The sequence below is a fragment of the Lissotriton vulgaris genome, chromosome 4_1 (genome assembly GCF_964263255.1).
Source record: "Lissotriton vulgaris chromosome 4_1, aLisVul1.2, whole genome shotgun sequence".
NCBI lineage: Eukaryota > Metazoa > Chordata > Amphibia > Caudata > Salamandridae > Lissotriton > Lissotriton vulgaris.
The window spans coordinates 39,643,472-39,715,560 of NC_141691.1; the positions used below are offsets into that span (position 1 = coordinate 39,643,472).

Sequence of the window (72,089 nt, forward strand, 5' to 3'; positions counted from 1 at the left end):
TCCAAAAAAACACATTTTCCTCACATTTCTGTGCTGGAAACTTCTGGAATGTATGTGGATCCCACAAATGAAAACCACCCGCATTTCCCAAAGTCTTCCAAGAAAAAAGATACCTCACTTGTGTGAGTAGGCCTAGTGCCTGTGACAGGAAAAGGCCCAAAACACAACAAGGACACACCACATTTTCACTGTGAAAACTGTCCCTTTTTTTGCAAAGTGCCTAGTTGTAGATTTCGAACCCTAGCTCTGCCGGCACCCAGAGAAAGCAAGCAAACCTAGACCTTTTTAAAAATTAGACACCCAGGGAAATCCAGGATGGGGTGACTTTTCTGGCTCTCACTAGGTTCTGTTACCCAGAATCCCCTGCAAACCTCAAACTTTGTCCCCAAAAAACACGTTTTCCTCACATTTCTGTGATGGAAAGTTATGGAATCTGCATGGATCAACAACCTTCCACATAAACCACATTCCCCAAAGACTTCAGAGAAAAATGGTACCTCATTCGCATGGGTGGGTCAAGTAAGTGCGACAGGCAAGGACCCAAAAGATATTGAGGAGATATCAAGATTACCAATCACAAAATAACCTGGTTTAGCAAGGTGGGTCTCCTGGGGTTTTTGCCCCGGGCTCTGTGGCCATCTTGGGAAACTTACCAAACCCAAACATATCTGCAAACACCCAGGGGAATCCAGGGTGGGGTGACTTGTCTGGCTCTCACCAGGTTATGTTACTCAGAATCCCTCGCAAGCCTTAAATATTGTAAACAAAAGCACATTTTCCTCACATTTCTGTGGTGGAAAGTTCTGGAATCTGTATGGAGCCACAAAATTCCACCCACCTGCATTTCTCAAAGTCTTCCGAAAAAAATGGTACCTCACTTGTTTGGGTAGCCCTAGTGGCCGCAACAGGAAACAGCCCAAAATGCATCATGGATACACCACATTTTCAACGTAGAAACTGACCTTTTTCTTAAGTGCCTAACTGTAGATTTTGAACCCTAGCTCTGCGAACGTATGTAAACCTATATGTTTTTGAAAACTAGACACCCAGGGGAATCCAGGATGGGGTGACTTGTCTGGCTCTCACCAGTTCCTGTTATCCAGAGTCCCTAGCAAACCTTACACTTTGTCAAAATAACACATTTCCCTCACATTTCTGTGGTGCAAAGTTTTGGAATCTGCGTTGAGCCACAAAATTCCACCCACTCCGCATTCCCCAAAGTCTAAAATAAAAATGGTACCTCACTTGTGTGGGTGGTTCAAGAACCCATGACAGGCAAGGGCCCAAACTGCATTGAGGAGACATCAACATTACCTATCACAAAACAACCTGGTTTTGCAAGGAGGGGTCACTTGGGTTTCCCCCGGGCAGATCAGTGGCTACTGCCCCTTCTGTCTCCTGCGGGGACAGGAAGACTGTGGTATCTTTTTGGGGGTGGGGTGGGGGCATTGGCATACCCATTCTGGGCAGTCACCACCCCTGAATTTCCTAAACAAAATATACCCCTGGTGCATAGTGGGATTCTGCCACAGGGGACAGATAAGGGGATATTGCCCCATCTGCCTCTGGGGGAGACAGAAAGACTGTGGTTATTTTTTGAGGGTGGGGTCATTGGCCTGCCATTCCTGGGGAGCCCCCACCCCTATGTATATAAAAAATCCCTAGTGCCTAATGAGCTTTCTGCATCCCCCAGAGGGTAGATCAGGGTCTACTGCCTCATCTGCCTCTTAGGGGCGGCAGAAAGACTGTGGCATTTTTTTGGGGGTGGGGGCATCGGCATGCCCATTCTGGGCAGCCCCCATCCTGAACTTTGAGGGAATTAAATCCCTAGTGCCCAGGGAGGTGTCTACCCCTGGAGGGCAGATAAGGGGCTACTGTCCCATCTGTCTCCCGGGGGTTAGAAGATTGTTTTATTTTTTTGCTGGGTGGGGGCATTGGCATGCCAATTCTGGGCATCCCTAAATATATAAAAACAAAACCCTGGTGCCTTGTGGGCTTCCTGCCCCCCTCAAAGGGCAGATCAGGGGCTACTGCCCCCATCTGCCTCCTGGGGGGCAGAAAGACATGGGCATTTTTTTTGGGGGGGGGGCATTGGCATGCCTAGTCTGGACAGCCCCTTCCCTGAACTTTTGAGGAAAAAAAATCCCTGGTGCCTAGTGGGCTTTCTGCCCCCTTGGGGGAGCAGATAATGGGCTATTGCCCATTCTGGGAGAGGTGTGGTGCCGCGGCCAGAGTGACTGACTCCGGAATCTGGGGATCACGGTTTGATCCCTGGGGCTGGCGGCAGATTAGCCCAGCACCATGTGACTCTGGGCAATAGCTTGCTTAATCTTCCCGACGGCCCCCAGCACCTAGAGACCCTACCGGGTGATGGTTTGCGCTTTACAAATGTGGATTATTATTATTATTATTATCTGCCACCCATGGGGGGCAGAAAGCCTATAAAAATGGCCCCACCCCTACGTATATATATACAAAAATCCCTGGAGCCTAGTGAACCTTTTGGCCCTCCTTGGGGGTCTGATCAGGGGCTATAGCCCCTGTGCCTCCTGGGTGGCAGAAAGTCTTATGTCTTCTTTCGGAGTGTGGGGTGGGGGCATTGGCATGCCCATTCTGGCCAGCCCCCATACCTGGCCTTTAAAAAAAAGTCCTTGGTGTCTGGGGTGCTTTCTGCTCATGGGGGAGCAGATTGGGGGCTAAGGTCCCCATCTATCCCTACAGGGGCAGAAAGGCTGTCTGGCAATATTGTATGGGGGAGCAAAGACCCTTGCCAAAGAGGCCACTCCTCCCTCCCTGGTGGCTAGTGGGTGGTTCCCTACATGGGGATCGCCCTCCTGGGTTCCGTCATGAGCACACTTGAACTTGTGCTCATGACCGAACCATTCCATCATGAAAAAGGAAGGGGTTAAAGGAAAACGAGATGCATTTAAAAACAAGAAATTAAACATTTTCATTTCATCTTTTAAGGGCAGGCAGTGGTGAAAAAAGTGAATTCCATACAGTACTACTTAGAAAGCCTCCAAATATTTGGCCAAATTCCTTTTGAATTTAGGAGTAATATGCATCATTTGCTGTTTTCAAATGTGTTCCTGGAGAAGGATTGTATCTCCTCCACAACCATAACCTCCTCCTAATGAGTGCCAGCCTTGGTTACCTCATTCAATAGCTCAGTGCCATCTGAGGTATGTTTAAAAAACGGAGTCAATTCTTTTTTGAGATCACGCAACAACGAAAATGTCCCATTCTTGTAATGAATGCAGGTCTGTGGGAAACATGTGTAGAATGACTGTATCAGTGAAATGTGAGAAGGAAACGAGGCAAAATGATTGCATTGCAATGGTGTCATCTGGACAATAATGGGCAGAAACAACATGCCACAACTCAACCTGATACACCTGACACACTGCAAACTGCATCATCTCCATAAGGAGAATCATAAAATACTTCACAAGAGTACCTAACCCAGCCACAAATTAACAAAATTATATTAGTTAAATAAAGAAATACCATTCCCTTGACTGAGTAATGAAAAAAACAAAGATATTCATCATTAGTGGGACCCCAAAATAAAGATTACACAGTAGAAATTATTTTCTAATCCTGAATTACTGTTTCTGAAATCTCAATAAAATAGTAAACAAGCAATGGCACAGCCAATAGGTCTGGTTTTAAAAGAATGTTGTATGGTAATTATCAGTCTATCAATCATGGCTTATATAGACCAACTACTCTTACAAATGTCTAATGTCATGACATGCCACTCACTGCAAGTGGATATAGTAACCTCCTCCTTTCAGAAATAAGTATAAAGGAAGGCTGAGTGCCTGCTTAGCCAGCTCCAATAGAATGTTCAGAGATAAATTGGAGTTGATATGGACATCTAATTCATCTGTTATGTAAGTTGCCTCTAGTCAAGGTAGACCTCTACGTCATGGCTCCCTTTGGCTGAATGAGGATCTAGATTGTCTCTTTATAATTAAAAACAAAATATTCAATTTCAGGAATTCACAACAAGAAAGTCATATCCGGGTGGTAGGATGACATCACTCTTTATTGACTGGATGTATGCATCAACAACTCACTACTACTATAACTACTCACATTTATGCATCAACTAGTCACTACTACAACTACTCGCATTTAGCATAAACTATTCACTATTGCTCCTCAACATTGTATGTTCAGCTTGATGGAAACATTTTTGCCAACATCTGACTATAATTTTTAGAAAGGTCTAAAGACATCATGGACAATGTGGAACAGAAGGGATTTGATGCTCAATTTTCCACCAGTTTGTGTCCTAGCACTTTTCTCTTTTTATTTGAAGACTACATTTCTCTTTCTTTAAGTGCTTTTATAACGATAAGATATTTAAAATCTATTATATCATATAAGCTTTCGTTTTTCCGAAGATGAATGTAATCTTCCTGGATGACATAACCAGCACCCTTGAGAGCATCCTTTAGAAAATCCTCATCCATGCAGAGAATAGGAAACTTGAAGTCGCCGCACATGTAAAACGTTGCTTCGAGGACAGCACTCATTATTAGATGTCCTCCGGTCTTTAGCAAAGAGGAGACATTTTTCAGAGCTTCGCAGTAGGACTTCTTGTCTGTCACAAAGTGCTCCAAACACTGTGCTAAGAGCAGACAGTCAGCCTGGGGGTGTATGATGGGAGTCAGTGGGTTGCAGTTCAACACATCGTGTTTGAGAACTCTTTTGACTTTTTTTTGTAACATTTGTTCCTTCTCAGTCCATGTGTCACTGAAAGCAAAGAAATACAACATGGTTACTATGTTTTTATTTGTTGACTGACACATGTTTCGCAAAGTGAAGATGATCATATTCAAGAAAGTTTTATGAAAATGTATATCTGTTTTTAAGATGGCCTCCCCCTCAGCCTTTGGCCCTCACTTTGTATCACACACTTCTCTGTAGCAAATTTGTGGTTTATGAAATATGAGGCAATACAGATGTCATTACATTTCTACCATAAACATCCTGACATCTGTTTAGCTTTCTGGAATTAGGTATTTGCTAGACAAACACAAGCTTTGTGCATGTTTAGGAGTAGGAATTTTCAGAGATTCCAAAAACCTTGGCAATGTTAATACAATGCATTTTTGTGACATGTGGTCATTGTGAGATACATTTACTATCAGTAGTTCTTTCCTCCACATCACACATAACTAAAGGCACAGGTCCTGATTCAGAAATGTAAACTTACACATTTGTGTAAGTTTACTTCTTTTCGGCATTCACAAAATAAACTTAGACCAAAAATGTAACTTTTGCACTTTTCAGTATTCACAAAGGTATGGCATTACTATTAAAGTCTAACTTTTGGTCTAAGTTTACCTTTGCGAATACCAAAAAGCAGTAAAGCTAGACTTTTGGTCTAAGTTAACCTTTTGAACACCAAAAGGTAGCAAAGTTAGATTTTTGTTCTAAGTTTACCTTTGTGCATACCAAAAAGTATTAAACTTACACAAAAGTGTAAGTTTACCATTGGTAATCAGGCACATTGTGTGAGAACACTTCCCCCCTCACCAGCAAGCTTTGGTAGTTTGGTCTGCCCTGTTCCCATGATGCACTGGGCCAGGGACAGACTAATTTGCATATAGCCAGGTTCTGAGCTGGGAGGGGCAGTGAGCTAAATAGTGGTGATGGATCAAGCCCTGATCTTTGGACTGGGTAAGAGTGGTCTGCTTAATTCAGACACTCTGGTCATCACCACCCCCTTTTTCTGAATCGTTTTTGGCCACTATAGGTGTGGCAGGGTATACTCAGACATGAGTCCCTTGCTCACTGCTCCATCAGGATTCAAGCAAGCCGGGCCGACGACGGCTGAAATGTCAGAAACCGGTCCCTGGAAGCTTGTCTCCTTTCTGGTGAAGAATTGGCTTGGTAGTTTGGTCTGCCCTGTTCCCATGATGCACTGGGCCAGGGACAGACTAATTAGCATATAGCCAAGTTCTGAGCTGGGATGGGGCAGTGAGCTAAATAACGGTGATGGATCAAGCCCTGATCTTTGGACTGGGTAAGAGTGGTCTGCTTAATTCAGACACACTGTTCATCACCACCCCCTTTTTCTGAATCGTTTTTGGCCACTATAGGTGTGGCAGGGTATACTCAGACATGAGTCCCTTGCTCACTGCTCCATCAGGATTCAAGCAAGCCGGGCCGACGACAGCTGAAATGCCAGAAACCGGTCCCCGGAAGCTTGTCTCCTTTCTGGTGAAGAATTGGCTTGGTAGTTTGGTCTGCCCTGTTCCTATGATGCACTGGGCCAGGGACAGACTAATTTGCATATAGCCAGGTTCTGAGCTGGGATGGGGCAGTGAGCTAAATAACGGTGATGGATCAAGCCCTGATCTTTGGACTGGGTAAGAGTGGTCTGCTTAATTCAGACACTCTGTTCATCACCACCCCCTTTTTCTGAATCGTTTTTGGCCACTATAGGTGTGGCAGGGTATACTCAGACATGAGTCCCTTGCTCACTGCTCCATCAGGATTCAAGCAAGCCGGGCCGACGACGGCTGAAATGCCAGAAACCGGTCCCCGGAAGCTTGTCTTTTTCTGGTGAAGAATTGGCTTGGTGGTTTGGTCTGCCCTGTTCCCATGATGCACTGGGCCAGGGACAGACTAATTTGCATATAGCCAGGTTCTGAGCTGGGATGGGGCAGTGAGCTAAATAACGGTGATGGATCAAGCCCTGATCTTTGGACTGGGTAAGAGTGGTCTGCTTAATTCAGACTCTCTGTTCATCACCACCCCCTTTTTCTGAATCGTTTTTGGCCACTATAGGTGTGGCAGGGTATACTCAGACATGAGTCCCTTGCTCACTGCTCCATCAGGATTCAAGCAAGCCGGGCCGACGATGGCTGAAATGCCAGAAACCGGTCCCCGGAAGCTTGTCTCCTTTCTGGTGAAGAATTGGATTGGTAGTTTGGTCTGTCCTGTTCCCATGATGCACTGGGCCAGGGACAGACTAATTCGCATATAGCCAGGTTCTGAGCTGGGATGGGGCAGTGAGCTAAATAACGGTGATGGATCAAGCCCTGATCTTTGGACTGGGTAAGAGTGGTCTGCTTAATTCAGACACTCTGTTCATCACCACCCCCTTTTTTCTGAATTGTAAAATGGCAGGCAGGTAACATGTTTCAGATGGCGGCAAGAATGCCACAAACAGCCTGTGGGTGGTGGTCTCGCCGCCATCATAATCGACCCCTATGTTTGGAAGTTACACATTATTTGCAGGCTGTTGTGTTTGTAGCGGATATAGGGTGGGAAGTATTTTAAAAAATAATTTGTTATTATTTAATTCTTAAGTTATTAATAATGATGTGAATTATGTTATACCTATTTATTTTAGTTATATTTAAGTGTGGACCTCTAGGTTTGTTGAGATATGGTATGGAAAGTTAATGAAGTAATGAATAAGTAAAACATATTAAATTGATATTTAATTATTATCTTGTTTAATTGTTTTTTAATAAACCTGAAAATAGCTTAATTGTTGTTTTATATATATTTATTTGCAGCCTTCTTTGATAAAAGAATAAATTGGAACGCACTCACAGTGTCAAAATATTTCCACTATAACTTTATTTTCAATTAGGATTCTGGTTCCAAAAAGAATCACTGTGATCAAGTTAGTTGTGACTAACAAAACGCGTCGGTATTCTTTTTGGCACTAGAAGCCTAATTGAACAGTAGGAGGTGTAACTAAAAAGGAGGTAGAGATGGAAGTGTCAGGGGGAAGGGTTTAGAAAGGTTTGTTTGGGAGATCCAAATAATAACGAAGTATAAGATGAAGCAAGGAGGGTAGAGTAGGGAAGAGTTTAGAAAGGGGTATTTGGGGGATCATAGTAGTTGTATGGGGTTTGAGATGAATGGGAGAGTGGAGGTAGAGTATATGTTGATAGAGGTATAGGGTGAGGAATAGGATAGTGCACTGGAAAGAGTAGTAGAATGAGGTTTGAGATGAGGTAGAAGATATATTGAGAGCGGTATTGGGTGATAAATAAGGTTGTGCATTAGGATAAATAAGTACATGGAAGGTATATAATTATATGCATACAAAAGTTTACAAATGTAGGTTAAAGATGCATGTGATACATTTCAGCTTTCAACTGTTGTAATTTAAACTATTATTTTTTTGTAATTCAATAGTGAAGCAAATGTAGATAAATACTTATGATAAAAGATTGACTTATTTATGACATCACTTAATCATGTCAAAAACATGGAATAATGTAACTATTAGTAATATGTATATTTGTTAAGCAAAACTGATGACTATCTATATTTTAAAAAGCATAAGTATTACACATGTTTAAATAAAGCAATACACATATATAGGTACATGTCTATGGTGCAAATACATGCTTATATACAGAGGTATATGCTGTATCCTTCTGTTTGCATGTGGTGGTTATGTGAAGAAGAGCCAATTCTTTAGAACTTTACTGACAAGAAGATTTTTATCCGTGGATCCAATATTGGGGGGTGTAGAGTTCCATAGTTCGGCTGATTGAACTCAGAAGGATGTGCCTCCCATGGTTTTTTCTTGTACATTGGGATTTTGAGGCGAGGTGCCACTCTAGAGCAGAGGTTCCTTTGTTGAATGTATTTGTTGATTTTATTCCAGATGACAGGCCATCCCATTCCATGTATTGCTTTGTGGGTGATACAAAGCAGCTTGAATGTGGATCTTCTGGCAAAAGGTAACCAATGCAGGGCTTTCAAGGCAAGGGAGATGTGGTCTTGTGGCTTTATATGTAAGATTAAATTGCCAGCTGAGTTCTTAATCTGTTGTAGTCTTTTTATAGGTATTAAGGGTGATCCTTTGTAGAGGCTATTGGGGTAATCACGTTTAGACAGAAAAAGAGAGATGGTAGCCTGGACTTCTTGTAGAATTTCCAAATGGGTGAAGATTAGTTAGAGATTTTATTTTAACAAAGCTTGAACTTGCTAGTTTGTCCACTAGGGCATTCATTGATAGCTTGCAGTGCATGGTCATTCCAAGGTTTCCTATTTCATTTGAATCTTTAGGCAGTGTTCTCAGAACGTCAGGCCCGCCGGCTAGCCGGTCATAATTGCCATAATTTGGTGGTCCGCTGCAGTGAGAGCATATCTTAATCTTGGTTGTTCTTTCTGCAGAATTTCAATTCTGTGATGATGCATTTGATGGAGCAAGGATTCACACGTAAAGTGACTTGCTCGTACTCATGAACCTCGAATAACATTAATTAACTAATCAACATGTTTGTCTTACTAATTTGCCCCTTGTCCAACATTTTTGGGTGTCCGAGAGAAGCTTGCTTATGTGTTCTCTAATCCTAATACGCTTACAACCTAAAATGGCTGCTGCTAAGCAGGAATTTAGACTGCGCATGCGTCGGTCATACCCATGTGACGTGACGTACTCACAGTCTTGGAGGGAAGCTGTTTGCACTTGCGCAGTAGAACTAAGATGGCTGCTGTGTGTTCTCACATGCCAGAAGCTTAAATTGCTGCTTTTGCTAAGCTGTTCGTTCTGCCTAATCCTAATGCTATAGTTTATTATAAAGTAATGGGAGTAGTGTAGAGATTCATGGTATACAGTAAAATCATTTATTTTGTGTTCTAAAACTGTTTCTTTTCCCTTTTATGTTACACTTCGAAACTTTTCCTGTCCCATTACGCTGTACTCCATCTTGAATGAAACTGCGTCGGCGCGAGATCTGCAAGTCTCCAGAGCAGTGACCTTGGAATCATAGCTAAGGAGCTGACTGACTGAGAAGATGCTCCTGGGAACTCCACCTTATGAACTCTAGACGAATACAATGTATTTGTAAATAGAACATTCATTGTTATATGAAATAAAGACATCATGAGAACCCAAATTCAATGGGCGGGAACCTTAATTTGAATAAGAGACGGCGAAATTCTAAAAATAAGGTGGTGTGATGACCTGTCCTCCTCCCTTGTCCAATCGAAATTGGGGAAACTTACACTTGCAACATTGGGGGGTGGTACACTGACCTGGAAAACAGTATAACTAGCCTAGGTTTAGCTAGAGAAATTTGTCCGACTTGTTCGAATAGCTGACCTGTCACTGACCCAACGCACTCAATAGCTGATCGAGAACAGAGGTGCTGCGAAGCACTCTGTCAGAAGACTCGCTGACCCAATCTGGCTTTTGGGAACCTTAAGTGCTGGCGAAGCACTTTGCTGGGGAATTCGATAACCCAATCGGGGTTCTGACTGATAGTTGCAGAGAGGGTGTAGCGCAGGCGTTGCAACTGAACTGCGGGTGCTGGTCTCAACTTTGGTGGTCCGGTTCTGATCCAATCTAGTTTTCCTGTCCTGTCTCTGACCTGCACTTGCTGGCCTACTGGTGTTTCAGACTTCGGGGTTTCTGTCCTTAAACTGACCCGTGGCCAGGGTTAGTCTTCACACCGTTTGAGGTAAATATAAATCTGTGAGGGAAACTCAATTGCGTCCTTTTCTTACCATTGCCTTAATCTTGCTGAAGTTATAATTGCATATGTTCCTTTTTTTCCCCTTCCATTATCATAACTGACAAATCTTAAACTTTGCGTTATTAGCTTGTTTCATTCTTTCACCCACCCTATAGTTGGATGGCAAGCACTGTTTATGTTTAAATAGATGACCCTTTTTTTTACCCTCCCTTTAGACAAACTGAAGTGGTCATTCTGAATTATTAGCGTGTTCCATGTTCCTTACCCTTCCTATAGCTACATGGTAAACTCAGCTTTGTCATTATAGTTTCATATTTCCTCTTGTTACCCATCCCTTAGGAAGCGATTAAACTGTGACATTCTAGCATGTTCCTTATTTTTCCCGTCCTTTAGAAAATTACCATTTCAAGTCTGATACACAATTTCATGTCAGTATACTCCTTGTTCTTACCTTCCCTTTAGAGACTTCTAAATGGTGGGCATAATATATCTTTTACATAGTTATATACTTTTTATGATTCTGATTATTGATATTTTGCTTGCTGTAAATCTTTACTCACAACAATTGAAGAAGATTAGATAAAGGTTTTCAAAACTTCCCGAGTCTGTGGTCATTACATGAGTGCAATGTTATTTTAGTATTTGACTGCTTATCTTTTCAGCTAACTCCCTGATCCATTGTGGTCATAGGTACCAGTGATAAGGATTGGTAAGTTGGAGGTATAGAATGAGTTAGGATTAAAGTACTGGTAGTAGAGTGTAGGTTACCCGGTTTAAGAAAATATGGAAAACTGATTTTTGGGCCCAAGTGTGCATATGGTACAAATATAGTCGGGTGACCTGCGTGCTCTATCAGTATTTTTCTGGTAGCAGAGATATGGTTAGGGATTAGTTAAGATAGGTAGGTAGGTTACTTGCTGCTAACTGTGAAAATGTAATTTCTGCTAAATGAGAGTATTGATCGATCAAATGTAAATTATTTTGAAATGTTTTGAAATGTTTTGAAATTTTACAGATATGCTGCTATATTGATACATGTATTAACATAACCCATTTGTGATTGTTATATGTTTGTCTGGAATCCCCGGGGGCAGAATAGCGAGTAGTAGAATAGAAGCCACGTCGCAGTGAGGTCACTTACTTGCAGGAAAGTTAGTGCATGTTTGGGCAGAACTGGTAGCACTAATTAGGGTTTTCTGTATGAATTAATGAATTAATGCTAGCAAGGAGTTCGCTGGCAAAACTTCTATTGTGATATAACCTAGTAAGGGTCACACGGAAGCAGTAGCAGGTTCTTCTGAGCTTGATTGTTAGCAAAGGGGTTTGCTGGTGAAACTTTGGAGTAGCAGGTTCTCTAATGCTTGTGTGAAGGGTAGGCAGAAGGGATCAATCCGCAGTATATGAAAAGTAAACAAAAGGTGTTTACTTCCAGTGAAATACATAGTTTCTTTATAGAAACTCGAGTACAGTGGTGAATGTTTTGCGTTGTAAATTAAACAAAGCACTTGCACTTTAAAAGGTAGAAATTGGGTTTTCCGTTACCTTATAAAGGAGGGAGTCAGTTGCGGAGCTGCACTGACGTCACTCAGAGCCGCGCTGGTATTGGTCGAGACAGCGGGTGTGTAGCTGAGACAGCATTGTAAAGGAGGGGTGAGCAGAGGAGCATGGGAACTAGTCTCACGAGAAAAGCCGCGCACTCATTGGGTGAATTATTTTGAAATCGCAACGTTGGTTGGTTGAGGAGAAGTAAAAGAAGTGTTTGTATTGAAAGTGCTTTTGTAAACAAATTAATTTGCGAAGAAGTATATGTGGTATCCAAGCCATCCAGAGATTCAACCTGATCCAAGATATCAAGGTTTTGTGAGAGAACAGTCGCTAAAAGGCAGATCCCGCGTTATGTACGGAAGCAAGAGAAAAATGACACTTGTAGACAGAGTTAAGAATTACTTCAAGAAAGACAAGCCCATCAAAACTAGAGAAGGAGTTATTATTCCACCACCAAATACTCCCAAATCATTTATGTGATTTGACAGAGGCTACCATGCTTGTGTATGGTTAGAAAATTGGGTGGAATATACTAAAGATGACAGAATTTTTGCATTTCCCTTAGAAGGTACATTTAATGGGAGAATTTTGTTTAACTTAAGGACCCGAATGAATGATTTACATCCTAGACCTAGACTAACGCAATATGAGGCTTTAGAAGAATGGGAAATTGAGGCTTTTGAGCAAGACAGACCCAGAATTGACAAAGTCCCATGTTGTCCTGTTCAGTGAGCTATGTTCCCGGCAAAAGTTTGACTGTTGCATGTCCCTACCTACCTCCTGGCAGTGGGCGTGCGTGCTCCTAACCATATACCAGACTCGACTAAACTCAGCTCCTGGTCCCGTGGCGCCGTCCATTGCCGAGAACCACCAGAGCTGTGCATGCGTCACAAACGAGTCAGCTTCGGTCTCGGCTCCAGTTTTGGCCAACACCGAAGCTACCTTCTAGTTCCCTTTAAAAGGTCGATCCGTCAGTGTCCATAGCAACGACACCCTTCAACTTCGAAGTCTCAGAGCATAGAAGAGAGAGGGCCTGAAGTATGCCGACAGTGGCAGAGGGTTCAAAAAAGTGCACATAGGAGCTATTGAATGTCAGCGTTCATGCCTCGTCTGACTTTTAAAACCTCCCGGGCTTTTACCTGCATTATTCTGAGGACTTGCAGACATTGGGAAATCCACGCCGATTTGGGGCAGAGGAACAGTGCTACATCGCAGGCGGGACTGCGGGGACCAGCCTGCACAGCTCCACTATCAACGCTGCAGCTGGAGCCTCTTCCCGCCCCCTCCTCCCAGCAGCTGATAACCGCTCGCAGCCGTATCTGTGGCTAAACCGCGTCTGACTTTTAAAACCTCCCCGGCTTTTACCTGCATTATTCTGAGGACTTGCTGACATTGGGAAATCCATGCCAATTTGGGGCAGAGGAACAGTGCTACATCGCAGGCGGGACTGCGAGGACCAGCCTGCACAGCTCCACCATCAACGCTGCAGCTGGGGCCTCTTCCCGCACCCCTCCTCCCTGCATATGTTAGCAGCTTCACCCGCGCACCGCGGGATGCGCGCGGGACTAGCCGGGCTAAGCCCGGGCAAAGGGCAGGCCGTCTGAGGCTGTCCGAGGCTGACTGAGGCTGGGCAGGGCCACTCCCTTTGAAATTCAGGTTTGTACTTGGTATATTCTGTCATTGTTCCTGTTAAGTACTAATCCCATTTATGAGTTGCACAATGGCCTTACGCTCAGGGAGGGGCAGAAAGGTTACCCTAAAATCTAATGGTGGGGTAGCCACTGGGGCCCTGGACCAATTCATAACCCGGGCCACTGATATTCTAGAAAAGGAAATTGCTTTTACAGAAAAACGCCTGTCTATTGATTTGTTAACAGGAAAACGGTCTTCTTTATGGCTGATTGGATCAGTGGCAACCCCAGCTCAATGTATTAGGCCTGACCCCCCGGTTGTTACTAGCCCAATTTCTTACTCTCTGTTGGAGGGCTTGAATGACTCAGTGTCATGTCCTGTTTTAAGCCTAATTTCGTCTAGTAGTGTATCTAGTAGCCTTAGTTTGACACCAACTCTTCTTCCCTCTGAAGAACAAAACTTGGTATCAGGAGGAGATAAAAATCCTACAGCGACATTGAAATCAAGTAGAAGGAAAAGAGGGGTGGACATAAGAAGGGTGGCTGTGCAAAATTGACAAAAATCAATATTACTAATAAGGATCCACCAGTTAGAGCTCAGTCTCCTAGCTTAAGTGGTGCACTTCCTGAAGCCTCCCAACTATTGATTCCATTAAATTTAAATGAGGAATTTCTTGGAAAAATGGAAATACTAGTGACATCTTTATTACTGCCCTTGGTGGAAAGAACAAAAATAATTAATGCAAAATTGGACCAATTGTAACTGTTGGTAACAGGGAATACAGTCACACTTGATGAATTGGCAAAGGCTTAAAGAGCAAAAGTGCTAAAATTCCTGCTATTGCAGCGCCTGGAACAACAAAGCCTACTAGGGGCGTGCAAAAGGTCGATAAAGTAATCCCTCCAATTCATAATTCAAAAACAGCTACAGAAGGTAATCTTGTAGTAACCACAAGTGGCAGGGGTTTTTAGGGAGGGGCAGTGGCTGTTTCCCAGCAGGCACCCCTTAAAACCATCGGCCAATCAACCAATGGGCAATGTTCCCCATGGCAGAGAAGCTTCTGGTAAAAGGCCCCCATGTGTCAATCTTCCCCCGGAATCTGCACCATTTACAATCATATTGACAGGGGTACCGGTCATTAGACCAGATTCACAGGAATCACAAAGAGAGCTGAGGAATAAAGTCATTTTTTGGCCTAATAAAAATAGGAGAATACCCCCTGGCTCTAATATTGATATCCTAAATGTAAGAAGGGTGGACTGGCTGGGCCGATGCTCCAAGGATCTTGAGGGTGATTGCATTATTCATCATCAATCTTTATTTCGATCTACATGATCATAAAAGATATACAACAGTTAATAATCCAATTAAAAAAGATTAAGGTAACACTGCAAAATTAGTCTAAAAAGTTCATTATTATTAAAAAAAAGGATTCATTTCTAAGATAGTTCTAGCCAACAGTAAAATGAACAGTTATCAAGTGTCTCCAGCCACCTGCAACAGGCGGGTGCGAACGTGCCACATTGCTGTTAGGTAGTTCAGTTTTTGAAAGTCTGTACGCAGGTGAAAACCGTCTGAATCCCAAGTTTTTAAGAAGGGGGACAAGCCAGTATTTTCTAATGTTCTGATAGGCTTCACAGAAAAGAACCACATGCAGATCATTCTCCTTGTGATAGGCGCAAGCTGGACATTCCTCTGTAGAGGACCTACAGGACCATGATTTAGTGAATGACCTGAGAGGAAGTGTCCCATACCTCCACTGTAAAAATAACTTCCTTGTTAAAACAGGAGTCATGCCATCCAAAAAGCATTCCAGGTTGTAAGAGTCTTTGTTTTTGATAAAAAGATTTGTTAAGGATCCATCACGGGTGGTGTCCAGGGCTAGAAAAAGCATATAGTCATAATAAACTTTGAACAGCACTTTTCGGGGGATCATGCGACTTGCTCTTTCCGGGTCAGACCATAATTCAGGTAGTCCCAGGCTCTCACAGGTTCTCTTTATATAGCTTAGCCAGGGCACGTTGGTGGCGTTTGGTGGGATATAAATTCCTGTAGCTCAGATCTGTAAGTAATCAGATCTTGGCTACTCCAGAGTCATCGCCAATAAGTTAGTGGTTTGAGGCAGAGTTCTTCTGCTATTGGCCTCAAACCTAGGTCCAGTCTCAGGGGCAGGAGCGGGGTGCTAGATGGGAGAGCTACCAGCTGCCTGATAAATTTGTTTTCTGTTATCATCAGGTTCTGTGATGAAATGTGCCCCCACAGCTCCCCCCCATAGGTGACTGCACCCCGCGACTGGGATTTGTATATTTGGATGGCAGGGCCAAGTGGTCGATATGATGATTTACTCGCAATCCTGGAAATGCCCCCCCGCTATCTGGACTAATTTCATATTGGCTTTAGTCCGGTGTGCTCCCCACGTCATGTTTTGATTTAGGGTTACCCCCAAATACTCAAATGTGAAGACCCTCTCCAAGCGCACAGAACCTAGCAAGGGATTGGGGCGTTTATAAGGTGTGGGGTTTAGGATCATACATTTTGTTTTCTGTGGATTGATCTCTAGACCCCTTTTGGTGCAGAATTCAAGAAACTCGTCCAGTACTCGCTGTATTCCCATGGGGAATTTGGACAGCAGCAGGGTGTCATCCGCAAACGTTATAGCGGGCACCCTGCTGCCGTTCAGTTTAGGAGCATCAATATTGGCAATCCTTGTCAGGTGGGCGATTACCCCATTCACAAAGAGGCAGAACAGGGTCGGTGCAAGCACACAACCCTGTCTCACCCCTCTGCGAACGTGGAATCTTTCCGTTAAGTTGCCACTTCTCCCACATCTGACACGAGCAAAATTGTTCTAATGTAGTTTTATCAGGATGGAAAGGATGTCTCGAGGAACACGTAGCTCAGCCAATACACTCCATAGCTTAGATCTTAGCACCAAATCGAAAGCGGCACGCAAGTCTACGAAAACCGTGTACAAGGTGCCGCCCTCGATCCGTGCAGTCCTCCAATAAATGAGATTCAAGCGGAATATCTGGTCGGTTGTGGACTCCCCCCTTCGAAATCCCGCCTAGTATGGGCTCAAGGTAGCCGTTTCCTCGAGCCAGTTCTGTAGCTGATCTAATATTAGCCTGCCGAAAAGCTTCTGTGACACATCAATGAGACTAATTGGTCGGAAGTTGGCTGGGAGGAGAGGTGAGCCCTTTTTAAATATAGGGACCACCTCTGCGCCCAGCCAAGTACCGGGAATCTCCATGCCCTTGAGGACAGCATTGAAAACTATCAAAAGGTAGGGTGCACACACACACCTGGCTCTTGTTTAAATAGGTCACCAGGGAGCCCATCCAACACCGGGGCTTTGTCTGTTGACAGCCCTGCAATAGCTGCCCGTACTTCTTTTTCTGTAAAGGGCTCACACTCTGCCTCATTATTTAAAATACGGGGGTTGGAACCCGGATCCTCCTCCTCTGCTGCATATAGGGACTGATAATGTTCTTGCCATACACTCGGGCAATGTTTGGTTCTATGGCCTACAGAAGCTCTTCTGATCTAGTGTTAACTACCCGCCAAAATTTACGCGAATCCCTGGTGGCAAGTCCACCCGCGAGTTCCTCCCAATGGTGTTGATCCCATTTGATCTTAGCGTTTGCGAGCATTTTCTTGTACGCCTGTCTTCTGGCCGGTATCTCCTCTCTACTTTTCCCCGCCTTAATGGTGAGTAGGAGTTCTCTTTTGGCAAACCGGCATGAGGCGTTATACCAGGTCTTATGATGTGTTCCATCACCTCTGCCAGTGCCCTTGGCGAAAAGATCTAGAACCATTGTTGCTATTACCTCCTCATGTGTCAGCCATAACTGGTTTGCTAGGTTTCTCCCTAAGTATATTAACTTTTTCTAATACTGGAACAATTCTGGCATAAAGCCTGGGAAGCTATTCTCGACTTGTGGCCAATTTTTCCCATCTGACTCTCCTTCTGTTATTCTCAAGGAGGAGACCTGACTTGGGCCTTTCCTTTCACCCTGAAGTCAATAATACATGACCAAGATGACAGTTGGACTAGGACGTAATCCAATCTTGATTCCTTCCCAAGCTTATTAAAAGTGTGCCTGCTTGGGATATCCGAACGGATACGCCCATTACACGCCCTCAGGCCATGTTTTAGAGTGAGAGCTGTGATCTGGAGAGGGAGGGGGGTCCAAGTTCTGGGCGGAGGGGCCTCTGACGCGGGTACCAACCATCTTGCATCCTCCTCCAGGGAGGGTCCATCGAGAAGGCCTCGTAAGGGCTCAAAATGTGAGTTCAGGTCCCCTCCCACCAGAAAAGGGAACTCATTGGAGATTTCACTCAAAAATACAGAAAGTTCCTCGATGGTGGTCGACTCTCGTGCAATGGCTACCGGTCTAGAATAGACATTTATTACTACAAGTTTGCAGGAGTTCGGCCATTCCAACAAGACAGCTAAAATATCCTCTGAAGCTAGGGGAAGGCGTGTTGCCTGACAACCCAAATGGGAAGCTACCCAAGTTGCGAGCCCTTCTGACGGACGGCCCCTCCCCCCCCCCATTTCGCAGGAATAGAGAATACTGCAAAACCCTGACGGGTTTGCTCCTGTCTTGCCCATGTTTCCTGGAAGAGGCATATGCTTTTAGAATCAATAAAAGAGACCCATTCCTGAGAGTCCATCTTGTTGGCCAACCCGGCTACATTCCAGGATAACAGCTTCACAGGTAAGGCACTTGTAATTTGGGACATAGTACCAGAGGGTTGATTCTCAGATGAGCCCGACATTACTATATGTTTATTAATCAATGCACCCTGCCCATCCCCTGAATTCCTGCCCTCTTCCGATGACTCACCGTGGGTAGATGTAAACTTTAGATGATGAGGGGGCACTCGAACTTTGGCTGTCCCTACCCTAGAGGCCGAAGTTTGCCCACTAAGATTGATACATTCCTCGTTACCCTCTCTGTGATGGTTGTGAGGGTGCTCCCTGCCCATTAACATGGGCTGTCAATCCACCATTTCAAGGCTGCTATACCTATTGAAAGTTGGAAAATATGCTGGAAAATATGCTTGGTGTTGATTTCTGTAAGGGCGAGGTACTCCTCTCTCTCTTCCCCCCCATATGCCACCCCTCCTGTGGCTGACCTCCCACCCTTCCTCGTCACTAAGTGATGGCAGATAATCTTGGACTTGTCTCCCAAGGTAATAAGGGTCCTCCCTCCCACTGCAGCTACTCTCCCACCCTCCCCCCATTTCCGTAGGATGCCCCCCATCTCTCTCTCTCTCTCGGTCTCTCCCCCTTTCTCTCTCCCGCTCTCTTTCTTTTCTGTCCCACTGTCTCTTTCTCTCCCTCCTTTTTTCTATTCTTTACACCACTATTTGCAACGCCAGCTCTGTCTTTTTCTTCTGTGTTGTAATTATATTATATAAAAAGGCATTGTAAACAGCTATTCAAGGTCACATAAGGCTGTGCATACCTACTTAGATTTCCTGTCTTCTCGCCTGCTATCACTTTATAGATCCAATTTAGTCCTTCATTGTAATTTTCCTGGATTTGGATGCAAGGATATGAACGCTGGGATCTCTGATCCAGCTGGCATCTCTGGATCAAAATGTAATAATGCATTATTATTAATTTCAGATATCCGTGGGTTGTAGATCATATCCGACGAGAGGCAAGGTTCGCTAGAATAGGCGACATTCAATCCTTAGGCTTAGATTACTTTTATCCATATGCAAACTTTGCGCTACCTCACCCATTAGATAATCAGAGAAGGAGGGGACCTTTTGGTGAAACTCAATTGGATTGGGAAGTACAGTACCTACCATTGAGAAACATATTTGATCCTCTAATGGGGATGGAGGGGGTGGACTGACCCCGGGAACCCGCGGTCGGGAACATTGTCGATGAAAAAATGGGCGGGGTACTGGTTGGTAGTCTTGTAAGGATAGGGAGAGAGAAAGAATGGGCCTTAGATGGAATAGAATCTATGAGTCATATTAACTTAGATGTTGCCAGACCGACGGACCATGCAGACGTTGACCTTGGTGGGGAAGACGATACCAAGTTAGAACTAAGTACTTCATTGTGTACAGAAGATATACACTTAACTCAACCAAATAATCAACTAGGAGGGTGTCCTTTTAGTTTGATTTCTTGGAATATAGCAGGCCTTGCTCGTAGGTTACATGATGAGCTAAGGCTAAAATATATATAAACCTTTGACATAATCTGTCTCCAGGAAACCTGGAGCAGAGAGGACCAAAGCATAGAGGGTAATCAATCTTTTATTGTGCATGCTGAGCCCTCACAAGCGGGAAGGGCTAAGGGTTGTTTATTGACTGCTATTTCTGTAAATTATTCGACTGTTAGGACACTGATGTTGATGGATTCCCCCTGGTACCAATTGTTCTTGATCACAGATTTGTTTCCAGTGCCTTTCTTATTAATTAATTGGTGTACAATATTTTTGATCCCCATGCCACATTTGTTATCGATAAATTGCAGGAGGAGATAGTTAAAGCGTTTAATACCTCCCCCTCTTTGTTCATTATGTGGGTAGGGGATTTTGATTGTGCCTTGTGTAAGTTCAGTGGGTTTAGGGTTTGTGGGGTGGTAGATACAAAAGATCAATCAGTGGCGCACTTTAAGCATTCACCACAGAGTGACGCCTTGAATAATATTATTGTGATAAATGATCTTTGTGTACTGGACATGCCAACCTTCTCAAAATTGCCGGAAATACCGACTTTTCAAGGGACAGGGGGTAAAGCTAGTGTGATTGACTTTATCTTAGTCCCTAGCAGGTATATTTACTTTGTTAACAACTTTTTGGCTGAAGTGAATCCTGCTAGTGACCATAATCCCCTAGTTCTGCATTTAAGCCCCATGATTGAGAAAATCCAGACTTCTCAACAGCCAATAAAATATAGCCAGAATCAAGGGGTAAGTCTAAAGTGGGATAAGATCGATGCACGAAAATTGGAGGAAGAGATTTTTAGAGAAAATAGCACTTTGATAGAAATTTGTTTAACCCCCCCCCCTCTGCGCCTGAAATTCTAATTAAGAACTTTGAGGAACTTTGTGGTAATGTGGCATAGCATCTTATAAAAACCGTGGGCAAAAAAAAGCCAAGAGAGTGCAAATGGTTTGATTCTAAATGTTCTGCAGCTCAAACTATTTTAACCAAGGCTTTACATCAAGTACCATGGGATAAGGAGTCGGTCAAAAATGGAAGGAAATTATACAGGGAGACTATTAACAGGCGTAAACTAGATTTTAAAAAAAAGGCCTGGGATGATTTGGAAAAAACCTCAGAGCTGAGGGATAGTAAGCTATTCTGGGAAGTAATAAATCGTCCCTTCCTCAATAGTGAGGAAAAAGGCAACATCATGACACATATACCAGGAGATTTCTGGGAGGCACACTATGAAAAAATTTTCAACCCAAAAGGCATTTGTTTGACATCTGTCATTGAGGAGAATATTGATTTCCATCTAGAGTCAGCATTAACATTTAGTCTTTCACTCTCTCTTTCTGAGGTTCTGGAAGCTTTAAGGAAAGGCATCTTGTTAAAAGCCCCAGGACCTGATGCAGTCCCTTCAGATCTTTTTAAACATAAGGTTGAGGTGTGGGCACCTTTGTTACCTAATGTTTTTAGAGCGGTAGTGGTAGGGCGCATTCCAATTTCTTCGAAAGAGGCGGTAGTTGTACCGATTTTTAAGAAGGGCAATACAAGTGATCCGTGCTGTTATAGGCCAATTTCGTTAATAGATGCATCATGTAAGATCATGGGTAGGGTTATTCTGGCCCGGCTGGAAACATGGGCTCAATCATCAAGTATTAATGTGGATTCACAGTATGGTTTCAGACGGGGTAAGGGGACAATGGAGCAGTGTCTTAATTTGGCTTTAATTATGGGTAAGTACATGAAGGCCAGGGGAGCTTGTATTCACCTGGCCTTCATGGACTTATCCAGCGCTTTTGACACTGTCTGTAGAGATAGGTTATGGCGGATGATGGGGTCTATGGGGTTTGAGGAGCCGCTGGGCACCCTGCTTCGTAGATTGCATGCTGCCACTACTGTGAGGATTAGATTTGGCCCAGGGGCGAGAAGACAAAACCCATCCCATCTACTGAAGGGGTACGCCAGGGCTGTATCCTGGCCCCTTTCTTGTTTTTAGTTTACACAAATGGGTTGGAAAATCATCTGTTGAAAAACTGCTCCGATTTCCCCAAAGTAAATGGCAAATGGATACCTATGTTATCTTATGCAGACAACACCGTTTTAATGACACTTACTGCAAACAGCATGCAAGCTTGTTTAAAAGCTTTTAATAATTTTAAGTCAGATCTTAGGGTCAACTTTACAAAGTCCTTTGCGATGGTTTGCGGCCCAAAAGGGACAAAAACCCGCAAGTATGTAGTAAACAATGTAACCATTGAAAAAGTTGATAATTTCAATTATTTGGGAAATTTATTTAATAGAACTTTGAGTTGGGATCCTTTAATATCAGCACGTGTGCAGAAGACAACTCGCTCTATAGAGGCCCTCTTTCGTTTTTCCAGTAAGTTGAGCCAAAAACTGATTGCTGAACTAAAGACCTTGTACAAAGCCAAATGTGTGCCCGTTGTAACATATGGGGCGGGGGTGTGGGGTATACATAAATGTACTCAGATCCAAATATTGGAAAATAAGTTCCTAAAGCGTCTATCAGTCCCATCCGGTTCATCAAATATCTTTTGTCATTCAGAGATGGGTATAGAATTTGTGAGTGACATCATTCATGTTTCCCCTTTACTTTTATGGGGGAAAATTTGGCAGTCGGAAGATTTAAAATGATCAATAGAAATCTTACAAGACTGCATTAAACTTAAATATGCTATGCTTATTGCTTAGCTGTTATATGTGAGGGAAACTTTCCATAAGATTGGACTGGGACATATTTTTGATAACCCTGAATCTATCGAGAAGGATGTAAAGTTGACAATCAAAAATGCTTTTCGTATTGCCCTGGGTATGTTAAAAGACATTAAGCAAACATCATACAATGGGGGTAAATTGCAGCATCAGTTTTATTTATCCTTCACTATCCATACCCAATGGCGTTTTTATTTGACAAGATTTCGCTTAAATACACTGCATTTTTTGTTTGCATGTCCTTGTAATAATAAGGTCTCACAATGCACTTTGCATCTTGTTCTTTTTTGTACTTTGTATAATGAACCTAGAAATCGGTTTATTCTACCTGTTTTGCTGGATATTCGACCATGTGATTACAGGGAGGGATACGAGTATTTGATGTCATTGTCTACTGCAGCTATATGTAGCTGCGCTCAGCTTTATCAGGCAAGCTCTAACCATAAGAAAACAATATTGAGTGGGATTATGAACTAATGTGTTATAGTCAGTTTCTGCTGTTTAATAGCACAATCACTTTAATTTCAATTATCTATGGCCTTCTCTTTCCTTTGATTGATTGTAATATTTTATTATAGAACTTAGAGAATTCTGTGTAATTTTGATTTTGATTTTTAAAATGGTATACTTTTATGATTCTGTTGATTAATTGAAATAACGTGTAATGACTGACTGACTGACAAAGCGTTAAGTAAATTCTATCTGAAGGTTCAAAAAGAAACCCGAGAGAAAAGGATGAAACAGTGGAGACAGAATATGATGGTAGAGGGACTATACCCTGTATTACCAGTAGGAGAGCTTACAGGAGGTAAAAGGACAGAGAAAACAAAGCATTTAATGACCAGTTGTGATTCAGACGATGATTATCTTGAAGATTTGTTAATGAAGAATCCACCACCTTATAATGAGGAACCCAGATCCCTAGGTACGAGAAACCCATTTCTGAAACCCAATTATGATGAGGGACCAAGTATGGCAAATCCAAGTTCTCCGAGTTTTAACCCTCCCTTGATTCCACATATAGTACATGAAACCTCCATGGAAAAGGTATTACAGGATAGAGAACAAGAGGCTTTAGTCAAACAAAGAAGTGAACTAATCCAGAAAATCTACCCAATTAAATACAAGTCCTGAAGCTCTGACAATCCCAGTAACTATTGGCCCAGTTGTTCCGTTGTACGGGGAAAAGCAAGCTAGTCCAAAAGCTCCAGTTATAACTACATCTATAGTGCAGACGAGAAAAGAACCCATGATAATAGATGACCAGGCAAGTGAATGAGAATCTGTGATTTCCTTGATGGATTTACCCATAAGGGAACCAGAAGGCAGTTCACAGAGAAAGAACACTCATTTTAGTTCAAGAGAAGTTCAGATTGAGTCATCTTCTGGTACCAGAAGTACCACGGTAGTGACTCCTGAAGAAATAGACAGATGGACCCGAGAACTAGAGAAAATAAATCCCCATCCAAAACCATTGGATATTTACAAGTTAAGAATAGAATTAGAGGAACTGATGGCTGGGAATATTTATTTATTTATTTATTATTACAATTTATAAAGCGCATACGTATGCCCATGGGCGTCTTGGCGCTAAGATTTCACTTAGGGTCTCTGAGGTGATATCATGTTGCTGCATGACTCCTTACTGGTTAAACAGCCAGGTCTTTAACAGTTTCCTAAACTGGAGGAGGGATTGACTCGATCTGATCGTTAATGGGACCGTGTTCCAGAGTCTGGCTGCGGTCACCGTAAAACGTCTGGCTCCCCAGGTGACCATCCTAGTTCGAGGTACTGCTAGTTGATGCAGCAACATGACAGTTGTCTAGATGGACGGTAGGTAGAGAGCTGCTCTTGGAGAAACTTCGGCCCCCTGGTTATGAATGGCTTTGAAGGTCAGACAGAGTGATTTAAAATGTATCCGGTTTTTGATTGTCAGCCAGTGGTAACTTTAAATGATTTGGCTGATCGATTTGAATTTGGGGATCCTGGAGAGTAATCTTGCTGCCGCATTTTTAATCATTTGAAGTTTAGAGATTACCCTAGCTTGTGCATTGGCAAATAAGCCATTGCAGTAATCTAAAGAAGAAAGCACCAATGTGCTCACCGCTGTTTTGCCAGCGCTTTTCGAAAGGAATGGGATAATCTTCCTTATAAGTCTAAGTTTGTGATGAGCATTTGCCACAGTTTGATTGGCATGTGCCACAAAGTTGAGCTTCTCATCGAAGACTATTCCTAGGTTTATGACCCTTGCAGATGGCGTTGGCAAGGCTCCTAAGGATGAGGGCCACCACACTGATGATGATTGTGGGGAGATCTTACCAAAAATGACAACCTACGTCTTCTCGGAGTTCAACCTTAAGCAGTTAAGGTAAGTTGGGTTTGGACAGACTGAACACCCTTAGTGAAGAGGAATTGTTATTCATTTGCAAAAGTATCACCGAAATACCAGAGTATACCATGAAAAACTAATGGATACCACAGCTAGCATGGGAATCGGCATTGGCAAATCTAAAGTGTTACAAAAACCCTACCGAGCAGAGTTTTCAGACAAAGATTTAGAAAACATGAATGTGTCAGGAAAAAAGGTGCAGATAAGAGAATTATTAAACCTATTAATGGGGAGATTTAGAAAAATGGAAAGCCAGGTGGGAAAGAAAAAAGAAGAAATTAGATCAAAACAAATGACTTCTGAATATGTTCTGAAAGAAGCAGAAAAGTTGGAAAAATGATATTAAATGCGAGAAGGGCCAGGTGGAAGTTATGTGCATGTGCCAAGGTCCCGACAGGATATTGTATCCTTTACAAATGACTTTCCAAAATTGCGCGAAAAAGCTGTAGAATGGTACATCCAGGTCGAGAGATTTGTGAAGGTTTCAAAATGCCTCCTTGAAGACCTGGATGGATTCTTTGACATTGTAGTTCTTATAGATTTGTAGACAGAATGTAAAATTGCTGTAGATTGGCCAAGTGAAGAATACCCTAGAGACCCAAAGACAGGGGCTCCTTCCGAGGATGTTATGGAAATGGAAATGGAAAATGGATGTGAATTTATAGAGCGCGAATTGCTGCCCGGGGGCGTCCAAGCGCTAGAAAATAACAAAGGCGACCTCGTGGAGTAGCTATCTGGGAATTAGTAGGGAAGGTTGAAAAGAAATGTTTTTAACTGTTTGCGGAATGAAGAGAGGTTGGGGTTGGCTCTAAGATGCAAGGGAAGAGCATTCCAGGTCTTTGATGCATTGTAGGCGAACGTCCTGCCGCCAGACCTGGTCTTTTTTATTCTTGGGGGCATAGCCATGAAGGTCTGGCTAGAGCGGAGGTTTCTACTGGGTAGGTAATGGGTGACTAAGTCACGGGTAATCATGGCACCTGTATCCCAGAAGACCTGATGGGCAATGCACATGGCCTTGAAGAGGATTCTCTGGTAGCCAATGAAGGCTGACCAGACCGGCCCTCACTGATTGTCTGCGAGGAAGCTCGAGCAGTGAGCGGGCCGCACAGTTCTGCACTGTCTGGAGTCTGCGTAAGGTGTAGTCTGGAGCGCCAAGGTATAACACGTTGTTGAAGTCAAGGCGAGACTGTATCAGACCCTGTATGGCTACCTGCTTGGCTTCCATGGGTAGGAGAGGCAGGATTTTCTTTAGCATCCTAAGGAGGCCAAAGCAGGTAGCAGAAAGTTTTGTAGCTTGAGTATTCAATGAGAGGGATCTGTCCAGCCATACCCCAAGGCTCTTGACGTTGTCCTTTGGTGCTGGAGGGGGCCGAGACAGGGGGGCCATAAAGAGTTGAAGAAGTGGGGGTCGGAGGGGCCCAGGAGCATCAGCTCCATTTTGTCCCCATTCAGTTTGAGGGATGATGAGGACATCCAACTCTTTACTTCTTTTAGGCACTCTCTAAGTCCGCCTGACGCAGGCGTGTTGGCTTCCTGCGCCAGTGAGACCACCAGCTGCGTGTCGTCCGCATAAGAAATAATCTTAATCCCAAATGTGCGGACGACATCAGCCAGTGGCCTCATATAGATGTTGAGAAGTGCGGGACTTAAAGAGGAGCCCTGAGGGACTCCGCACCTTAATGGTCTACTGGTGGACACGGACTCACCGTCGAAAACTCGAAAGGATCTGTCCTCCAGGAAGGCTTTGAACCAGAGCCAGGCTTTGTCCTTGTTTCCGGCGCTAGACAGACGGTACAGCAAGGTGTCGTGGCTGACCGTGTCAAGTGCTGCGCTGAGATCAAGGAGGATCACTACCACTGATCCTCCTTGATCCAGGATTTTTCTGGATTCCTCAGTGACCATAAGGAGGGCGGCCTCGGTCCCGTGTTTGGGTCTGAAGCCCGTCTGGGTGGGGTCTAACAATTGGTAGTCTTCTAGGAAATTTACCAGTTGGAGATTAATGTATCTTTCCAGAATTTTACTCACGCACGGGAGTTGCTGAGGTCTAACGGGTCCAGATTGGGCTTTTTTAACAAAGAATGGACCATGGCCCATTTCCAGACTGGAGGGACAGTGCCGGAAATGATAGATGCGTTCAAGACATCCCTAAAAGTTGGCAGTGTGATCTGGGATGCTGACATTATGATGTCTGGCGGAGCTGGATCATCAGGGGAACCGGATTTTACTTTCCGAGCTACGGATTCCAGAGTTGCGAGATCCAGGAGAGGGAAGTGAGCCAGAGTAGGTTGAGGCTAAAGGGAGGGAGTTGCTATGACTTTATTGGTCTGGGCTAAGGAGGTGATGCCGCTGAGGGGAAAAGCTGAATAGATTTTGTTAACTTTTTGATGAAAAAACTCAGCTACGTTATTGCAGTGAGTTGCAGATTTTGTATCGTGCAAACTGGGTGAGGGTTTGGTTAATTTTTTTACAATTTGAAAAATTTCTTTAGGTTTTGATTTGGCTAGGAGAATTCTGTTCGAAAAATATGTGGCCTGGGCAGCTTTGACTTCTGCTTTGTATTCACTAATTGACTCTCATTAACGAATTTTGTTTCCTGGTGAGTAATCTAAACGCCAGCGTCTTTCGGTTTTTCTACATAGGCGTTTCTTATCTCTGAGAGCCTCCGTGTACCAGGGAGCAGTTTTGTGTGGGACGTTTCAACGTGATTTTATTTTTAGGGAGGGTGTTTTCAAGAGTGTGTGTGATCCAGACAACATAAGCCTGGTTGGCTAGGCCTGGATCCTCATTGTAGAGGGGTTGGTTGCTGGCAAGCTTAATAGACCAGTCGTCGACTGATAGGCGAGACCAGGCTCGAGTAAATTTTGTGGTGGGTCCAGTCGGCGGGGGCTTAAGTGTGGTCCAAATGAAGGGCACCAGAAAGTGGTCTGTCCAGGGGAGCGGAATTGGTGGACCGGCTATAAGGTCTGCACAGTTGCTGAACACCGGGTCCAACAAGTGACCCTTGACATGAGTTGGGGTATCGACGTGTTGGGTGAGTTGCAGCGCAGCTAGGTCGTCTACCAATGTGGTGACTATATGATCCAATGCAGAATCGAAGTGAAGGTTGAGATCACCTAGCAAAGTGAAATTGGACGTGGTGCTGACGCGTTCCGCCACAATTGAAGGAAGAAGATTGTGGAATTGCTTAGGGGGACCTGGGGGACGATAGATGAGTGTTCCTGAGAAACAGTTATTAGGGGCGAGGTCAATGCTAAAAGCAAGGCTCTCACAGTCGGGAATGGTTTCAGGAGTAACTCGGCACTGAAATTGTTCTTTATGAATAATTGCTAGGCCTCCTCCTCTCCCATCAGATCGGTCCTGCCGAGTGATTTGGAAGCCAGGAGGGAGAGCGGTAACTAGGGCAGGATCGGAATCTGTGGTGAGCCATGTTTCCGTCAGGAATACTATGTCCGGTGTGCATTCATCTAATAGCAGGGCAATTTCTGTCCTATGTTTCGGCAGGGATCGGCAATTTAGCAAAAACATACGGTAATCGTGGGTTAGTGCAGCGACAGGCTTGGGTTTGAGGAATAATTTGCATTTAGGGCAAGTTTGTGGAATGTTTTCGGCGGAATAGAGATGCCGTGGGCAGTTCGTAACAGGGGGCCTAAGGCTGTGAAGGGTTTCAGCATTGTAATACCTGGGCTCTAGTGACTGAGGTATAGGGGGTACGGCCCTAGGCCCGAACTCGGCGCGGACGAGCGCAGACGAGCTTGCCTTAAGCGCGCCTTCGGCGCGCAATCGTCGTGCCCGCTGCGCTCGTCCGCTGCGCTTCCGGTAGATACACATGTTTATAGTGCAAAGGGAGGGTACAGGGGGCGTGGCCTCAAAGTGGGCGTGTCCCTGGCTCGGCGTGGGTAATGGCGGTTGAAAATTGGTCCACGAATTCTCCCTCTCCAGCGCTAGTTCTGCAGTGTAGGGGTGTCTGCACACAGTAATCGGGTGACAGGAAAGCTAGGTGAGTGCGATTTAAAACAATTTTATCACAAGTAAAAGCAAGCAATGAGCAGGTTCTGACTACTCCCGGCTCAGCCTCAGGAAGTTCCGACATTATCTGCAGCGCTTGTGTTTCAGCGCGCTTTTGTATTGGTTGCAGGGGGCGTGGCCTCAAAGTGGGCGTGTCCCTGGCTCGGCGTGGGTAATGGCGGGTGAAAATTGGTCCACGAATTCTCCCTCTCCAGCGCTAGTTCCGCTGTGTAGGGGTGCCTGCACACAGTAATCGGGTGATGGGAAAGCTAGGTGAGTGCGATTTAAAACAATTTTATCACAAGTAAAAGCAAGCAATGAGCAGGTTCTGACTACTCCCAGCTGAGCCTCAGGTGATTCCGACATTATCTGCAGTGCTTGTTATGAGGAAGTATAATCAAGTGATGTTCTACTTGAAAGGAAAGGTGCCTGCAAAAGAGACAGACTGGACTAGAACAGATAGAACTACTCAGAATCGAAATGAAACGGTACATTCATACTATGAATGTTACAGGTGTTCAAGACGTACATTGGCCTGGACAATATTGAAATGAAGGATATGACCCACTTCATATATCAATTTGTGTTAGGGTTAAGGCCTGAGATCTCACAGTGGATCAAAGACAATAAAATCTGTTGGCAGGCAAAGCCAATTGATGAGGTCCTAAAATATGCTAAGTACTGTGAAGATGAGCTGGAAAATAAGCGAAAAGAAAGTAGAAAGAAAAAGTCATATGGGCACAGGTAAAATTAGCAGAGCACCAGGAGCAGCAGTTGAGCAAAATGACTAGTAATCAGAGTCAGGGCCCCAGGAGTGGGGGAAAGCCAAGGTTAAAAATGAGCAGAGAAGAGGCAAGGAAAAAGTTTCCCTGCCACGGGTGCGGAAAGGTGGGACACTGGAGGAACAAGTGTAAGGCTGTGCAGAATGGTAATGTGCAAATTAATGATTTAAATTCACAGACGCAGAATGAGACACCACGGAAGACCCAGCAGCAGGTAAAACAGAATTAGTTGCCTCGTGCACCTAGGCCAAATTATAGGAGCAAAGCACAACAGGGTGAGGACACTACAGATTGGGAAGGAAGGGAGGATAGAAATGCAGCAACTTCACAATTTTTGTTCAATGACACATTCCTCTGTGACGAACCCTACTGACGTTGCCTGAGGGGGGAGGACGAGGAGTGCGTGCTTGGCGCCTCCTTGCTGGTGGACCAGTCAGGGCCATACATTGAAGGAAAGGTTGAAGGAAATGATGTCACCTTTCTGTTGGACACTGGTGCTACCCGTTCTACTGTGAGAACAGCAGACGTTCCAAACCTACCCCTCTAGGGAGAAGCGATCCAAGTAGTGGGCGTTTCTAATAAGCTAATTAGTACCCCAGTTACAGAACCTATGGAAATAAAATAGGGAATTTTAAAGGGATGCATAGATTTGTTGTCTGTGATTCAAGTCCTGTGAACCTACTAGGACGAGATTTGTTGTGCAAAATGAACTGTACCATCTTTTGCACTCCAAATGGTGTAGAAATTCAGACCCCAAATGAAGACGGAATATACAAATTAATGCTAGCAAGACCCGACACAGAAATTAAAAGATTGACAATACAAGACTTACCTGAAGAACTCCAACAAACAGTGAAACCGGAAGTATGGGATTTTACTGGAAAAGAGGTAGGATTAATGGCAAATGTTGACCCAATTAAAATAGTAATAAAAGAAGATGCAGTCTACCCAAATACTCGACAGTATAAAATGAGTACAGAAGTAAAAGCCGGGGTTGCTATTGAAATCAAATGGTTGCTGAAAGCAGGCATTTTGGAAGAGGTATTGAGCAGTCCTTGTAACTCACCCATAATTGGCATAAAGAAAACAAGTGGTAAGTACATGGTCGTACAGGACCTGCGCAAGGTTAATAACATTTTTGTTCCTTGCTGTCCTGCCGTGCCAAACCCTGCAGTGATTCTATACCAAATAATATGGAATGCTGGATGGTTTACCATTATTGACCTATGTCATGCATTCTTTTCGATTCCATTGCATCCAGACAGCAAATTTGTTTTCTCATTTGAATTCGACAGTCATGTCTACGTCTGGAATCATGTCCCTCAGGGGTACACAGAGAGTCCTTCAATTTTTTATCAAATTCTGAAAAAATGCCTTGAATCTCTGATATTGCCCGGAAAATCAGTCCTGGTGCAATACATAGACGACCTCTTGGTGGCGTCGAAAAGCAGGAAAGACTGTGTTATTGACACCATTGCCTTACTGAACCATTTAGGCGAAGGAGGACATAAAGTGTCTCCAGATAAATTACAGTTCTGTACCACATCAGTGAAATATCTGGGGCACCAGATAGAGAGAGGTGTCAGTAAAGTTACCACAGAAAGGATTAGAATAATTCGAAACATGGAATTGCCCAATACCCAGAAAGAAATTAGAATGTTTCTTGGAGTTGTAGCATACTGTAGGCAGCGGATTGAGGGATTTGCAGTCCTAGCAAGAACACTGATAAAAATGGCAAAGAAAGGAGCTAAGGACCCAGTGGAGTGGGATGACGAAAGCATGACAGCTTTTGTGAAATTACGAGAATGTCTGTGTACAGCTCCTGCATTAGGAATGCCTCACTACTCAAAAGAGTTTGCACTGTTTTGTGACACAGGAGACAATTGTGCACGTTCAGTCCTGACCCAAATTCATGGCTTAACCAGATGTCCAGTAGCATATTTTTCTTCCACATTGGACCCAGTGGCAGCTGGATTACCCGTGAGTCTTGAACAGAGTGAATTCATTGTTATGGGACATCCTGTAACAGTATATGTTCCACATGCAGTTGTAATTTTGTTGACAAGAACAAAAACACAGTATCTCACACCTAGTCGGCTGACTAAGTATGAGAGAATCCTTGTAGGTGCAGGAAACATAACCATTGCCCGATGTAATATTTTGAATCCGGCTGCCCTACTACCTAACTCACTGTCAGCAGAAGTGAAGGAAGAAGTTGAACATGACTGCATTGACATGACCGAATATAGCACAAAGCCACGCCCAGACATAAAAGAAGAGCTCTTAACCAATGAAGATTATGAGCTGTTTGTAGATGGCTAATGCATGAGACATGAGGAGGGAGGCCTAAGTGCTGGTTATTCAGTGTGTACTTTGGGAGGTCCAGTCGAAGCATCCTGGTTGCATTGGCAAGAGCCTGTAAATTTGGGAATAACTTTAAAATAATCATATACACTGATAGCCAGTATGGTTTTGGGGTTGTGAATTATTTTGGCCAATTGTGGATGCAAAGAAAGTTTCTGACTTCTTCAGGTAATCCTATTAGAAATGGAAATTATGTACAGGATTTACTGGAAGCAATCCAGTTACCAAAAGAATTGGCTGTGGTCAAGTGTGCTGCTCACAAATCTGGCAATGAAAAAGTGACAGCAGGTAATCGATATGATGACCAGTTAGCCCAACAATGTGCAAAGTACAAAATGGCTATTAATAAAAAGGTTGGAGGAAATGGAAACAGCTGGCAACTTATGATGCTAGAAGGAATAAACACATGGGAGAAAGTGAGAGATCTACAGGATGGAGCAGAGGCAAAATAAAAGGAAGACTGGAGAAAATGTGGTTGTCAAAGAAGGGATGAAGATGGTGTCATTGTTTACCTTGATGGTATGCCTGTGTTGCCCAACTGTCTGCTTGCTTCTATGGCTAGGTTGATACATGGAGACACACATTTGGGAAGAGATGCTATGATACGCATATTTCGACAGACATGGTTCAACTCGAAATTCAGAAACATAGCAGAGGCACTCTGCCAGAGGTGTCTGGTTTGTCAGCAAATTGACCCAGGAAAGAAATCTGTAGTATTTTCAGGAAGAATTGGAGAATCAGAGGGCCCTTTCATATGATTGCAACTTGACTTTATTCAGTTACCCCCTTGTAGAGGAATGAAATACATACTTGTCATTGTCTGCCTGTTCTCAAAATGGGTGGAAGCTCACCCTGCACGCAGGAATGATAGCCTCACTGTAGCCAAGTTGTTACTTAGGGAACTTATACCTAGATACGGATTTTCAGTCACGATTGAATCAGACAGAGGAAAACATTTCCATAGTGAAGTGATAAAACAGATTTGTGAAGCATTCAAGATCACACAAAAACTGCACTGTGCTTATCGCCCAGAGGCTTCTGGAGTGGTAAAACAAGTGGTTGGCACTATCAAATCAAGATTGGGAAAGATGTGTGAATCCACTCAAATGGAATGGCCAGATGCTTTGCCACTTGTTTTGATGGGACTCAGAAGTATTCCAGACGGGAACACGAGCTTAAGTCCCCATGAGATACTGATGGGAAGAGCAATGTGGCAAGCATGGGTACGAGGATACAAAGCTGATAAGCATATCTGATGATTTGGTACTATAATACTGCAAAGAACTGGCTGACCAAGTGCGTTCTATCTCTCACCAGGTTGGGGAAGACGCTGTTGCCTGACCAACAACTCCAGCACATGACCTGAACCTAGGTGATTGGGTCGTAATAAAGAAACATACTCGGAAAAGTTGCCTTGCACCGAGGTGGGGAAAACCACGACAAGTAATTCTGGTTACCACCACAGCTGTGAAAGGTACAGGAGTGCCACGGTGGATTCATGCCAGCCATACACAGAAAGTGACTGAACCTGAAGAAACTGAGGCTGAAGGTTGTGCAACTGAGGGGTCCCAAGATATCGGTCCTGAAGTAGCTGAAGACGAACAATCGAGCTCCAGTCAAGATGAATGGGTCCCAATAATCGACCTGACTATAGATCATGTGAGAACAAGAAGACAAACCTATTCAGATAGACAGTGGGATAGTTAGGACGAGACAGGTATAGAGGAAGATACTCAGATCATCAAAATGCAAATCAAATCTGATTCTGAGGAGGACCAGATAGGGAAAGAACAGGTAATTGACACTCCTCTAAGAACACCTGATCCAGAAAAGGGACAGATAGAAATTAGGGCGGAGGTTCAAGCGGAAGAAAATCAAAAGTTCGAAGTGCTTGAACAGGACCAGATAGGATTAGACAATTGTGTTCAGGAAGAAGAAATCGAAACAAACCAAAGCACAATTCAACATACACCTGAACAAGGCTAGTTTAGGGACCAGGCAGAAGAAACTGATATAAGACCTGGACCTAGTCAGTTAGAGAGAAACACAGAAGACAATCTTGAAATAAATGTGCCACAACAGAATGAAAATAAAAGAACATTTGAAGAAAGCCAAGACACAGTGCCAGTTAAAAGACTCAGAAAAGGAGATAAAGTACCTAGATTTGTCAAGAGACTGAGACTGCAACTAAAAACAATCAACGAAGAACCTGAGCAGGTGAATGAAGTCTTAAGTCAAGCTGATCCTTCTGTGATACAAACCAGGAGACGAAGTGCCTGAATAAAAAGACTGAATAGCAAGTATCAGAGTCCTGAGTGGACTTACTTTGTATTAGAAGACTTTGAAAACCTGGAAATAAGTGATGAAAGTGACAAAGAATTGATTACTGACCAGACTGACGAAGAAGCGAAACCAACCTGAAAATTGCTCCGAGTAAGCAAGCTGTGCAAAGTTACAAAGAGGGGTTGAATCTTCTTTTGAGTCAAAATGCCTTATTCTTCTGTGAATGGGAGACCAAGACGAGGTTGTTTAAAAACATGCTGCAAAGTATGTTTATGTAGTGTAGCAATCATACTTATACTTTGGATAGGATTTACAATAGCTATTCCTTCTATGGAAGGAATAGCGTGTGGAAATTTAAACGAAGACATAATACATCTACTATGCATCTGCAACGGCTTGAGAGCGGAAAGGAGACAGTTCCTAAAACAGCTCACAGGTTCGATCTTGTAGGGAGGCGGTAAAGGCCTGTTTCGAGGGCAGCAACATCCGCCTGTCTTGCAGCCTTGTTCGGTTTATGAGGGAAGCAAATGCAAAGCTAAGTCGGGAAGACCCTCAAGTTATCTGTCTTTATCCTATCCCAGCGTGCTTATGAGTCAAGGATAACAACCGTCTCTACTAGTGCTGTGATTAAGAGCTATGAATACCTTCTTGGTTGCCAAGCTCTTAGTAGCCAGCACGGCCTGGCTTCGAACTTATCGACTTGTATTCTCCACAAACATCATTTCTTGGGGTGCATTCTTCCACGAGAACAAGCCTTATGCTGATCTATCTTTTTAACTATGAAGAACTATCTTACCTATAGGTTTTTTATTCCTTTGTAATTTTATTGAACTACAACATATTTGGAATCTTTTAGCATCTTTTAAAAGAGAAGCGGCATTTTGTGAATTAATGTTTTACTTGTTTGCGAAGGTTTTAATTAATCATGCAATAAAGTCATTACTTACTATTCCTTCTATGATGAGTAAAGACCCAAACCTGTACCCTACTAATCAATTGCCAAAAGACACAGAAGAATTACAAACTAGAAATACACCACAAAGAGTAGATACACCAGAAAAGGCACTTAGCCGTAAGCAAACAAATGTAGACTTAGAAGCACCAAATGAGGAAAAATTACACTATAACAAAATCAAGATCACAACTCATTTAAATGTATTTGCAAACCTGTTAGTGCATTATGTAGAAGCTATGGAAATAGAAGATTCTTATGTCTGCATGAAGCTGCCTACCTCGGTAGCTGAGGGTGTGACATACCACCATCTGCCACTAACCTATGGGATTTCCTGTAGTATTTTGACTAGGTCATTCTATAGAAGAGGACCTTTACAGTATTAATATTCAAACTTTGATGTGATATTTTCTGAACTTCCTGTGCGAAGAAACCTGAACCCTGTACATACAACTAGAGATGTAGCAAAATACATGAGTGAATATTTTCTAACTGTATGTAAAATAAATATAGATGACGCACAGAAAGATAACTTGACCTGTTCATTACACGAAAAAGAGAAAATGTTTCTAAACATGGTAGGGAAAAGAAGAGAAAGTTTCCAAAAGAAAGCAAAAGACAAAAATCTGAAAATGCCTTAATGGGCTGAAAGCATAGGGAGCATCGCAAATGGTGGGGCTAATGCTGCTATGTTGCTGGATTTCGAAAAAAAGGGGAACCTTTGTTTTCAAAGGGAAAGAACCAGTTATTATAACAATATATTCATTGGTTCCAGTGAATACAAACACAATTACAAGGTAATCGGGGGTTGGGGTTTCAAAGATGGGTCAGAGCCTGTGTTTCCTGGAATTTACTATATATGTGGGAACAAGGCTTATTTCAATTGCCCGACCATTGGTACGGGAGCTGTTACTTTGGTATTGTCTTCCCAAAGATATATCATGTGGGAAAAATCACTGGAAGCACTGAAAGAACTAATGAATTAGTACGTAGCAAAAGAGAAAGGGTTGGTGAAATAGTAGGTGATATTTTTAGTGCATTGATACCTACAGTGGGAGTGGCTCTGAATACACACAGAATCTGCAAATTGTCAACAGTAGTGGATAGGTTTTCAACTGACACTGCTGGAGGGTTCCTGATGGTCAATACCGAATTGGTTGCGATCAGATCAATGGTTTAACAAAATCGACTTGCTCTTGACACATTATTGGCAAAGGAGGGCGGAGTCTGCAAAATGTTGAAAGCGCAACATTGTTGCACTTACATACCAGACAAAAGTGTTGAAATTAAAGGGTATGTGAGAAATATTACAAATTTGGAAAAAGACCTTAAACCACTGGAGGTTGACAGTGCCTGGAAGAGACTTACTGATGGTCTCTCTGCTGTAGGTAATTGGTTTTCTAACCTAGGTAAAAGTCTTGTGAGCAAAATACTGATGCCAATAGCGGGAATAGGTCTATTAGTGTTCATATTAATAATTTGCTGCAAATTTTGAAAGCACAAAAAGAAATATTCTGTGAATAGGCGAGGAGTGAAAAGAAATGTTGGAGAGCTCAACTTAGAAGAATTAAAAATTCGGATTTACGAGAGAGTGAAAAACTCACATCCTATTAAAGATGCTGAGAAAAAGCTAAATAGAAAGTTTGATGAGATTGAGATGGGTGAAATGTGAAAAGTTGGCATCTGGTTCCATTAATTGTGATGATATAAAATATCATCAAAGAGGGGATTGATCGAGCAAGGATTCGCAAGTAAAGCGACTTGCTCGTACTCATGAACGTCAAATAACATTAATTAACTAATCAACATGTTTGTCTTACTAATTTGCCCCTTGTCCGACATTTTTGGGTGTCTGAGAGAAGCTTGCTTATGTGTTCTCTAATCCTAATACGCTTGCAGCCTAAAATGGCCGCTGTTAAGCGGGAATTTAGACTGCGCATGCGTCGGTCATATCCATGTGACGTGACGTACTTGCAGTCCTGGAGGGAAGCTGTTTGCACTTGTGCAGTAGAACTAAGATGGCTGCTTTGTGTTCTCACATGCCAGAAGCTTGCTTTGCTAAGCTTGTTAGTTCTGCCTAATCCTAATGCTATAGTTTATTATAAAGTAATGGGAGTAGTGTAGCGATTCATGGTATACAGTGAAATCATTTATTTTGTGTTCTAAATCTGTTTCTTTTCCATTTTATGTTACACTTCAAAACTTGGCCTGTCCCATTACGCTGTACTCCATCTTGAATGAAACTGCGTCTGCAAGTCTCCTGAGCAGTGACCTTGGAATCATAGCTAAGGAGCTGACTGACTGAGAAAATGCTCCTGGGAACTCCACCTTATGAACTCTAGACGAATACAATGTATTTGTAAATAGAACATTCATTGTTATATGAAATGAAGACATCATGAGAACCCAAATTCAATGGGTGGGAACCTTAATTAGAACAAGAGACGGCGAAATTCTAAAAAATAGGTGGTGTCCTCCTCCCTTGTCCAATCGAAATTGGGGAAAGTTACACTTGCAATATTGGGGGGTGGTACATTGACCTGGAAAACAGTATAACTAGCCTAGGTTTATCTAGAGAAATTTGTCCGACTTGTCCGAATAGCTGACCTGTCACTGACCCAACGCACTCAATAGCTGATCGAAAACAGAGGTGCTGCGAAGCACTCTGTCAGAAGACTCGCTGACCCAATCATGGTTTTGGGAACCTTAAATGCTGGCGAAGCACTTTGCTGGGGAATTCGATAACCCAATCGGGGTTCTGACTGATAGTTGCAGAGAGGGTGTAGTGCAGGCGTTGCAACTGAACTGCGGGTGCTGGTCTCAACTTTGGTGGTCCGGTTCTGATCCAATCTAGTTTTCCTGTCCTGTCTCTGACCTGCACTTGCTGGCCTACTGGTGTTTCAGACTTCGGGGTTTCTGTCCTTAAACTGACCCGTGGCCAGTGTTAGTCTTCACACCATTCTAGGTAAATATAGATCTGTGAGGGAAACTCAATTGCGTCCTTTTCTTACCATTGCCTTAATCTCGCTGAAGTTATAATTGCATATGTTCCTTTTTTTCCCCTTCCTTTATCATAACTGACAAATCGTAAACTTTGTGTTATTAGCTTGTTTCATTGTTTCACCTACCCTATAGTTGGATGGCAAGCACTGTTTATGTTTAAATAGATGACCCTTGTCTTTACCCTCACTTTAGACAAACTGAAGTGGTTATTCTGAATTATTAGCGTGTTCCATGTTCCTTACCCTTCCTATAGCTACATGGTAAACTCAGCTTCGTCATTATAGTTTCATGTTCCCTCTTCTTACCCATCCCTTAGGAAGTGATTAAACTGTGACATTCTAGCATGTTCCTTAATTTTCTCGTCCTTTAGAAAATTACCATTTCAAGTCTGATACACAATTTCATGTCAGTATACTCCTTGTTCTTACCTTCCCTTTAGAGACTTCTAAATGGTGGGCATAATATATCTTTTACATAGTTATACACTTTTTATGATTCTGATTATTGATAGTTTGCTTGCTGTAAATCTTTTACTCACAACAATTGAAGAGGATTAGATAAAGGTTTTCAAAACTTCCAGAGTCTGTGGTCATTACATGAGTGCAATGTTAATTTAGTATTTGACTGCTTATCTTTTCAGCTAACTCCCTGATCCATTGTGGTCAAAGGTACCAGTGACAAGGATTGGTAAGTTGGAGGTATAGGAATCAGTTAGGATTAAAGTACTGGTAGTAGAGTGTAGGTTACCCGGTTTAAGAAAATATGGAAAACTGATTTATTGGCCCAAGTGTGCATATGGTAAAAATATAGTCGAGTGACCTGCGCGCTCTATCACATTCACTGGATTCGGATTTGCCTTGGCTAGTCCAAGAAGTTTGGATGTGGGGTTGCAGATAAGTTTGCCTTTTTTCTGAACGACTTTGGAGCTCTAACAGGTGGCCTCAGATGTAGATGGAAGTGGGCAGGAGCAATGCATTTTTAGGATTTTTCTCTCCTTATGGTATCTCTCTGGGGCAAAGGCTTAGTGAAAGAGATAGTGTATGGTAAATTATCGGAGACAAGAAGCTTTTGAAACTGTTGCAAAATGTGGCAGAACTTGCACAGAATACCAGGTCAGCTTACAGACAGGCTTGGGATGAGTTTCTATGCTGTGGTGCTGTAAAATGAAGCTTAGATGACAAGAATGACAAGAATGTTGAAGAGAGGATGTTATCCCTGTCACTATGTCTAACATTGAGAACGGAACGTCAGCAGCTGCAATAGGGAACACATTTTCATGTATTGCTTTTTATAGCAAATTTTGAGTTATGAGCCCAATGCAGGAAACAGGATAGGAGGTAACAAGCAGAGGTGAAAGTGTAGTCAAAGAGAAACTAGTTTGATACCCAAGTTACTGTTGGTAGTGCAGCGTTTATTAGCAATATGTTTCAGTAGTTTTGAAGTTTTGCTGATGAAATTGTGTATGTTATGGTTGTTTTCTGGAGCTTTCAGAATTTCTGAGGTTTTGGGTGTTAGCAGTGAAAATGAGATAGACACATGGGAATTGGAATGGCAAGGGACATCATTGCTTTTAACCTAGTGAAAATCTAAGATGAATCAGATGGGGGGAGGTTCATGTGTTGTGTTGCATGCAGGTAAGTCCTGCCTAATGGGGGCCTTGGAAGATATCAAATTGGCAGGTGGGGAAAATATTGTCTCAAGAGGGTGAAAAGGCTGAATAACTTGTTATGTACTCCATTAAATTAGAGACTGCATCATAAGCTAACAAATTGAGCTTCTTTCTGAAAGAGGATAAGCGATTGGGGACCAATTATGACCAAAAATGTGGCCAACTACTCTCATCTGAGTTGGTGAGAGTGAGAACCTGCCTGGTTGTATTGATTATTCACCTGGGGTTGTCTAAGTTTATGAAAGGAGATCTGGTGATGATTTTACGGTCCTGGTCGAGTTCTTTGTGTTTTGGGCACCTCTGGTGGGGGTGGGTAGGGTGTGGTGTGGTGTGGTGAAGTAGATTGCAATTGAGATGCAAAGCACAAGGTTAATGGGGAGATGCGTTGTTTTTGTCAACATAGATGCATAGGTGTCTTGGAGCATGGAGATATCCCAAAAGAGGTGTTTGCCTTGGTCCACCATCATGAGGTCCTTTTATTCTTTTTAGGGAATTAATTTTATTTACTAGAGATATGCAATAAACTGGCAAAAAAAGCTGGTTGTAAATGGTGGGGAGTGAATGTTGGCTATTAGGTGGCAGTCTAACAGATTATTTTAAAAATTAATAGTTCAGTTCAGTAAATCTTTATTTCGATGATTAAAAACCATCATAAAAATACATTTTACAAAATTCATTAATTACATTTCTGAACCGTGTTAAAAACAAAATTAATACATGTGGTATTATGTTCATCATTGCTCAACCTCTCGTATTTCTTAAACTTACTGCTACGTTTAGGAAACTCATAATAGAGCATAAAGTGCGCATATCATTTGCTCTTTGCAAAAAAAGTAATGCAGTTTTAGCATGACGGAATTTTCCCTTTTTTAAAATATCCACAAGAAATCTGCGACGAGGAATCCGGTAAAAAGAACACAAAATTACAAAATGAAGGGTATCCTGCGGAGATCTATTGTCGCAGCAGCAGGCACCCTTCTGCTCAATTGTTAAAGTAAAACCTGAAGGATAAGCTAAAATATTGGGTAATAAATTGAGCCTAAAACAACACATTAAAAATCTGTCCTGCTGATTATGCATCAAGAATAAATAAGGTTCCATACCCTCCCCATTACTTGCTAAACAATGTGCCACAACTGATCTTTTAAATGAGTCGGAGTTTAACCTGCCCAATTCAAATTTTTCTAATAACAGTTTTTTAATTCAATGTTTACAAGAGGTGGCAATTGAAGTCGGGTCGCTAAAGAGTACCTGCTGATCTATGATCCCTAGTGTATCCTTAACATAGTTTAACCATGGCATTTGAAGGCACTTATCATTTTTGCAAACAATCTCCAGCTATTATCCTGCTTAATTCCGCTTCGGAGTTTACCCAAATTTCGAGTCATGTCATGATGGGTCTCACCTTTACCTGGTCTGTAATGTATGGAATCCTAAGCTCAGTATGTGCAATTTATGCTGGGGTACTCTGCGATATCTTCAGGATCCTGCGTAGGAATTTGTCTTCCTCGAGTTGTAATTGTCTTACTTCCCTGAATCCCCAGACCTCTGCACTTTACAGAGCTTTTGCGGTGCTTACAGTTCTATATAAATTCATTACTTGCTCTGGTGACCAACGGCCCAGCCTACGGGCGAAATTTAGTATCGCACCGTTTGCAGAAACCAGCTTTCTGCACCTTTCCTCAATTAAGGAATCAAACTTTATCTGCCCATCAAATAAAAGACCCAGGTAGGAAAAGGTGCTCACAGTTTCTAATGTGTGGGCCCCTATTTTAAAAGCAAATTTCCTAGAAGGTTTTCTTGCCGACCCCCATCACAAAGGACTTGCTCAAGTTCATGGACAAGTCTAAATTGTCCATGAACTTCACAAATCCATCAATGCTGTTCGTGCAAGCAGGACTGCGTCGTCCGCGTACAGCAGCACCCGGAATATGACACGTTCCTGCTTTGGGGCAATCCACATTCAAGGCAACCAGTGTTCCCTCTAGATAATTTATATATAATGAAAATAAAAAGGGAGCGAGGATACACCCCTGCCTCACTCCGCTAGTGCACGGGAAGGGATCGGCACTCCCCCCGCGCTATAGCGGACCTTAGCAGTGGTGTTCCAATGTTGTTCTTTTAGGATATTTATGAGTTCAGGGTCAATTCCCAGGTTACTCATCATGGCCCAAAGTTTGTTCCTGTTTACATTGTCAAAGGCCGCAGCCAAATCCATAAAACCCATATAGACTGTTCCATTGCTAGCTTTAGTGTATTTAGCAACTAGTAGATAGAGGTTAAGACATTGATCGCTAGTTGATTTGCCTGATCTAAAACCGTATTGGGTGTCTGCTATAATGTGGTGCTCTTCTGTCCCGGCCATAAGCCGATTTAAAACCGCCCTGCCCAGTCACTTAGCTGACACATCAATCAGCAATATTGGTCTATAGCATTGGGGATTGTCCCTACTCCCCTTCTTGAAGATAGGGACAATTAATGCGGTAGACCAAGATCGCGGGAGCCCAGATTTTATAGCTGCATTTAACACCCTTGTCATGATAGGAGCCCAGAGGTCGATGTTGCTTAGATAAAGGTATGGTGGCGTGTCATCAGGCCCTGGTGCTTTATTTCGGGTCAGACCTTGGATAGATTAAATTATTTCTTGTAGTGAAAATTCTAGTTCCATGGGCCGGACCCCGTCCCAGTCCCCTACTGAGACTGTATCGCAGGGGTGATTGTAAAGGCCCTTGAAATGAGTCACCCACTGCTCAGGGAGTATATTAGTACTAATCACCGGGGCACTGCTGTCTTGGAAACAAGGCCTGTTGATAATTTTCGAGAATTCTTTATAATCCCTATTTTCCCCTGCCTCCCTCAGATCGGCCCAGACTTCCGCTTGCAACATAATCTTCCTCTGTTTGACCTTGGTTTTATATATCTATGTCTGCAGAGGGCTACTTTCTGCTTGTCCCTGGGGTGAGTTTTAAGACAAGATTTTAAATCTCTCAGTGCTCGAGAACAATCGGTGTCAAACCATCGTGGTTGTGTTATGTTCTTTTTGGGACCTTTTGTTTTCAATAGTCCATCAACCAGGTTGGTTAAGGACTCGAACGCTGAGACCAGCTCACCTCCCTATACTGTAGTTTTGAGACAGTCTTGTATCTGATTTTTACCTTTTTCTATTAGAGTTCTGTAGAATTGATGAGCATTAATTTTTAACCACCTTAGTCGCCTCCCCTGATCCACTGGTCGCACCTCAATATCTACCGGATTACTCCTTATTGAGTCGCCGTTATATATTAATTCCAGAATTAGGAGATTGTGGTCACTAAAGGGACTCCAGTCCGTTCTCACCTCTTTGACCCTATCTTTAGCAAAAATAGATATCATCATATAGTCTATAATAGAGGAACATCCTCTGCCTTTGCATGTTGGCGTAAGAATACCCTCTTTTCCCGGGACCACCAGATCTATTGTATGTGTGAGAGCGTAAGTATCTAATAGCTTCATTAGTGATGTTCCTTCCTTATTATGCACAAAATGTGGCCCACTCTCTATCGGGCAGGATGACCAGTCAGCACTTACAGGATACAGCTTTGGGCAAAGATGGCAATTTAAATCACCCATAACCAGGACAGTTGGTTCCCCCCTCCTTTCCTTTGCTCAATCTCTTGATTAAGTCTGCTGTATAGTTCCTGAATTACTACATTATTCCCATCTACAGGCCCAGAATTATAGATATTGAATATCAGTAACCTCAGCCCTTGCCCTTGAAAGAGAACTGCCTGGAGGGTATGTGACGTCCAAGAGGGTTGTGTCCATGTGCCTTCTAAGTCGAGGTCAACATACACTGCTAACCCTCCCTTTGCCCTGCCTGATCTGCCTTCTTGAGCTGGTACAAAGAAGCATTTATAACCCACTATTTGGTAGGGGGAGGATTCAACCGCCCACGTCTCCTGGAACGCTAATATATGGACACCATGAAGGTACTTCCTCCAGTCCTCATTTTCAAATTCCCCCGCCAGGCATGCTATATTCCAGGACAATAGTAACAGGCCTTCCCTAGGTACTTTTCCGTCCTTTGCTCCCTGATTATGTGGCCTGGGTTCATCCTTCCTAAACAACATAATCCCTTGATCTCCCTCTCCTCCCATAACTAGGGGTTCTTCCATCCTCTTATCTTCATGACTTTCCATAGCCCCCTTTGCACTATGTTCATTGCCCACCCTTGTACCCTCCTTCTGTGGCCCATTCCTTGTTTGGGGTAGTCAATCATTTTCGTCAAGGGACAGTAGTGGACTGAATCAGTTTGCCCACTGGGGGTAGCCCTGGTTTGGTATAAACGGGCCTATCTGTTCGTGCATTCTAGCCCAATATCTAGCTGGAACCCTTCCTGTACTACAGTTAGAATAGCTCGGAGTGTGAATAACCCGTCTCCTCGGGTAAAAGTATCCTAATGCTAAAGTACGTATGGTACTAGTCTGGTTTCTGTTAGAGTTACCTAGTATATATTCCACTAGGTTGGTGTTCCTAAAATTCAACACAATACAGTCCCCTGTGATGTCTTTCCTCCTGCTACCTAACCAGTTTACTCTTCTTACCTGAAGAATTTCCCCACATTCCCCACCTTTCAGGGGCATATTTGTATTCAGCCACTTGATTATCTTACTTTTCAGTTCCGTATACGATTCTTTCTCCGCTGCCCTAAGTTCGGGTGCCCCGGCAAAAACAATGACGTAAGGGCATGCTTCAGGGGGCAGGTTTATATGTGGTGGAGAGTGGTCTGCTGTATCATTCAACTCATGACCTGTCTGATTTATTTGAATTAAACTATGAGTTATAGAATTCCCTGTTTGCCCTATCGGCACGTTTGTTTGCTGTAAAACCTTGTCTGTATTCTTATTTCTCCCCTTCTGGCTGTTTCCCCGCTCTGCCTGGGCTGTAGGTTTGGGTGAGTCTTGTACTTGTGTGATGGTACATTGCACATTACTAACACAATTATTATTACCAGCTATTTGCCCAATTGGCATAATAGCTGCTTGGGTAGGGTCTGAAGTAAAGTTACTATTTGTGGGGCACTTTGACTTTCCCTGCTTAGTCAGTTAATTTGCTATTTTATCTAGCTTGCTAATTATTGGTTTTAACTGACTTGTAATAAAGGCTTCCAGGCGTTTTTGGAGGTCTCCTATTACATCATCCATCCATCCTGGTGGACTTGAGTGGCATGATGCTACTACTTCCGTAACCACCTTGTCCCTGTCTTTTGGTCCATGTGCGACTGTACTTGATTTGTTTTTCCAACGTTGGCCCTTCCTGCAACCCCCTTGTTTAGATCTTTTGCTTGTAACTATGTTGCTGTCCCTAGTAGTGTCTGCCGCTAGCTCTCCTACCAGCTGTGCACAGGGAATACCTTCAGTTGGGTTTTCCAAGATGTCAGTATAAGAAATTACTGATGTATTTGAATCCCTAGGATGTGTGGGTGTGGCTGGGATAAGTATTGGTGAAATAGACAAGCTCCTCTCCGTACGCTCAATCTCTCCAATAACTTTCCTCAACATCAGGTCAATTGCAGTAGGTTTTGCTTTATGGGGCAACACAACGTTTGGCTCGAGAACTGAGGGATTTGGGGTGCGGGACAAGTGTGCCTTGCTTGTGGCCGAGCGCGTTTTCGCTTGGTTAGACATAGCGAAACTAGAAAGAGGATGTAAGAACTTACACTTTCACCTACCGCTGCTCTTCCTCCTTAGCTAGAAAGCTAATAGGTTAGTCCTCCTTATTTTGAGACAAATTATATAAATAAATGATCTCCTTCCCTTCCCACAAATGCACAATAGTATGTAGTCCGCTATTTATACCGTCCTTTACGAACAGTTCAAACTTGTATGGGTGTCATGGTATCGTACTACAGGGAAAGGTTTGATGTAAAGTACCTGTTGGATGAGTCAAAGGGGGTGGCCCAGCCCGGCCTCCTCTGGCCCCTGATGGCCACAGATGGCCCGCCCTTGTCCCGGGCTTCTCCCAGCGCCACCCGCATGCGTCCCACGATGCGGGGGCTCGGAAGTGTTTTTAAAGCGCCTCCTGGCACGAGATTGTCAGCTGGTGACGATGCCGCTGAGGAGTCTGGGCAATGTAGTTGGTCTCCTCAGCTCGGCCCCCGCTCTGATGGTGTGGCAGCAGCGGGAGGGAGCATATGAAATAACAACCTCAGCAATTTACTATTTGCTTGTCAAATCTAATAATAGAGAGGAAGATTTAAAACTAATGACATATCAAAAATCTGCTTTTTATTAATTCAGTTAAAAGGTCATACATAATAACACATTATTTAAAAAGATGTATAACTCAGTGGCAATGAGCCAATACATCAAAAATTAACAAAAGATATCATGAATTTATACAAACAATATTTTGTTAAAAAGAAAAGGACTTTTTTTCAATAAAAAACAACACAGTGGCAAAATAGTATTATCGACGCGCGTTTCGGCGACCAGCGCCTTCTTAAGGAGTAGCCACATATTACTAAATCACGAAATGAGAGCAACGCAAAATACCTTGGTTTCCACTTTCTGTTTGATAAGGAGAAGGTTTTCTTATATTTCAATAAATTTCAAAAACGGTGATTTTGACTAAAGAAGTCCTTCAAGATATACGAAAAATGCTGTCAAAATTACATGAAGCTAAAACACTCGCATTAATTTGCCGATATCCAAATGGATTTAAGAATCAATAGATCTGTAGAGCGGCGTCTAATGCAGTTTCATCGATGTAACCAAGCACAACTCGAATCTGAATGGTACTGAAGTTAGTGCATGCCCCCTGGTCCGCGGACGAATACTCAAATGTACACACTTCCAAATGTTCCAATAAGCGGTCCGCCTGATGTGGGAATATTAAGGTACTTAAGATATTCATATAGGTAACGCAGACACTTCTAAATTTTCAAATGAACGGTCCTCCCGATGTGGGGATATTAAGGTGCTTATGATATTTATACAGATAACGCAGACCAGGGGCAGATAGCAACGTACTTCTCGGATCGAGAATGTTCAGCCGAAAGAGACCTGCCAAGCCCAGTACGCAGACAACAAGCAGGTGAGGGCAACAGCAACCCCCAAACAGCGCAGGACAGCCCCCACTCCACCGGGGCTCGGAAGTGTTTTTAAAGCGCCTCCTGGTGCGAGATTGTCGGCTGGTGACGATGCCGCTGAGGAGTCTGGGCAATGTAGTTGGTCTCCTCCGCTGGGCGGCCGCTCTGATGGTGTGGCGGCAGCGGGAGGGAGACCTGCCAAGCCCAGCACGCAGACAACAAGCAGGTGAGGGCAACAGCAACCCCCAAACAGCGCAGGACAGCCCCCTGTAAGTGAAAGTAATAGCTGTTTGAGTGGCATCCAATGCCGCAAAGAATATGGACTTGTGGAAGTGGAGGACAGTAAAAACACCTGTGTAGGGTTTTTCTGTGTGGTAGTCAAGAAGGAGGCTCACACAGTAATCTGGAAAGGTTGGGGTCTTGTCAGTGGGTCCTTGTCAGAAAGATGCTAGCAGAGGGATGCTGAGGTCAGGTTTGAAAGGAGGGTAAATGGAATGAAAGGGAGTGTGGGTTCAATGCTGGGATCTTTGGTTGGGAGTGTGTACACATCAGAGAGGAGAATTAAAGATGGGAGGAGATAGATTGACACATTGTATTAGTGAGGTGGATTTGTTTGATGTTACAATATTGTTTATAAAGTTCAGCTGCGACCTGTCCTTATAAAGAGGCCTTTTGCTTTTAACTTGGCCTGTCTATTCTGTGCTGCCTCGCCCAATGACAGTCACAATGTGGAACGCATGGATATGCATTCCACTGTTGTTTCATTAACTACTTAAATAATAACAACGTGATAAGACTGACTAAATAACCATCTAGATCATACAACTTGAAATGGAAAATAGCCACTGGAAAACGTGATGACTTGCTCACACAAAATGTTCAATTTGTCATTCCTCAACATGGAACACATCAGAATGGACCTCTGGAGACATCTGAAACCACTTGTTGCCATTGAAAAGATGAAGCCACCGGGCAGGCATCCTTAAGTAGCTTTATTTTATTTCTTACAGCTGCATTCCATGTCCTGGCAGAAATATAGAATTGTGAGTAGCAGAGTCTGGGTATCATGGAAGACCAGGTATTCTTCTTCCTTCTTTTAAACCTCTAGCTGAGCAGTGACATCTGCACTTTCCAATACTTAAGCTATCAATTTATTTATTTATTTATTTGCAGGTTTATAACGCGCTAGGATCACCTCCCGAAGGAGTATCTCCGCGCCTTTGGCATCCTTCCTACACACATACAGTGGGTGAGATCCTATCTAATAATTTTGGAATAGAAAGGTTTTTAATTGTTTCCTAAAAGGAAGAAATTCCTTACAGAGTCTTAAAGAAACTGGGAGGCTGTTCCACAGCGTTGGACCGGCAATTGAGAGGGTTCTGCCGCCCTGTCTGGTCTTTTTTGCTCTAGGGACCTGCAACAGAGCTTGTTCACTGGATCTTAAAGAACATAAAGGTTTATAGGGGAGAAATGTATTCCTCAAATACCCAGGGCCTTTCTCCTGAAGACACTTGTGTATTATGCAGCAAGTCTTATACTTCACCCTTTGCTTGACAGGAAGCCAATGCAGGGTATTCAAGAGGGGTTTGAAGGGAGTACGGGGGGGCCGGTTTAGCACAAGGCGGGCCGCAGTATTTTGGACTACCTGTAACCTGGCAATTACTCCCTCATTAGTTGATAGAAGCAGCCCATTACAGTAGTCCAAACGACTCAATACCAAGGCCTGCACTAACGTCCTTCTGATAGAGTCAGGGAGTAAGGGGAACACTTTCCTTAACATTCCGATGACATGGAAACAGGAGCTCACCACTTGATTACTGTGTTGCTTCAGGGACAGCTCCTGATCCCTACGCACACCGAGATTTTTTTGGCATGTTTATTTCACTTTACTATCCTCACATTTTTATTAAGGGTTAGAAGATGAGAGTCTGAAGAGGAAAAGAAAGTAGGAAAGGTTTAATAGAATGTGCATCTTTACCCACTGCCCTGAAGCTCACAAATCTTCTTTATTATATGACTCCAGTTCAAGGCATCAGGTTCGTTCTTCATCCATTTCTGTATCTCCTGGATGGAGTTATCATCGGAGCAAGCAAAGGTGATCTCATTGAAATAATCACAGGCTGGGAGAGTATAATAGATGTAAGGGCCATAGGAAAGTCCAATCAGGGAGTCTCCTTTAACACCACCTGTTTAGAAAAACATTCAAACTTGAGTAAATAGAATTGATAATGTTGCATATAAGTTCCTTATCAGATAATAAGAATAAATGGACATGTCCATTTTACTCATCAATAATAATATTATGTTGCATATTGTGGTCTTCTCAGGACACGAGTTTACCATTTCCCCTCTTCAGCTTTGCTTTGACCCTCATAATTCCTCAGATCTACCTTAGCGTCAGGGCCCTACAGACTCTCACTTGAGCTGTAGCTGCAGTGTCTGGGTGGTGGGAAGGTATGAAAGGTGTCATACTTTTCATCTACAATCTTCGGTAAGGATGGATCGATTTTGGGTCCTATAGGAAAGTGCCTCTTTTACATAAGTTGTCCCCACACTTTGCCTGATGTTGATGTGACTTCAAATTGTACATGCACGGAGGTCCTGCCAACCAGGGTGCAAGACTTGATCTCTTTCCCCATAAATGTGTCCTGATTGACACAGCTTCTGTCTCCCCTGTAAGTCCCTAGTAAATGATACCCCTGGTACCTAGGGCCTGAGGCCAGAAGAAGGTCCTCTACGAACCCTTCACTCAGACAAGGTGATACTGCCATCCCAGGCTGCATGTCCGGGTGCAGGAAGAACTGAAGGGTCGACTTGGCATGCCACCTTGTGTGCCATTCCTCCCGGCACTGCTTGAGGTATAGGTAAGGCACCCCTCTTGAAGGCCTTAACAGCTCTAAGGTAGGGTGCACTATATCTCAAGCACTATGTCTTATGCACGGACACATCAACTACGTCCAATCCATACTAGAGCATTTTAGTGCACAGGAAAACCATGCTGAGCACATGGGCTGGATACTGGTCCCTTCAAGTTTCCTAGTCTCATGATGTCTCCACTGTAGCAAGGGGTATTTGGTGCAAATCATCTCCTCTTTCTAAATCCTACCTGATCCCAGTGATGAATTTATTAATAGATTCACACAGGGGCTCCTCCTAAAGGAACCACTGAAACCTACTGACCACTGGTCTGGTTCCTGGCAAGTTGAAGCCATCCTGCCTTCACCAGACATGTTTCTAGACCCATGGATAGAGAGTCAGGACCCTCTGGATTCAGAGAGAATGCCTGCTCTGGGCAGAGGTGGTCACATCTCTCCCTCTGCAGGATCTGGCATTGCAAAAACAGGAGCTTCAAAGGCCCTGCCACCTTTGAACCCTCTTCCTTAGCCCCTGCTGTTAGAAGCAAATTGTGACCCACAACTCCTGCTGCATCTACCTCCCCCTGTATGACCCCTAAGGTAGGACAGGCAAGGTAGACCCCACTTTTGACTATCTTCCATATTGAAGAGGGGGATAGTAGTCTATTAGGAGGCAGGGTATGCCCGCCCCCCCATGTGAGTGAGTATAAAGAGGGCATAGGCACTCTACCAGTAAGCAGCCCTCTCGTGACTACCTAGCCTCCCCTTACAATGCCTCAAACTTTAATATGTAGGTGGCTCCTTGAGAACCTGACCTCAGATTCTATGGATCAAAAGAAGACAATGGAAGAAAACCAATGACTAATAAGGAACTGATCCCTGCTGCAGCAAGAAACTATCAAAACCCTGCCAGCTGCAACCAAGACTCAACATCTTCACTGTCTGTCCTTGCAGTTAACTGCAAGACCTCCAAGAAACCCTGCTGCCCTTCAATCTTCACCAGTTGCCAAGGAGCCTTCTTTTGGGCAAGAGGCTATAGTCCCCAGTGACCTTTTGTAAAGAACCAAGGTCATTGAGGACCGGCACTTGTGTCAACATGACTCATCACTGTAAAGGAATTGTAGCATGCTTCTACCACATCGAGAGATCCTCTAACAATAGCAACAGATGCTGAAAACATCCACTCCACTGAGTGCCCACAACCACCTGCTGGTGGCTTGGATGGCAAAAGCAGCAACCTTGGCATGGCCAACACTTCTCCGAGATGGTCTGCTTTGCAACCCACCTGTGACCTGACAGCTGTATGTAAACTCTGACCTCCAACACCCAAGACTTCCGAAACTCCTGCTTCAGGTGCACATCAACTCCAGCTCTACCTGAATCATGGGCCTTCAAAGAGCTTCATCCTGCTGATGAAGATATCCAACCACTCCAGGTAGCGTGGTCACCCTGAACTCGTTGGTGGATTCCTCCTTCCAGCAGCTACAAGGGTAATGTGTTGCCTGTATTCCAACAACCAAGCCTGCACCTTCATCCCAGTAACTGTGACTGCGGTCGTCAGGTTGGCGGTGCTCCTAAAGACATACAGTGATCTGCTTCCGGCAACCACAACAGTGGTGATCCACTGAACTCCATTCAAAGGACTCCACACCATTACCTTCTGCACTGACCGCAATGGTAAATATTTTATGGTATCGAATGCTGATTGCGAAGGCACTGAAAGTACTACATACTTTAAACTGCATCTCTTTTATACCGTGGTTCACACTTTACAAAATATTTATTTAAGTATCTTAAACCTGAACAAAGTTTATCTCTGATTTTAAGTCTTTCTTTTTAAAAATATATAAAAACGTTGTCATTTATACAACATTGGTCTCAGATTTATTCTTGATTGTGGGTCTTGCTTATTGCCTCTGTGTGTGACAACAAATGCTTAGCAAAACCACACGATAAGCCTAAACCTTTCCCACACTACCACAAAACAGAGCATTAGAACTATCTGTTGGACAACAATACCTTTTCTTGGGAATTCTTGGGCATTCTACATAGTTTACCTAATTTTAGTACACTGTACAGAGAGCCAGCCTCCTACAGGTCCCCTGTCATTGATCTCTTCAGGTCTCTAGTAGATGGAGTTGGCTCTATTGTCAAGGAAAAACAACAGCAACACTGAATCATCCCAATTCTTAATCATTCTTGCTGTGATTATACAACATACTTATCTACAGAGCAGTGATGCTGTCATAAAAAGTTACTTAGACAACATTATTTCCCTTTGAGATACCTTTCCTTTTTCCTCTTACTCTCTACTCTATCTCAAATTAATCTTTCCCTCTTTTCCATCTCTTTCATTCCTTTTTCTTACTCCTTTTTCACTTGTTTTTGTTACCTTTCATTTTATGCAAATGTGTTGCTTCGTAATTTACCTCTATGTACCTCGCATTTACAAACTTTCCCTATGACTGTCTTACATATAGCTTCTAGTTTTTTTCTACTAACAGACTCAACCCATCCAAAAATACTTCAAAGTCTGAGTGTAAACATACTAAAAAAGTGTAATCTATATGTCTCCACCCACAAAGTAAAGCAAATGCCCTATTCTTGTGATGGTGGGTGATGTCCCTCCCTAAATCCCTTTCTCCTCCTCCCTAAACTCCTCCTATATCTCACTAATCCCACTATCCTTATTGCTAAGTCTGACCCTTTTTCCCACTCATTACCTTGTGACCCACCCGAATTAACAACTACAATCTGTACTCACATGTGCAGAAACTCCCCAATTGGGGACAGAGACTTGTCTTCTACACATGCAAGTGTAGGTAAAATATAAACTTTGGAGTACCTATTATAGTACGTTTTAAAGTGCTAAACTACTACAGATGGCAGATTGTAAATAAAGCCCTCTGAATGTATCTAATTTTTTAACATGCTGCCAACTCTGAGTCTGAGCAGGGACAGAATACTACAGGGTTTTAGGAACAGGGGGCAGTTAGAGAAATATTGGCTACATTATTGTTGGTATTTATTATTTAACGGAAGCAGTTCATGTGGTAGAGCTACACTACCAGTCAGGTGGCAACCCTACTTGTAAAAGATGCGATGCAGAGACAGTTCCATCCAGGACTATAATTAAGATGGTGTTTCCCTGTGATTGGGATTAGAAACAAGATGAGTCTTGCAACTAGCTCACACAGTACTTGCACCACCTGCTGGTCACTAACTCTCACCGTGTATATATATAATTCACTCATCCCCATTTATCCATACTGATAACTCAAGACATGGCTGCCTACCTCTCAAAGGAGACAATAGGCAACACTATTTAGTCTGGCAGTGCTCATCAGGAGATTACTTACCAAGTGTAACGTCCTTCTGAGATCTCAAAAGTCTAGATTCCTGCCAGAAGGTTCACCTGGATGCCTATTTTTCCTAATTCTTGTGCTATCAATCTACATCTAGTTTGTGGTGGAAATGTATCTGAAATCCATGTGTGATCACAGAAAGCTATAGATTTCTGAAAAGTAAACAACATTTTGAATTCTACAAGGGGTCATTTGTGTACATCCCTCGAGGGTTTCTCAAAGAAACTGAAGGCCTAATTACGATGCCAGACATTTCAGGAGTGAAACTACCCGACTAAAAGTTGGTAGTTCTGCTTCCAATATTATGACGTAACCACCATCATGGCGGTCAGAAACAGAGCCTTTACCATTGCAGCTTGTGTTGCAGCCCTGAAAAGTTCTGCAGCAGAAGCTGCAATGGTAAAGGGTATGTTTCTAAACATCTATGTACCATGTGCCAGGTACCATGAGGAGCCTGTCATAGGGTGCATAGATGTTTGGGGGACACCACATGTGCCCCCCAGATCACACAGCAGAAGTCTAAGGTGGACATGGGCCCTGCTCGGAGCCCCCAAATCTCTTTCAGACACCTTTCCATATCAGAAAGGCCAATATGGAAAGGCTGTCCGAAAGGGACATCCTAATCCCTATGGCAGGGCCTCCACAAGCCCCGCCTCCATTGTAGGAATTAGGCCTCCGACCAATGCCCCTGCTGCATCCTTGATCGTGTTGGGGGAGGTGGTCAATCTCTCTGACCACATCACTCTCACCGCCGGCATTGTAATCCAGTGATCGGACTAATGCCTTGGATGTCAGACGGATGTCTACAGACAGCCTATCAGTGGCAGTCCATCCAACATCCTACTAAGACCATAACTGTTGAAATAAAAGAATAGTGAAAATAAGTAGGAAAAAACAGACATTTGTGACCATGTTTTAATCTGTATCTTCTTGTCACAATGGCTGATTCACAAATCAATAAACCATTACGGACGATTGATGCTTCTGGTTGTAGGGATATATAGGGTCTGGAGTTTGTAAAGGAGCCTGGGCCAAAAACTGAACTGAACATTACAATGTTTTTTCTTGTGTTCCGAGCAATGTATTTGGTAAAATGTATAGAGTCAAAAATGTGTACCAAGGAAACCTATGTATTTCTGACATATATACCTTTAAAAGAGTTTAGAAGCAGTGGGTATTTGTACATCTCTGAATTTGTGGGTACCCATATTAGCAGGTGATTCAGTGGACATTTTTTCAAAATGCTTTATGTCTTAAACACTGGCTTACATTTGGAAGGCACAAATGCATAGAAATCTAATTGGTAGGAACACATGTTCTACTGTTGTGTGTTCCCAACATGTCTACTGATACAAATGGCACCTCAGTTGTGTGCATGTGCCTAGTTTCCACAACAGGAAAGGGCCCAAACCTCAGCATAGGCACATCACATAATTCCACTAAAATGTATTGTTGTTTTGCAAAGTGAATAGCTGTGGATTGTGGGCCGGAGCTCAGTCAGCACCTAGAGAAACTCAGCAAACCTGCACATGTTTGAAAACTAGGAATCCATAGGAACCTAGGGTGGAGTGGGGATAGTGACTTGCACCAGCTGTTCTTACCCAGAAGGCTTTACAGATCTAAAACTTTGAATAAAAGCGCAGGTTTTCCCCACATTTCTGTAACACAAATTTCTGGAATCTGCAGGATCAACAAATGTCCTACCACTTAGCATTAATTTAGGTCTCCGAATAAAAATGGAACCTTCTTTGCATGGGGAGGCGCAGTGTCCCCAATAGGAAAGGACCAAAAACACAACATGGACACATCACATTTTTCCACTGAAAGCAAACCCTTTTTTTGCACTGTGGGCAGCTGTGGATTTTGGGCTCCAGCTCTGCTGACACCTAAGGAAACCTCCATGGACAGACTAGTTAGAAGGGTAATTGTGGTATTTGGAGATCTGCTCAGCCTCCACCAATGCAAACCTACCAACCATACACATTTTTGAAAAGTACACTGCTAGGGGATTCTGAGGTGGTGTTCCTTATGTGGATCCTATGAGGTTTTGCTACCCACAATACCCTGCAAACCTCAAAATTAACCTGCAATCATACATTTTCATTACATTTCCGTGATGGAAACCTCCAGTATGTGCAGGAATTCACTTGTATCAATATAAAGTCTGCCCCACTTTCACAGCTATGCATTGTGCCTGCGTTAGGAATGGACTCGGCCTTAGAGGGTGTGTCATATGGACCAGATCCTCAGTGACGTATATGTTTTATGTAAGGAAACTGCTTCTTGTTCGATTGACTCAGTTATTTTTTGCCACTATTGTAATAAATCTTTAAATTTAATTAAATCATAACCTGCCTACTTGTTGTATGGGTTTCTAAATTTCTATTTTAGGTCAGTGGCAAATAAGATTTTGTTTGCACTTCCACCTATTATGCTTTGGTTTTGGGATGATTTTCAGCAACTATGCAAATTAATTTAATCTATATGTCTTTCTAATCAAACTGCTTTAAATTCTGACTGATCCTAATAGAAGCATCTGTAAGAAATCCTTAACATATGGAAATGCAATTCATGAGAATAGTTGTTTTTAAAGAATTCGGAGATATATAACATTGAAGAATAATGTAGATAACATGCATTTTAAGTCCTTCAGCCATCAGAAAAGGCATCTTTAAAATTGCATATCTGTACACAATACACATGGACTCTTCTTAAAAGCAGGTGAGTAGACATTACATACCATAATTCAGCATTATGAACACAGGTTATTAAAACAGAGAGTAGGTAGATGAAGAACACATAGGGGCATTATTTACTGTTCCTTTGTGGTGGTTGTAACATGTTATTGAAATAGAGACACTCTAACAATAATTCAAGATCTTTTTGTATACAATTTCAATCATCACTTTTGCATCACAATCCATATCAAGTATTTACAGCAAGTGGATGTGACATAGTATCTATGTCAGATAATATTACACACTTGAGTTTATCTGCTGCCCACAGAATTACACAATTGCAGCTGTCTATGGATGAGCATGGACATGAGTAGAACATACCTGATGAGTAGATTTTGATTAAATTAGAAAACAGATTAATAACTGTATCATCAAAAAAGGCAGATTCTTCTTCCAAATATCTCCCCTTCATCTTTCGTATATCAAGAAATCTTTCATGGAGTTCCTTCAGGCTACTGTTGGAGGCCATTTCCTCTAGCGTTGCTTCCTCCTGCCTTCATTCTGTGTTACTTGCACTCATGCTATATAGCTTGAAATTTCACTTTTAAATTATCTTCAAAGGGAGTGAAATTTGTTTACATATGCAACTTATTCAACTTCAATTTCACTGTTAACTTCTGAGTCAATAGTCCTTGACTGAAATCATTTTTTTAATTTGTGACTGCTTTTGAGTCCCAACTGTTTCCAAGTGCAACACTTTCAACCATGACAGAACACCTTGCACAGGAGAATCGTTCCACATTTCAGGATAGGTATGACCATGGCATCAAATGTATGCCCTTGACAAACACATGCTCTTTGCCTGGTTCTAAGGGAATAATATGAATGCTACAATGGTTCAGGTTCCTAGTTTAAAGGAAAAACATTTATGACTTCAAATAATTTATTTAAAGAATCAAATAACATCGTGCCCTCAAACAGTTATCAATTTTTTTTCATTAATAAAGATTTCAAATATACACTTTTATAAAAACTGCTCACAGGGTTGCACAAACAAATATCACTAACAAAGGACAAACTGTAGTGTGAACACAAAAAAGGAAGTATTATATACAACAACAGGTTTTGTGGGATCACATAAACAGAATACACTTAATGCTTCCTTTTATTTTTTCCAAGAAAGCTGTCAACAGCGTTTCGATCTTATTGATTTGACAGGTCATCATAAGGACAAAACATATTGAGAGCAACCATCAATTGTTCAGGCTAGAAAAAGGAATATGTTTCTTAAGTGAGGGTACCACAAAAACAAAATTTTAGTTTTATTCAATATATAAAATGTGATTCGTGTTAGTCTTACTAAAAAGCAGAACCCAATATTAAAGGGGAGAATCCTGCACCCGTATTAAATCAGATAAAATAGAAACGGTATATCCAAAAATGTATTTAAATTAAAATGAAAATACATAACAGTGCACTCCAAAAAAATAGAAGCACCCTCATGAGAGTGAATCTCCATGCATAGTTCATTGAAAAAAGAGTTACCAGAACTAATTCCTCCCCAAACGTCAAATAGTTGTTAATCATGCACTATGAATAGTGTTGAAGTATCTGCAACAGGATACCAGAATTATATAATGTCTATTACTTCATACATAGAAACAATTAAAATAAAAAAAACCTTTGCCACTTACAAAATACACAAAACAAAGAAAGGTTTAGTGTGGCTTGAGGACTACCAAAGTCTTAATTTACGTGATGCCTCCCAAATCCAATCCGTCTATATAATTGAAATTACTGTCAGAAAAAACAGATAGTCCAAATATCAGCTGAACACAATATTATAATGTAGACAAACTATACTTTTTTAATAAATAATCACAACAACTGATACAAAAAATGTAAGATTACCTGTGTCACAGTCCACTCCTATCATCAGTGCATTCCTAAATAAATGAATGCCGATGTTGAATAGTGCGCGTTTTAATCAGCACTACTCTCCAATAGAAATAAAGGAAAGACCTAAAGTACGGTAAGAACTTACAATTCAAAAAAAGAAAAGTGATAACCTTATGTTTCCAATTCCTATATTTGAAAACAAAGGGACAAGAATAACACAGCCACTTACATTGGGATTCCAAAAGCAAAAAAATGGAAAGGAACCCAATTCTGGAATTTTGACGATAGCAGAAACCTCTCTAGTGCCTATGTGCACAGTTAAAGCAATGCTACGCATTGTCTCCAGAAATAGTATAAAGTCTGCAATTTCCAATATGCTTGTGTAATTCCATAAAGCATCAAACAATACCCAGTTCTAAAAAGATAAACTGCAACAAACACAGGGTTCGACAAGGGCCGATGGCAAACTCATACTAGTTATTTACAAATTCAAGAGCATCAGTTCAATAAAGTCATGCTGGTGTGATCAAAAGAAAGACTTTACCTTTAGAAAAGTGCTAAAAATAGAACTTTGGAATGCATAACTATCAAAAAGAAAAAGAAAAGAAAACATAATGAATCAATGAAATTGTATATCATTCATGATACAGTCATTTTTTTTTATCCAGTGGCTGCCTTTGAGTTTTTACTGTTTCCAAGAGCAACACTTTCAACCATGACAGGACACCTTAAAAAGCATAAATGTGCACATATCTAGAAGGGTATCACAATGCCATCAAATGTAAGCCCTTGACAAGCACATACTCTTTGTCTGGTTCTCAGGGAAAGTATCTAATGGGTATATATCTTAAAATGCTTACAGTTGTATACTTAACAATACAATTTGGCTAGGCAAACACTTCCTGGTCCCAAGAATGTTCATCTTTCATTAGGAGCGGACTCTTAAACCAGTGGGACCACTAACTGCAATTGTGATATCCACTAGAACACTGCAGATCTGTTTATGTTCCCTGGAGATTTCAGTTGCTCCGAGCCATCAAACTCTTTGCTTGAAACCAGCTGAGAAATTAGGAACTACCATGGGCATTGGAAGTATAGTTACTAAATCACCAATAATTCCCCAATTATACCTGCCCCTCTGCACCCCACGTATAATCCTCCAGTTATTCTAGCTGCTAGCATTACTGGTACTTCTGGTAAAGGTAAAACTGGGGACAGGTTTACCAGGAAGGACACCATCCACTCAGAATGGGTCTTACTAGGTTGCATCTACTGTGCAGGTGTGTCCACAAATGCATAACCTCAAAACACCCACCTCTTCAAGATACTGTCACACACCTGCACATTCCTACATAGGCATCGCCAGGTCAAGTGACCCTGCTAATAAAATGGAATCGGTCTCTCATACCTTCACTTTATTTAGCAAACTTAGGGCCTCATTTAGATCTCAATGGATAAGTTACGCCATCACACTCATTTCATTTTCTTGTGTATTTGTATAGAACTCAAATGCCCTGAGGTGGGTTGGCGATGCTTCTAATAGCCCTGGGACATGGATTGATACTTGGGGATGCCCAGGAGTAGTTATGCAGATACAATTTGTAGTATCTGCGAAAATGTTTTCGTGATGTTTAACAATAATGCATTTCCATATTCCAGTCTGGATAGATCTTCAAAATCACATAATGCCCTGGAGCTGGAGACTCCACCCCTGTAACGTTACTACATATAAAATTAACTCTGTGAATACCCACAAATAGTAAACTTAGACTAAAGTATGAAGGTGCTTATTTACAAGTCCCTTGCACCTCCATTACATCACTTTGTCCCATATTAAAAGTGATGCACCAGCTTGTAAATAAGACCCAAAGTTTATTTTCATGACATCAGCCCTATGTCTCTCTAATGCTACATTTGCTTTGCTAGAAAGTAGGACTTCATTTTTTTTAAAATTTCATATACATCTCATTCTCTTTTCACAACACCTTCAAGCAAATCATGTATGCTTTCAATACTTTGACCAATTCATTGCACTGCAATGATGGTTATTCTACCTTGTTGCGCAGAGGTGATGGATGGGTAACGCTTGTAAGTGCCATTGTGATCAGTAATAATTGAGTGCAGTGAGTCACCAATGAGAACAACTAAGTGAAAGATGTACTGCTCTAAAAGTAATTCATAATTTAAAAAAAAAATCCTCTTGCATAGATCTTAAAATGAGAATCAAGTTAATTAAATATATTTATGAGTTAAGTACTTTTAAACTTCAATTGTTCAAAGTTGTAATACATATTGTAACATTGCATTAATATATTGTGTATAAAAAAAATGAATGGGTATTTCAGACAGTGATCAGAATTATGTAAGCAGATGTATTACTTTAATATGTGACTATGTTATGTTTGTTTGAACCTGAGTTATGCTACATATGCAGAATAGCCCAAAAAAGCTTGGAAGGTAGTCTATGAAGAGTCTATGAAAATGTAAGGGTTTTTCTAGTGTGTCTACAAGATCATTCATTATTTACAGCATTAATTGAGTGTACTCATCAACACTATTCTCCCATTAAGGGGCCGATTCTAATCTCGCTTGGATGGTCCTCCCAAAGCCATCTGTAGCCTTACCTTCCAACCAACTCGTTCCCGGAGCCGGTCCGTCCAAACAAGGAAGTATGATGTGCAAATGTGTACATTTCTTAAGCGACCAGCACCCTCTGATTTGAGCAACATTTTCCATACGAGCCGACTCTGTAAACTCTGAATGGACTCGCCCGGAAACATTTCCATAGCAGTTTCCGGCCGGGCAAGTACGATGCGTACTTCCTCCGTACCGAACAGGTTGCCACCTCCAGCATGTCACAGCACCCAGAATAGCTGTATTTCAGCTCAGATTTGCAACACAGCATGAACACCGCGTATGAGATGAAGCTGCCATGTATACAATCACAGATATCATCCCAATACTGTACGCCTACCGGAAACGATGCGTATGTCACAGACCGTAAGTCAGACACCAACCACATACAAAAATGTCACAATCCCATGATTGCCAATACACCCATGGGGTGAATGTACATCCCCCCAGCACTGTCTACCCCAGAGGGTGTGGATGTCCATCCCACCAGCATTGCCCATCCCACCAGCATTGTCCATCCCAGAGGGGGAGGATGTTCATCCCCCAGCATAGTCCACCACAGAGGGAGTAGATGTCGATCCCCCGAGCATTGTTCAATCCAGAGGGGGTGGATGTCCATCCTCCCAGCCTGGTCCACCCCAAAGGGTGTAGATTTCTATCCCCAAGCATCCCCCAGCATTGTCCACATCCATCAGTGTAGTGACAACAAGTTGAGTGTGGGGTACAAAACCCCACTGTTGACAAGGGGGTGGATGTCCATCCCCCCAACATTGTCCATCCCAGAGGGGGGATGGCCATTGCATTGTGTACCCCAGAGGGGGTGGATGTCCATCTCCCCAGCATCCCCCAGCATTGTCCATCCCAGAGGGGTTTGATATCCATCCCCCCAGCATATTCCACCCCAGAGGGTGAGGATTTCCATCCCCCCAGCATTGTCCACCCCAGAGGGGTGGATGTCTAGGATGTCTATCCCCCAGCACAGTTCACCCCAGAGGGGGTGGATGTCCATCCGCCCAGCATTGTCCACCCTAGAGGTGGTAGATATCTATCCCCCAGCATCCTCCCGCATTGTCCACCTCCATCAGTTTAGTGACAACAAGTTGAGTGTGGGGTACAAAACCCCAGTGTTGACAAGCATATAGGGAACATGGGGTATAACACCCCCATCAGTGGAGTGACCAAAAGGTGAGTGCGGGGTTTTGACTCCCAGGATGTACAAACAATCATGTATGACTTTCTGAGGCCACAAGCAATTTATTGACATAGTAATGGTTGTGTGCCAAACAAACACATGTCTGTTGAGGCAAACATTGTTCTGCATTTAAAAATACCCCGCTGTCATGTGAAGACAAGCATTGCCATTGTGGACTAACACTGCCACCAATGTTCCATTGGACAGTGTAAGAAGTGACCATTAAAATGCATAAACACACATGTGTTCACAAACAAACACAAATACAAAGGAAACCCACAGAAACAACAGTGTTACAAGATCCTGTTCCACACTGTGGCAGCGAGAAATTGCACATTATAAACATGATGATGAATGGGCAGACTGAAGATGTAGGATTCCTAGGGACAGTAGATAAACAAACTAAAACAAACATCAACTCACTGCCCCCAAAGCCAGTAGAAATACATGGATCAAGATACACTAAGACAACCAGCCAACCACACACTGTAAAACAAACACATCAAGTATTTGTGTGTAAGTGTCTCTAGGCTACCCCAATACACACAATGGTGGTCTTAACTCCACTGAGACATATGCGTTCTGAGTATAATCCAGATGCATCTCCATACTTGTGTTACTGAATATTGGCAATCTAGCATTGTTTGATGTGCAGGTCCACAACAGTCACCTGTGGAACATGTTTGGTGGAACAACAAACAATACATCAAGAGACTGAGGGCCAGATGTATCAAGGCTTTTGCGAATCGCAAAGGCCGAAATTTGCAGAATTTCGGCATTTGCGACTCGCAAACGGCCTTTTAGCATTATTTGGAATGTAACAAAAAATCGCAATTTAAGGAATCGCAAAAAATTGCGATTCCTTATTTTGCCATAGCATTTAAGGAATCACAATTTTTTGCAATTCCTTAAATGATATGTATGTAACTTTTAGAAATAGCGAATTTGTGTTAAGAAATCGCACATTACCACCAACTTGTAGTTGGTGGTAATTTGCGTTTTCTCTTAAAAATGCCCTAATTGGCATTTGTGAGGGTGGCATGTGACACACATACATGCCCATAGGGCATGTTTGTGTGCCACATGCACGCACATGTAAATTTCAGGGGTGCATCAGGGTGTCTTTGAGACACCCCTGCACCCTTGAAATAATTCTCAAATTGCAATTAGAAAATTGCGAATTCCAAATTTGAGAATTATTGCCTCCTGGCCCATAGGAATGCATTGGAAATTATTCCTTATTTGCGAATTCGCAAAATGTGAATTCGCAAATAAAGAATATTAAGGAATCGCTAAAAAATAGCGATTTTGTACAAACATTCCATTTTGCGAATTCTAAATAGCGATTCGCAAAAAATCGCTATTTAGAATTCGCAAATCGGAAACTTGACACATCTGACCCTGACTCTCTATCCCTGGTACCCTCAAGGTCACTACACTGTGGGTACAATATCCTGTCTGATGACCCACTGTGATGGTAAATTATGATGTGGACCATACTTCAGACCACACTCAATCTTGTGCACTGTGTCACGTATCTTAACAGAACAACTTCCATCACACATACCCAAACATTACTCACAGGGCATGGCCTGTAATGTAAGGTCACAATATAGATAGGGGCCTTGACAAGAGGCAAGTCACATTTTGGCAGTCTAAACACCACTCACCTTGATCACACACAATTTGCATCAGCTAAGCCTACATTGACTGGTGACATTGCACATGCACCAATGACAATTCCAGGTGTGGTGGTTGGATCTCTGCTTTACAAACACAAGACACATAGCTAGGCATTACACCTGGTGTAGTTTTTCACACCGTTTAGGACAGAGTACATCTGTATAACATGAAATGTATCTGACACATTGGGAAATTTAACACTGTCCCAGAACAATGAAACAGTCAAGGAGATCTACATATATGACACGTTGCCATCAGGTGACAGGGAACGGAAGAATCTGCTGAGTGTGAGCAGTCATACAAACTTACAAATGCCAAACTCCCAAAAACAGATGAAAGCTAAAAAACACGCCGATGTTGTTAGCACAAATGTGACTTATGGAATCCTTAATATGTCTAATGTGAGTTTTCCCACAGTGCAGGCACTTAAAGCAACCCAACCAGGGAGGACACCATAATGACTCTATTTGTCCCATGCACCCACATCACGGACGTTCACAGTCAAATCGGCTGACAAATCACTGGACAATTCGGCAAGCCTCGCAGACAGGAACAACTGCTGGGACAACAGTCTGGGTAGAAAAAGGGCTTAAAACACAGAAAGTCATGCTCACAGAATACTTACCATAGGCTCAGGAAAGGTCACAGGAAACACACTGCCATGAGGTGATTACACTACTGTGTAAGGTCTGCTGTGTCAAGCTTGGTCTTCGTATGGGTCTGCCACGTCAGAATGAGATTCAGAAATTGACCTAACCATTACAACAACAGAATACTTTGGTCCCATCAGCCTGTGTACAGGTGTGTCTCCAAAGTTAATGGCACATAGTCTTAATCCATGCGTACCATTAGATACATTGAAAATGAGTACAAATGTCAGCCCGACACATGTGCTAAAGCTTAAGCCAAATATGGGAGGTTGTGAAAAGAATGTCACAATCCTTGTCCAAAACAATGTGGATCCTTAAAACCAGCAATTGCAGTCAACAACTCTGCTACATACTGTAATAGGACACACATCCCGTGGACCTCCGGCAGTCCATCACATTACTATATCATGTTTTGTCCTCAAACAATATTCCAAAAGCAATTGCAGTATACTAATTAGCAACATTATATACACGAAATAATAATCACCAAAATTAAAAAAAAATGCTCTATTCAGTATTTGAATATGAAATCATGAATCATGAATCATGAAGAAAAACAAGGCCACTGGCCAGTCCATGTCAATGAGTCCTTCAGGGGGTAAAGATGATGAGTTGGCATTCATTGCTTTCTTGCACTGACATAACTAGGGGACAACTCCCCAAGGAGGGGGCATCTTTTGGGGCAGGCCAGGCACCACAGGGGCAGAATTAGGGTGTACCAGGATGAGTAATGTTAGGGATGGGGGCTACTGGAGTGTCTGTATCAATGGCAGTGGACAATTCGGATTGAGGGGGTTGTGGCTCCACTGCAGTGAACATGAATGACTGAGGGGATTGTGGCTCCACTGCGGTGGACATGTTGGACTGAGGGGGTCGTGGCTCCACTGCAATGGACAGGTCAGTTTAGAGGGGTAGGGTCTCCACTGCAGTGTCTGGAACTGACGGAGGGTGTGGTGTTGTGGGAGTGCCTGTGGTAGGGAGGAAGGGTCTTAACATCTTGGGGATGGTGTAATAGCAAGTGGGTGAACCTGGCTGGCTTTGGATGTGTGAACTTTGGGAGGGGTGGTCTTGGTTTTGGCAGATGGAGAAGTGTGGTATGGTGGTGGGGTTTTGCTTTTCTTTGTCCTGGGTATGTACGGGTGGGGGCCTATGTTTTCCTACAATTAGAGGAGGGTGTCTGTGCAGTGGGGTATCCCCTCTCTGTGAGTGGTGATTTCCTCTTCACCTTGCGAGTCTGGTCTGATGTATCTGTGGGGAAGAGGCCAAGGTCACAGATGAAGACCCTCTGGGAAGATAGGGTTGCAGGAGAGTCAAGGGTAGGGATTTTGAAGGGAGAGGTAGCTGAGGACTGAAGAGAGTTTGTGGATGGGTGTGTGTGCTTTTTTGCCCGATCCCCTGTGTGTGTAATGTCAGACCCCTGAGTGTGCATGTGTGTTTTTTTGGATTTTGTCTTAGGTTGCTATGTGCTGCTTCTGTCTTTTGGGGTGTGTGCATGTGCCTGTGTGAGTGTTCTTTGGTCAGGCAGGTTAGTGTGGACTATGGATGGGGCAGAGATAGGAGGGGTGAGGGACTGTTGTAGGAGGGACACTGATGCCATCAGTGAGGAGGCCATGGACTGATTAGTCCACTGTAGGGCAGACAGGTCTGATGACATGCCCTCCATGTATGACACCAATTGTGTCAATAGACTGGTGTGCGCATGGAGGACACTCAGCATGGATGTCTGCCCCACATGTAGCTGTTTGAGCAAGTCCACAGACTCCACACTCAGGGCAACAGGGGTGACAGATACAGGAGGTACAGTGTCTGGACCAAAGGAGACATGCTCCCTCACACAGGAGTATGCACGGACCTTTGGAATGGGAGCAGATGGAAGGGTGGAGGTGGTGGTGGTAGCGGGGTCAGACTGTGGTTGTGGCCTCCGCTCTGGTGACAGCCACCACCACAAGGGAGTCATCAATGGAGCTGGATGGTTCATCAGCTGATATTGATGTTTCTAAGTGGCCCTCAGTGTGGCTCCCCTCACCTCTGTGCCACTGGGTCCCGCCTACCCCTCCGCAGTGGACCCCGTCTGGCTAGCCACTTCTACCTGGTCTGTAGATCTGTCTACTCCAGTGAGCGTGGATGATGTAAACAAGGAGGAGAAACAGATTCACATCAGTCCTCTGCATATACTTGACACATGATTTCTTCTTGCAACACATCACAAAGCAAGGCCTTGCATAATGTTAATTCCACTATTCATCTTCATCACGCATATGTAAACATGTCACTTGTCAGTCTGCCAGTGACTCATGGTTACCAAACACATAATGGCAATGGAAACATCTGTTATATGTATCTCAAATTAAACTAAATGCATGGCCAAAAGGGCACTGTTTTGCCTGTTGCCTGATCTGTATTAATCCTGGGTGTCAGGGCTCATCACAAACATTTTGCATCTCATGTAAGTGAGTCTGGAAGTGGGCACACAAACGAGATAGACAAACTCCTAAGTTGCCATGATGAAAATACTTCCATTCTCAGTCACCATGATGGGCTTATGTCTTGAACTCCAATGCAGAAATGGTCGGCATGCAGGACAACTGACAAGTTCAAATACTGCATCTTCAAGCTGTTTCATGTGGCATACCATGCCATAGTCCTGTCTGGCTAAACAGTCTGTACTGACTCTTGTTACTGGGGAAAAGAATCACAAATTTACAGTCTGCACTGCATCACACTCATGTATTCACTGTTAATGCAACATCTGTAGTGGTCAAGTATACATGTCCCCTAAGTGCTACGTACAATTAGAACTCTTTGACATGCTCACATTGTTCTACTGAGACTTTGGAGCATATGAAGTCACAAATCTGTATACAAGAACATTTTGCAAGCTCCCAAAGTAATGCAACATACACATATATTTGGAAGCCACCATCATGCCCAGTCAATGGCTAACACACACATGTCCTGTGCATCTAAGCCAATTTCCATACATGAGATGTCTGTCCATATTCTATATATTTGCCACATGTATAATCAAAATAGTTTAGCCTGTACACACTGACAAAGAGTCCGACACATGAATTTACTTTACTTTTACAGTGTTGCCTGAAACACAAAAAATAGGATGTGACAGTGGCCTGAGTTGGCATACCTGTCCTTGGCCCATGTGAAACATTGGAGTAGGTGGGGCACTAGGCCAGTTACTATGCATTTTGAAAGCGTATCCATTTCATTTATCTGAGGCATCAACATTGGTATTACCTGCTGCACATGTATGCAGTATTAATCTCACAAACCTGTGATTACCTAGTTCACCAAATCGTACATTTATGTATGTACCACATAGAGTGCAGGTCATATTTCTGACAATGTGCTGACACATGTCAGACAATCATGTCACTCATGATGGTCAACTCAATGCACCTGTTGTATATGGTGCTGTTCACAATAACCTTAGACTACAGCAAATACACAGGACCCAAGTGACACATGTCACAGATGGAAAGGGACACACCTGGGCATCAGATGAGAATGGGGCATCATTACATTTTGGCATATAAGTGCTGTCTCAGCGGACAGATGACCTGTGAAAGTATTACCAGGCTGAGGGAGTGCAACTCAATTCGCATATCAGACATAGTTCCGCAAAATAGTACAAACTCACCCACTCCTTCCTGCTGCCTAGCCTTCAACTGTCCATCGGGGTAAAGGAAGACCACATGAGTATCCGGAGCAAGTGGGGGGTCAGGGTCAATTGTCCACCCCTTTTGCATAGAGGTGACGGCTTCAGCTGGATTCTTGCAATCCTAGGGGTTCAGCTAAAGAGGTCCTGCCACCACTTCTGGCAGTGGTGGTTGCGGCGTTCAAAACCCCCCACAGATCTCATGATGGTTAGCCAAATATCCTGCTTCTGATGGGAGTCGACCTATAAGGATGACATAGTGACACACCATTACTGCCCATGCTACATGTTTGTTTGCCACACACTTGGACATATAGGTCATTGATAGAAGGGCAGATAATGTAATAAGGTAGTTCAAGTATCAGCAACGGGAGTTGTCCTGTGTGCAAGGCTACCTTAACAAACATAAGAACAGTGCATGGAACTAAATTGCACAAGATAAACTTTTACATCACTGTCCAGAACATGAATCTACACACTGTGAGACTTACAATAAGTATGTGTGCATGCTTGACCTTGGGGATCATAATGCTAGTAGTGCCTGTTAGGAAACGTGGTCTATTGAGAAGTCAGTGCAATCAACACTCACCTGCTTCCCTAGTTTCCCATACAGCTTGCCGTACTATGGAAGGAGCCTGTCCAGAAGGGCCTGGTTCTCCTCCTCCATTAAAGCTGGTGCCCTCACCAAAGTACGTGCCATTAGAGACCACAGAGGATGCAGAGACAGCAGCAGTGGTAGGTTGAGATGTTGGCAAGTAGCAAGTAGTGCAGGCAAGTGAAGTTTCTTGGGAACAGACAGCCTTATATTTGTGCTGCAGAGGCAAATTCTGTTTCATGGGTCCAAAGAGATAGGTCTGAGGCGTTCGCATTATCCGAATTTGCCCAATCCATAACATTGCATGCCTCCTACACGCCTATAATGTCATTCAAATATTTAGCATCATGACACTATTGAGTTTGATATATTGTTGTTGTTATCCAACCAAAGTTGTTTGCACGCGATTTGTACATGCACAAAACAACGTCTGTCCCCATGGCAACTAATATCCAGCTTGGTGCAGTAGTGTATGCTGCGTCTTTTGAATACTCACCTGTTTCTGTCCCCATGACGACCAATAGCCAATGTGTGCATCCGGCTTGGTGCAGAAGTGTATGCCGCATCTTTTGAATACTCAACTGCATCTCTCGCCATAATGACCAATAGGCAATGTGTGCATCCGGCTTGGTGCAGAAGTGTACGCTGTGTCTTTTGAATACTCACCCGCGTCTGTCCCCATTATAGTCAGCAGCCAAAGGATGCAATTAATACTATTTTGGCTGAGGCACAGGTGCCCTATATCAATCAATAAGCCTGTCACACAGAATAGGAAACTTGATTTATTGCTTCATGACATATGTGGGTACATAGCTTCACATGTCATATTGGACAGAACTCTTTCAAGATCACACTACCATGATGAGCCAAGATTCATGGGGACCAAATCCATTGTTTGTGATGCACATCACAACTGTGAGTGATAACTTTACAGATTAGCCACCTAGGCATGGGAAACATCCTTTACAACGCAACTTTTACCACGCAGTGCTTTACATCGCAACTTTTACAACGCAAACCATTACAACGCATTGCTCCGGGGGGCGCTCTAGGATAGGGAATAGATTAAATTTACTATCCAACACCTTCCCTACTATCCACGGGGACTGGAGTTGGAATAGTAAATTAAACTATTCACTATCCAGCACCCCTCAACACTATGCGTTGTAAAGGCATGCGTTGTAAAACTTGCAATGTAAAAGCATGCGTGGTAAAGCATGCGTTGTAATGTCATACATCCCCTAGGCACAGACACAGTTCCAGGGGCCCAGTGTGTAATCACAATTTACATACACCAAGAATAACAGATGTGATGTACTGTGTGTTGCAAAGTGCTTTGGAGGCAGTATTTTGGGGTGAATCCACAGTATTTGACTAGTGTGCAGTGCACACACTCCATTGTTTATGGTGTTGATGAAATTCACTTTAAACATGATCCCTGTGTGGACCTTTCCAACAGGTGTCAGTTGTACCACACATCTATCTTTGCTAGTTACTGAGGTGTGTGTTTATCATGTGATGTTTGCTAAGATGGACTGTGACAGACACCTTTGATTGTTCACTGCACAGCATTGCACTTTTTGTAAAACCATCAGGACATGACATGTTCTGTGAGGGCCACACACCTGACTACATTGAGTCTTGCTTTGATGTTGCATGTGATATTTAGCATGGTAATTGCCACATTTGAAAGGGAAATTATAATGTTTCTTTGTCACCTATGTACCACAGGAGATCAGCTGTCCACAGACCCTTCCCTAACCTATAAACCATGGTCAAACGTGACAGCATCTGATGTTACCACTTCACCAGACCACTCATTGAGGAGTTGGCAGAGCAGTTGGACCCACAGTTGCTACTTGGATGCCCATATCCATCTGCACTGACCCCCAAGGTGTAGGTGATGGCAGCCCTACATTCTTTTAACACAGGAACCTTTCAGTACACTGTGGCTACTGCTGGTGAGATGCCACAAACAATGTTTAGCCATTTGTTTGTGATTTTTTGGAGGGAATGTTGCATTTTCTGAACCGGTAAATCGAATTCTCAACACCTCAACAATTTGCTGACATCAAGAGTGACTTTTATGCTTTGGGAAGAATGCCACATGTCATTGACTCCATTGATGGTACACTGGTGGCTTTGGTCCCACCTCAGGCAAATTAACAGACATACAGGCATAGGAAGCATTTCACTCCGTCAATGCCCTGGTGGTATGTCTGCCTGACTTGACAATCTAACATGTCTGTGCATGTTTCCCAGGATCAACATACAACGCGTACATCATGAGGAAAAGTAGGATCCCACAGATTATGTCAGGGCTGCCAAATCAGCGTGCCTGGCTTGTTGGTGTGCAATGTCTGTTTATGTTGTATGTTGTTTGAATGTCAGGTTTTACCCTCTTTTCAGACACATGAAATTTATTTTTGTATCAATGTAGGTGACTCCGGATACCCCAACATGCCTTGGTTGCTGACACCACTCCGGAACCCAGTCACCCTAGCTGAGATACATTTTAATGAGGCACATGGGCGGACCAGGCAAGTGATACAGCAGACATTTAGACTACTGAAAAGCAGATGTTGCTGCCTGGACCGTGCAGGACGGGCCCTGCAATATGCACCAGAAAAGGTGTGTAGATCATGATTGTGTGTTGTATGCTACACAACATGACAGTGAGAAATGAGCTACCTCTCATCCAAGATGACGGTGACCAGCAGCCTCCAGCAGGGGAGGATCCAGCCCTTGGTCATGTTGCAGGTGATAATGAGATGAAAGAGGATGGTTGTAGCAAGCTCATCAACTATGTTTTCTCATGATTGTGAGTATACAGTGATGAGTTGAATAAGCTTTTTCTTTGCATGATATGTGTCTGTAGAGCAATGTCTATGCATACTTGTGGGTGCATGCTACTCGACATGATCCTTGAAGTTATGTGTCCATTGAGTTAGTATGTTCAGCAGTACAGTGCTGTCATGAGTCCTAGCTTGTGTTCACAAATCATAAGACTTGTGCATGGAATGTCTATTGGAGATGTATGCATAAATGTAGGTGTTTAAAGACTGTTCTATGTCGCTCCTTCACAGAGTCCTTTGGTTGTTGTCTGGTGATATATGACCTCCAAAGCACACAATGCTGTTACAGAGTGCAACTTTTCTTCAAAACAGGAAGTAGTGCACACACCCAATGACTAAGATTTTGGACAGTCTTGGTACATTTGTGCTTATTGTCACTGTGTGGGTGGCTTGCATCTGTTGTGGAGGCGACATGTTCTGACTGTGTAATAAACATGTGCTCCACATTGAGGTGTGCCTCGTATGTACACAAACATCCAACATTCATTTGCATACTGTACCTGTGGCCTGAATTCCACTTTATCTGAATAAGTTTAGTGTTTGTGCATTTAAGTGTTCACAATAGTGGAGGCAATGAGTATGTATGCCATGTGATATTTGTGTTGTGTTGACCTTGTTGTGTGTATATCTCATTACAGTCACATCACAATTACTCATTGGACTGTGTTTTAATTGCTGTACTTGTTTTCCTGCAAAGTATTTGTTTTCCAAGTCATCATCTCTATGCCACAAACAGTGTTTAATTCAGACAAGCATTGTGTGATTATGATTTAATTACTATGCATGTGTGAAAAAGTACATGTAATTGATAGTGCTGTACAAAGTGATAGAAATCCAAAATTCACAGAGGAGTTGTTAGTGTTTGTAGATGAAATTCTCATAGTAATTGGAGTCATTGATCAAACTTAGACCATCCATCCCATGTGGGAG

The 72,089-nt window shown here is 42.9% G+C and overlaps 1 protein-coding gene across 1 annotated transcript; it reads right to left on the minus strand.

The window, feature by feature from the left end:
- Nucleotides 1-4,033: 4,033 nt before the first annotated feature.
- Nucleotides 4,034-56,521, minus strand: LOC147718307 (nicotinamide N-methyltransferase-like). Its single transcript, XM_086966689.1, has 3 exons — nt 56,360-56,521; nt 49,059-49,266; nt 4,034-4,764 (listed from the first exon to the last, which is right to left on the minus strand). The coding sequence occupies exons 1-3, from the start codon at nt 56,505-56,507 to the stop codon at nt 4,329-4,331; spliced, it is 792 nt and encodes a 263-aa protein (XP_086822815.1). The 5' UTR covers nt 56,508-56,521; the 3' UTR covers nt 4,034-4,328.
- Between the last annotated feature and the right edge of the window lie 15,568 nt (nt 56,522-72,089).

Coding starts and splice junctions, on each gene's coding strand:
- LOC147718307 (XM_086966689.1), bottom strand. CDS start 56,507: ATGGCCTCCAACAGTAGCCTGAAGGAACTCCATGAAAGATTTCTTGAT. Junction 49,267..56,359: donor AATCAAAATCTACTCATCAG/GTATGTTCTACT, acceptor TTTTCTAAACAG/GTGGTGTTAAAGGAGACTCC. Junction 4,765..49,058: donor TGTGAGCTTCAGGGCAGTGG/GTAAAGATGCAC, acceptor CTTTGCTTTCAG/TGACACATGGACTGAGAAGG.